At 41.4% G+C, this 68,687-nt stretch overlaps 4 protein-coding genes across 7 annotated transcripts; 2 read left to right on the forward strand and 2 right to left on the reverse strand.

The window, feature by feature from the left end:
* The first annotated feature begins 5,360 nt into the window (after positions 1 to 5,360).
* Positions 5,361 to 6,401, forward strand: LOC133741129 (uncharacterized). Its single transcript, XM_062169077.1, has 2 exons — positions 5,361 to 5,497; positions 5,897 to 6,401. Exons 1-2 carry the CDS (start codon positions 5,453 to 5,455, stop codon positions 6,299 to 6,301), a joined length of 450 nt encoding a protein of 149 aa, XP_062025061.1. The 5' UTR covers positions 5,361 to 5,452; the 3' UTR covers positions 6,302 to 6,401.
* A 27,859-nt stretch (positions 6,402 to 34,260) lies between these two features.
* Positions 34,261 to 40,017, forward strand: LOC133736512 (SWI/SNF complex subunit SWI3D). 3 transcript variants are annotated; one of them, XM_062164025.1, is made up of 8 exons: positions 34,261 to 34,771; positions 35,113 to 35,639; positions 36,162 to 36,824; positions 37,510 to 37,676; positions 37,756 to 38,399; positions 38,676 to 38,890; positions 38,981 to 39,395; positions 39,485 to 40,017. In XM_062164025.1, exons 1-7 carry the CDS (start codon positions 34,348 to 34,350, stop codon positions 39,353 to 39,355), a joined length of 3,015 nt encoding a protein of 1,004 aa, XP_062020009.1. In that variant the 5' UTR covers positions 34,261 to 34,347; the 3' UTR covers positions 39,356 to 39,395; positions 39,485 to 40,017. The 3 variants fall into 3 exon arrangements, with proteins under 3 accessions (XP_062020009.1, XP_062020008.1, XP_062020007.1); XM_062164024.1 differs by having other exon boundaries at positions 38,981 to 39,372; XM_062164023.1 differs by having other exon boundaries at positions 38,981 to 40,017.
* A 588-nt stretch (positions 40,018 to 40,605) lies between these two features.
* Positions 40,606 to 41,710, reverse strand: LOC133741403 (organ-specific protein P4-like). The gene is made up of 2 exons (XM_062169311.1): positions 41,559 to 41,710; positions 40,606 to 41,211 (listed from the first exon to the last, which is right to left on the reverse strand). Exons 1-2 carry the CDS (start codon positions 41,601 to 41,603, stop codon positions 40,795 to 40,797), a joined length of 462 nt encoding a protein of 153 aa, XP_062025295.1. The 5' UTR covers positions 41,604 to 41,710; the 3' UTR covers positions 40,606 to 40,794.
* A 6,566-nt stretch (positions 41,711 to 48,276) lies between these two features.
* Positions 48,277 to 52,062, reverse strand: LOC133738954 (ras-related protein Rab7). Of its 2 annotated transcripts, XM_062166651.1 has the most exons (7): positions 51,893 to 52,054; positions 51,649 to 51,675; positions 51,431 to 51,530; positions 49,464 to 49,610; positions 49,254 to 49,334; positions 49,021 to 49,166; positions 48,277 to 48,473 (listed from the first exon to the last, which is right to left on the reverse strand). In XM_062166651.1, exons 1-7 carry the CDS (start codon positions 51,943 to 51,945, stop codon positions 48,407 to 48,409), a joined length of 621 nt encoding a protein of 206 aa, XP_062022635.1. In that variant the 5' UTR covers positions 51,946 to 52,054; the 3' UTR covers positions 48,277 to 48,406. The 2 variants fall into 2 exon arrangements, with proteins under 2 accessions (XP_062022635.1, XP_062022636.1); XM_062166652.1 differs by lacking the exon at positions 49,254 to 49,334 and having other exon boundaries at positions 51,893 to 52,062.
* Between the last annotated feature and the right edge of the window lie 16,625 nt (positions 52,063 to 68,687).

Raw genomic sequence — 68,687 nt, forward strand, 5'->3', positions numbered from 1 at the left:
AGCAAGCCTATATACCATGATAATAACACTATGATATAATAAATAGACAAAATAAAAAAAACTTAAACAAAACACAGCCCTAAAGGCTATCCCACTTTTATGAAGCCCAAGATGAAGCCCAAAGGCCCTATGCTAGACCCAAAGAGAGAAAGTCAGCCCAATAGGCAAGCTTGACTACAGCCTTGACCCAATGCCATTGAGGGCCACCGAGCTATTCTTAGGAATGCCGACATGGTACACCTCCACCAAAGAGCCAACTCCTAGTAGGGCTGCCCAAACCGTGATACCAATTGCCAAATCTGATCAGAATCAGATTGATGAGGAGCCTCTATCTTAGGTTGATAGATCTTGTTCCAGCCTTCCTCGAAAAATGCAGAGCTGTTCCCTATATCAGGTATAGTCATACTCAAAAGACATCTAAATTCCACTGTGTTTCCTTGGCCAACGACAAGCAGTTGGGTCGGAACTCGCACCATAGCGCTCCATCCTTCTTCTGTAGATTTGTGGCAGCAAAGAAGTGCCATAGTATTATTTTGTGACGGCCAAGACCGTCGCTGAGACCACCATGAACCATTTAGGCATTGAGATTGACCATTGACGGCCGGAAGTAGAGATCCAAGCCTCAATGGGCTAGGGTTGAGGAAGGGCGGTGCTGCTCTCATAAGTCGCAAAGAAATTAAACGTAGCCTGTCTCAGCCATTACTTTTAGCAATAATGAAGCGAAAATATTTGGACATGGATATAATTAATTAAGGAATAAAAAACTGATATCAATTCTAGTTTATTTTGTTACTGTTTTTTTTTTTTTTTGGAATAAGAATTGATATTATTAGAAATTAAAGCCATAAAACATGCCACAGTCTAACATGCACTTATATAAGAAATCTGGCTAAAAAATCAGAAATTATATCTAAGCCAATACTAAATTCGTTAAGGTCTATAGAACATGCAAGCTTAACCAAGCAATAACAACCTTACTTCCTAAGAAAAAAACCATTCATCTAGCCTTATCTGCTAACACAAAATTGTGATACATATAAAAAATAGAAACATCTCAAAAAAGCACATAGAAATTACTCTTAATTACTTAAATAGGGCTTGCAACCTAAAAAATTTAGACCAACACAAGCTTCTTTCCAGTAAGGTCGGAGTTTGAACCATCTTCAGCAGCTAACAACCTCTGCAACAGGTTGGTCTTAATTCTTGTCCAAAAAAATTGCAACAAACTTAAATAGCCCTAGCAGTCCAAAGCCTCAGTCCGAGGCCCAGGATCAGGCAAAACCAGAGTTAGTAGGACGACGATGTCCCTGTGCCTCCTGTCGATCCATCATCGTCATCACCATGCTTTCTAGAAGTTGGCATTTCCAACACCGCGTAGTTTTGCTGCCTCTCTTATGCAAACACAGTCAGCAAGCCTCAATCCAAACACACAAACTCTTCCTAGAACGCGCGCTGTAACACATACACCACTCGTCAGTAAGGAACCCTAATCTGAACCCATTGGCGTTGATACTTGACAATCGTTGATCAAGATCCATGATCCCAAATCATTGATGCGCCCTGACTTAGGTGCAATCACCGATCTACTGTATAACACCAAAACCATGTACTCTCCCTCCGCAAAGCCCTATAGTCTACGGTTCGAAAACCCCTGTCAACCGCCACACGAGATCGACTCTAGATTTGCGATGAAAGTCGCCGTCAACACTAGGATTCTGCTCTCCCTCTCTATGCCATCAAATGTACTTTTTTGTTATGGTTGTTATTCAACAGTAAAATAGTAATTGTTTGAATCAAATTATTGTTTGACAATAAAGAGTTTTTTTTTTTAAATAAAATGCCAAGCCTCTCATATAACCAAATATACGTAATTACACAACATAACTTACCCCCGGGAGGGCCACGTCAATATCAAGTCATGCAGGCCACCCTAAAGCAACCTAATGAAACCATCTAAGTGAGAGCACCATTAGTAACCAAGAACCTAGACCACCCTAACTTATTCGGCAAACCCAGGACCACCCTACGCAAAGGGGGTTTCCCCGGGTTCAAGTAAAAGATAGACTAAACTAATTAAACGAAAAGTCTAAGGCTTAATGTCAAACCCAAGACACACATGCCCAAGAGCTTGAGGAAGAAGCCCCACGCCAACCACCATAAGCCCTAAACTGTCCCCTTGCCAATGACACCTATAGGCCTTGCTAACGCTATCGGACCGCCGCAACCACCTAATAGCTCTCCTTCACCAACAACACCATCTACTACGGTTCTGCAGCCGAAGACAAATCCGCCACAGCTGCCGTCAGGACCCAAAACCACGATCACTGGATCCAGACCCGCCTCGAATCCATCACCGCCAGACACAATCTTCGTACTCCAACGACCCAAGCAGTGGTGCAACCAGCATCAGACGACGTCCTTCCAATCAAGAACTGATCAGTCCACCCCGACTCGAGCGAGAGGGAGAAGCCACCAGCACAGACAACCACACAAAGCCACCACCATCTTCCAAACCGATCCCGTTGCCGCAAACCACAGCACCTCAACCAGACAGAAAAATGATAAAAAGGAGGAGGGCAAAGCCAACCCTTGACACCAAGAGGAGGGGATTAGACAAGGCGACCCAAGAGGCCGGCAGTCCAAAACCCATGCACGATCAATTTGACGGCTAGGTAAAACCCTAGCAGAGCAAAGGGACGCAAACCCATTTTTGAGAACAATTTGAAATTTTGACACTAAAGAGCTACTGTCTGACAATAATACCCTGAACAAACTATTATTTGAAATAGGGGTAAACTTGTCATTAAAATGTAGCTTGAAAATCTAATTGGAAAATATTTGATCTTGTTGGGCAAATTTTTTAACCTTTATTTGTAAATATTAGGAAAAATAAATCTAACTAGAAAAATCTATGTGAAGTTATTGACCTAATGGAAAATTTTTCTCAAATTAAACCCACTTCTTATTTGCAGCCTGTGGTATTCCGGCGAAGCTTCACGGTGGATGATGGGGTTAACATGGATTTGGATTTCTTCTTTGAAAATCTATATGGTATGTGCAAAGAGTGTGGTCTGGTTACCCATGTCGGCTTACCTTATACTGGAATACCGTTGTCGGTAGAAGCCAGAACTGATCAATCACTGACATGGTGGAACCTGGAACGTGCTCTGAACCAGGTGGACATGACACCACATGATGGACTGGCATTGATTTTTGGGGTACAGTCTAGCAGATAGGTTGGTTTGGAGAGGTTCTTACCGGCTGCTAAACCGAAGGGGAGGAAGGAGATCTGTCGTAAGCTTGGTAGTGATAGTGGAGAAGGCAGCTCTGGGGTGTAGTCTACATCCACAGGTGAGCCAGTGAAGAATGGCAGCGAACCACGATCAGGAGGTTCAAAGCAGGGGCTAAGTGGGCTTGATAGTTCAGCAGAGAATGAGTCAGTGGAGATAGCTCCTAGCTGTGGCATGAGTAGAAAGTGTGGGGAAGAGGATGGTGTTTCTCCAAAGAAGATGAGGATGAGTCTGGCAATTGGTAGGACTAATTTGGATGCTATGACAATGGGGTTATGCTCTGTGAAACCTGTCAAAGAAGTATATAAGAAGAGGCCGGGGAGGCCGAAGGGTGCCAAGAATAACGTAGAGAAACTCAAGGTGGTGCAGGCCTCACCTATGAGGAAATCTTCGGCAAAAAAGCTCAAGACTTCAAGGAAGGAAGAGAAATTGGTGAATGGATTACCAGAATTCATCGTTGTGGAGGAGGTCAAGGGTTCCAACCTGTCAAAGGGTAAGGAACCTATAGTTGCTTGATAGGTTTTGTCCTAGTTTTATTGTCAATGCTTATAGGAATGCCTCTATGAGTCTTGTGGAAGTACTTAGGTTTAGTGTACCACAATTGCGTGCTTGGCGTTGTAAGGCTAAGTAGAATAGATTGCCTGCAAGGCGAGGTGTTTTTATGTGGCATAGACTACTCTGAGCAGGCATGTTTTACTGGAGTAGTTTTCTATACTATTCTTTATCTATGAACCGGAGCATACTACTGGTATGTTCTAATTTATAAAAAAAAAAAATGAATATAAATAAAAGATCCAAGATGCAAGGGTGAGGGTGAGGGTAGTGGGAGTGGGTTGGGCCTCTTGCCTTTAGCCAATTTTCTCTCCTCTCTCTGGCCTTGGACTGGTTCTTGGGTTGGGCTCATTGTGGGCTGAACTCAATATGATCCTAATTCAAGGCTATTCACTGCAGTAATGGTTGAGGGGTACACCAAGATGGTCTCTAGGCCCCAAGCTAATCAAGGCAGATGCGGAGAGTTAGGGTTGCGTTTAGAATAAATTTAGTTGTTAGTTTTTCTTTTCTTTTTCCTTTTTTTTTTTATCAAATAAACAACTCATATACAACAACTAGTCTATTGTGAGTCAAACTCACGACCTCCCACTTACAAAGGGGAGATTTATGCCACTAGACCAAATGATACTGGGCCTTTAATTTTCTTTTTCCTTTTGGATTTAATTGTCGCACTTTCTCTTTTGGATTTTAGTTTTTTTTTTTCTTTTTTTTTCTTTTTGCATCTTCCTTTTGGTTGTTAGCCTGACTATTTGCGCAGTCAGTTGAGCAGCGAATGTAATAGGTGATCTTCATATCCTCTAGATTGACCTTATACTATTTGCTCAGTCAGTTGAGCGACGAATGTAATAGTTGATTTTTAGATCCCTTAAATTGACCTTATACAGTTGTATGATCTTTTGATCACATAAATATATCTTCATTTCCTTCAAAAAAAAAAAATACCGTACGTAATGTAATTCACCCATAGTCCCATACATTATTTATTTAATCAAGATTAGCCGGTGCAAGATCCGATAATAGTCCGTGATGAAATATCCAAAGAATCAACATTGACATGTTGCAAACATTGGCCGAACCTTTTCTTCACAAGACAACTGGATATGTGAGATGTGTATGTAGTGGGGAGAAATTATTGCGGAGGGTCAGCCATACCATGTGGCGGTGCGGCTGACCAATTAAAAATTATAAATTTTTCCTCTTATTCTGAAATTACCCCTGCTTATTAAACATGAAATATCCAAAATACCCCCCTATTAGAATCCTGATTGGTCAGCCGCACCGCCACATGGTACGGCTGACGTACGTAACTTGATCTTTTGTACAAAAGTGTTGCTACTTTTTGATAAAAATGCATATCTTTGGAAGTCTTCCAAATCAATTTAACAATATTATTGTTAGATCCGCCCCGATTTCACCTTATTAATTTATTCATCAATTATTTACACCATTGTAATTGAAGAATGTTATTCATCGCCAAACCCGACAAAATCCTCGAGGCTTATCTTGGTTCTATCAAGACAACTATTCTGCTCCTAATTTTTCTATAAGTAATCACAAGGTTTCATATTGTTCAAATATCGAAGGAAGCCTTCTTGCATAGCATTGTAGACATGAACTCCCTTTGTTCCATCTTAGCTGTTCTCTCATTTGTTTTGGTAAGAACTTGCATCTTAATTAATTTTCTTTCTATGACCAATGATAAACGCTATGGTTTATGTATGCTGTTGACCTTAGAGAATTCCAATTTTCATCGCCAGATTCTTAGTCAAGACTCGTAGCCCGATCAACTCAATCTCCCCTAAATATTTCTTGCCAAGACAAACCTAGCCAAGATCTCATACTATATTTGCATGAAGTGTTTTTCATATGGAGTGAAAAGTATGTGTTGTTTAAATTATAAATCTTGAACCTGAACTGTTAATAGATGAATTAATATAGACCATTGTTAACATTAATAACAATAATAGGGCTTAAAGCTAGGTAAATATGATCTCTAAAATTCTTCATCGATTTCGTAACTTTTATTGTGTTGTGTTTTCTGTGGTGTGGAGCAGTTCACTACAACTATAGAATCATCAAGAATAGTTGCAGGTGGCTACAAGGAAAATGCTATTGAAAGGCAGCCCATGCCACAAAACTTATGGCAACTCATGAAAGAACAACTTGACATTGATAATGTTGATCTTTCTGATGATATAGATGAGAAACCTGACTGCCATGATCTGAAACCTCGCATTGAGTTTGATATGGTTGAGTTAAAATGGAATAAATACAATGATGGTGAAGTAGTAAAATCCAGTACTCTTGAAGACAAGTCTGATTCTGTTAAGGAAATAGGTTACATGCGCCCAAACAATAATGGTCATGAAGAAATGCAGCCATTTGAAGCCGAAGCCAACATGAATGCATCTGATGAAGACTTTGAATCAAGGCTATATACTTCTGTTTATAATAACTGAGGGAAACAAGAGGGGTGAAATATTGGGGGCAATTGATCTGGTGCTTTTTGATTAAGTCGAAGTTTTTATAACTATAAGATCTATGTGGTTTGATGTTTTATGTTTCAACTTTCAAGTTGGGTAACTCTAAGCTCAAACCGGATATGTGCTTATCATGCAAGTCTATAATTAAGAAGTTAAATAAGTTGATTTCATCCCTGAATGCAATTTCATAAATAGTTGCGTTATTTTCATTTACCATCACTTCTCATTTGAATTTAGTTAATTAGATAATCTTTTCTCCTAAATGAAATAAAAAGGAAACCTTATTAGATCACAGGATATGAGATACAAAGACCTAGGGGAAACTTTATGGACATCTCAAAATGTTAACTGAGGATGCAAAGAAAAAAAAAAGGAAAATCCCTTTGTACAAAAAAATTCTCGTATATATTTATTGAAGGGGAGTGAAATAGAGTGTGTGGATTTCACTTCCCTTATTGAAAGAGAACAAAAACTATGAGAGTTTTCTCTCAACTTCTAGTAGCATGTCGTTCTAGGGTTTTGTTCGTAGCACCTATCATTGCAATAAATTCTGGTTCCAGAGTCGTTTGTAGCACCTTGAGACCAGCGGTAGAATCTCCTTAAACATGAAGTCAACGTGGAGGGCCTACAGCTTGATGCTGATTTGCTCAAAGAACGAAGGGATGTGGCGCACATGCATAATCTCACAAACAAGAGGAGAATAGCTCATTATTACGATGCCAAGGTACAGTCCCAGACACTGAAGTTGGGGCACTGGGTCATGAAGCAAGTTTACCCAGAACCTCGGGGACTGGACCCTTCGTGGACAGGTCCTTATGAAATCGTGGAAGAGGTAGGACCAGAAACCTTCTACATTCGGGACATGGACGGAGTGGTATCACGGCACCCGTGGAATACACAGCGCCTTCGTTACTATTACAGGTAGCTCCCGGAGCATCTTGTCCTAGCTTTTGCTTTTTGACCATACAGCTATGGCAAGCTACCCAACGGGTACTCATTCTGTATTAACCACCATGTGGTACTTGAATGGAAAAATGAATTATTCAGACCATTTCTTGCATTTTTTACCTTAGTCACTGGGTGATCCCAGACAAACAGCTGTTGCCAGTTACTCTATTCTGGTAATAAGTAATGCAAGCACAATCGCTTAAAACAAGGCATAAAATACTAGAAACTGTAATTCCTTTCAAATTCCCATTCAAGTTGCAAAAAATCACCATTCACAAAAAAAACCTGGACTACCAGGCAAAGGAATTAAGAATTAATCTTGCCCACCGGCTCTTCAAGCCATTGTTCAAAGCAAGGACAATTTCTACTAAAAAAAAAAAAAATTGAAGTACTATTGGTCAGGACCGGTACTTTGAGATCCACCGGCACCTCCCTTGGATGCAGCTTCCTGTTTCTTCTTCCTCTCAAGGGCACCCCGCTTGAACTTAGCCTCATCCAGGTACCCGGCTGTGACCCACTCTTTGTACTTAGTGATCACGGCTTTGTCCTGGGCAGTGAGAAGTATATCGACAAGCTCTTGGGAACCCTTGTACCCGGCAACGGCCTCTTGCCTTTCAATGGGAAGGCGCTCCTCCAGATGTTCTGTTTTGGCCTTCCATGACTTGGCAGATTCTTCAGTTTCTTTCAAAGAGTCCCGGGCACTTTCTATCTCAGCCTTTGCCCCAGCAAGTTCGCTTTCAAGATCCGAGATCCTTTTCTCCGTCGCCTCCAGTTCGGTCACCTTAGGAGTTAAGGACTATACCTTCCTCTTCAGGGAGTCCCGCTCCTTCTCCAGCTTAGCCTTCTCCCCATGGAGATACTTCACTTGCCCGAAGAGGCTGCTCACTTCCTCCTTCAGGTGGGTATCCTCCTCACTAGCATCGATGGCATAGACGTTGTATAGTGCCTGCACCGGGTACCAGTATTATTATTGATACTAAAAAAAAAATGTATAAAGCGTTGTACAACTATAAGCCACATACCCGCATCATCGACTCCCTTGCCAGTCTCCTGTTCTCTTGGGGAGTGTTGTCCTTGGCCCGGATGCGGTCCAGGTCGATGTCCTTGAGGTCCCCAAGCATCGACCTCACAAATTTCTCATCTGCCACACCGTACTCGGAGAGCAGTTGCTTGATCGGTTTCTTAGGGACAACCGGCAGCACAGGAGACAGCAGCCCCAGTGACTGGGTCGATTCCGAGAGGGTTTGATCACTCTTTTTGGACTTCTTTGAGTCCCCCTTCACATCCAGCCCAGTGTACGTCACCTCCACATTTGCCCCACTGCGGTGACGGTGACGGTGAATCTTTTTTCTCTTCTCCCCGGGCAGATGTACGCCTTCGCTACCAAGGGACCCGCTGGAGAGAGAAGCCTGGGACCCGGTTCTCTTTCCCTTGGCCTTTTCTAGGTCCATAATGGTAACCACAGGCTCCGGCCCAGAAGGCTCCCGCTTCTCTATTTGGCCATTGGGGTCCGGTTCTCCATACCCCTCATCCGGTATCTCCAGCAGGATATCCTCGATAGAGGTCCGGGTCCTCTTGCCCTCCAGGTCCACGTCGATCTTCAAGGCCTCATCTCCCTGGTTCATCAGCCTATCCATCAGCTTCAGATCATCCATTCTATCTTCTTCCTTGCCTTTCCTTGGTTTCCTCTTCGGTACTTTGACTGCAAAAACAATGACACTGTTCAGTTCAAAGAAAACTAGGTTATTATAGTACAAGTACTCTGGCATCAGTCATCACCGGGTACTCTGGCGTCAGTCATCACCGGGTACTCTTCCTAAACCCAACCTGTCTAATATAGGGTACCGGATGAATCTGTAAGAGCTCCTTCCTTCCGTGTCACCCCACACGGCGTATACCCTTGCAATACGTTTCTTCTCCACCTCTGATAGTGTATATGACTGGTCCCCGATGGCTTGATAGGTTCCCGTAACTTGCCACTTCCTATTCTTTATCTGCCACCTCCCCCCGACAAGAAAAACCTTATTTCTCCATTTCTTGCTCAGGGATGTCGGTAAGTCTGTAACCAAAGGCTCATAATCCCGAGCATTAAAGGTCACGGTGCCTCCATACTTCTTCGAATACGCCACTCGGTACACGGCTCGGAACTCGTTTATCGTTGGCCAGCCTTGCTCGCACAAATCCCATATCGCCAACATGCTAAGGATCTGACGCTACTCATTTGGGGTTAATTGACCCGGCGATAAGTTGGCCATCCTTAACAAGTATTGGACTGGCTTCGGTATAGGCAGGGATAACTCCTGGTGCAGTTGATTCTCGTACAGTGCTACCCACCCGCTGGGAGGGTTGCATGCCAGCTCACCGGGGCCCAGGGGCCTGAGCTTCACCTGGTCGGGTATTCCCCACCGTAGTCTAACGGAGATTATCTCCTTCATGGTCATGCTCCTTCCCGGCTCCTCGCACGACGTTCCATCCACCAGCGTGTACCTGCGTACGGGCACGCCCTCTGGAATGGCAACGGTGACCTTCTCTCCGGACCCCGTATGTGCTTCACTCCCGGTAGTTTCCTCACTTCCCTCACTTCCCACAGACGACGCCACCCCGGCTGACGAGGCGGTCTCCTCCTCCCAGTGCTCCGATCGGGTACCGCTACTTGCCAAATAGGCATCGATAGCCTGATCCGCCACCTCTCCGAGGCTTGATACAATGACTCTCCTCCCCCAAGTGTAGCCCTCGTTTCTGATTCCATCCTATTAGTCTATCGAGTACTCTACTCTCCAAGTCTACCTGAAATCAGAAAAAAAGGGGAGAATCAACCTAGAGTCCCAAATCTAGGGCTCCGTGGTAGTGTGGATCACTCCCCACTACTATTAACCCACAAACTCAAAACCCAGACAATAATCTCTTGCCCAGAAATCCTAATCTTATCCCTACCAAATCAATTCTAAAAAGCCAAATCAACGTCTGGGGAGCAGATTTTGTGCCACAAACAAAGTACAAAATCAAACAAAAACGAGGCACACCAAAACCCAGAAAGAAGCAAACCAGAAACCAAACAAAGAAAAACCCAAATCACCTACAAGCTAAGAGGTGATTGCTTACCTTTTCTTGCTGAAGTCGCTTCGCCTGCTTCGTACACTGCCGAATATCAATTCAGCCACTCCTCCCTCTCCTCCACAGTCGCAGCAGCAAAGAATAGCGAAACAAGAAAATAGACGGAAAACTCTCTTTCTCCACAGAAATCGCCAAGTGAAGAGAAGAACAGAGGTTTTCCCTCTTAAATTTAACTTTTGCACAATCCCCACCGTTGACAACGAACAGTCGCCAACCGTCGGATCGCGCCACGTGTCCCACTAACTGCTTCGACTCTTTGCTTACGTAAACTGTCAGAATCGAAGCGACGGGCATTTATTGCCCCTCCGGAATCCACGCGCCACGTGCCTTGCATGCACAACCCATCCCAACGGGTACCGGAGGCTAACGCCCTCATTCAACCCTAACGGGTACCAGAGGCTCAAGCCTCATTCAACCCTACCGGGTACCAGAGGCTTACGCCCTCATCCAACCCTAACGGGTACCAGAGGCTCAAGCCCTCATTCAACCCTACCGGGTACCAGATGCTCAAGCCCTCATCCAACCCTACCGGGTACCAGAGGCTCACGCCCTCATTCAACCATAATGGGTACCAGAGGCTCAAGCTCTCATTCAACCCTACCGGGTACCAGAGGCTCAAGACCCTCAACCCATTAGGGTACCGGAGACTCTCTCTAACCCTAATGGATTAAATTGGGAGCACTGTAGATTAGCTACCTGCAGCGTAACCCGCTCAAGACATCTCTTGCACGTGAACTTGGAGGACTCCCTGCAGGCACATCAGTGCCAAACCTTGACTAAATATCAAGTCCCCACCCAAGAAACATCTTGAGCAGGAACTTGCGGGACTTTTACATACTAGTTGGTATTTCACTAGGTTTGGCACTGTCAACTGGGGCCCGTAGGAATACCCAGGTACCAAGCCATGGGCTGAGTTCACATCCCACCATGATGGTGCGCGTCAGGGACGACACCCTAGGCTCAAAGGGGTTCGGACCTAATCAGCACAGTCCATCTAAGTACACACCAGAAAGCTGATATAGCTACAAAGGGACAATATGCGTCCCACATCGAAGATAAGGGAAACTCTTTTCCCATGCTTGAGTATTAAAGCATCAGCACAACCACCTTTTACAGTTAATAACTCCTTTATCAACTGTTTGCTCGGTTCATTTGTATGTATTAGTATCTTACTCAGGCATCGGAGAGGTGTAAACCATCTGTAGATACCTCTACTAGCAAGACTAGTTTGCTATCATCACCAAGCATAAGTAACACCCTCTTTGGGACACCCACAAGCCATGGTGAGGTCCAACCGCTACTTGCATCTTGTAGCCCTATGTTCAAGCTACGCTACGGTATCCGGAAGTCGCAAATCCGTCGCCGGGAAGCCACCTTTCCGGCCTTGCCAAGTTGCCTCCACAACTCGGCATTTCTATACTAGAATAGTTGTCTTTGCTTGTCCCACATCGAAAACCATGTAAAGGAGATGGCTTCCTTCACCTATAAAAGGAATGCCTCCTCTCACTTAAACACCATCCCATTACATGCTTTGTAATCCCCCTTGGGCCGCAAGGCTCAACACACTAGTATAAGCTTTCAAGTGGACGTAGTCTCCCGCTAAGGCGGAGACGAACCACTATACATCTCGTGTCAATCTCTCTCTCTCTCTCTCTCTCTCTCACTTAAGCTAACTAGAGACCCCCTCGGTCACTAACGTTAACATTGGCGCCGTCTGTGGGAAGCCAACACAAAGGCTTCGTCACGTACCTTGAACTTTTGGTCCGCTAGCATGACCGGCGGAGACATTTTCCGCTAGCGAGTCCGCGGCGATATATTCCTCCAGCGAGGCTAGCATGTCCAGCGGCGACATTTTCCGCTAGCAGGTCCAGCGGCGACATTTTCCGCTAGCGAGTCCGCAGTGAGGCTAGCATGTCCGGCGGTGACATCTTCCGCTAAGGGAGTCCGGCGGCGACATCTTCCGCCAGCATGTCCAGCGGCGACATTTTCCGCTAGCGAGTCCGCGGCGACATTCCTCCAGCGAGGCTGGCATGTCCGGCGGTGATATTTTCCGCTAAGCGAGTCCGGTGGCGACATCTTCCTCCAGCATGTCCAGCGGCGACATTTTCCGCTAGGGGGTCCAGTGGCGACATTTTCCTCTAGCGAGTCCGCGGCGACATTCCTCCAGCGAAGCTAGCATGTCCGGCAGTGACATTTTCCGCTAAGCGAGTCCGGCGGCGACATCTTCCGCCAGCATGTCCAGCGGCGACATTTTCCGCTAGCGGGTCCAGCGGCGACATTTTCCGCTAGCGAGTCCGCGGCGATATATTCCTCCAGCGAGGCTAGCATGTCCGGCGGTGACATCTTCCGCTAAGAAAGTCCGGCGGCGACATCTTCCGCCAGCATGTCCAGCGGCGACATTTTCCGCTAGCATGTCCGGCGGAGACATTTTCCGCTAAGCGAGTCCGGCGGCGACATCTTCCGCCAGCATGTCCAGCGGCGACATTTTCCGCTAGCGGGTCCAGCAGCGACATTTTCCGCTAGCGAGTCCGCGGCGACATATTCCTCCAGCGAGGCCCGGCTGTGACATTTTCCGCTAAGCGAGTCCGGCGGCGACATCTTCCGCCAGCATGTCCAGTGGCGACATTTTCCGCTAGCGGGTACAGCGGCGACATTTTCCGCTAGCGAGTCCGCGGCGACATATTCCTCCAGCGAGGCTAGCATGTCCGGCGGTGACATCTTCCGCTAAGAAAGTCCGGCGGCGACATCTTCCGCCAGCATGTCCAGCGGGGACATTTTCCGCTAGCATGTCCGGAGGAGACATTTTCCACTAAGCGAGTCCGGCGGCGACATCTTCCGCCAGCATGTCCAGCGGCAACATTTTCCGCTAGCGGGTCCAGCGACGACATTTTCCGCTAGCAAGTCCGCGGCGACATATTCCTCCAGCGAGGCTAGCATGTCCGGCGGTGACATCTTCCGCCAGCATGTCCAGCGGCGACATTTTCCGCTAGCATGTCCGGCGGTGACATTTTCCGCTAAGCGAGTCCGGCGGGGACATCTTCCGCCAGCGTGTCCAGCGGCGACATTTTCCTCTAGCGGGTCCAGCGGCGACATTTTCCTCTAGCGAGTCCGCGGTGTCATTTTCCTCCAGCGAAGCTAGCATGTCCGGCGGTGACATTTTCTGCTAAGCAGGTCCGGCGGCGACATCTTCCGCTAGCGTGTCCGCGGCGACATTCCTCCAGCGAGGCAAGCGAGTCTAGCGGCGACATCTTCCGCTAAGCAGGTCCGGCGGCGACATCTTCCGCCAGCGTGTCCGCGGCGACATATTCCTCCAGCGAGGCAAGCGAGTCCAGCGGCGACATTTTCCGCTAAGCGAGTCCGGCGGCGACATCTTCCGCCAGCGTGTCCGCGGCGACATTTTCCGCTAGCGGGTCCAGCGGCGACATTTTCCGCTAGCGAGTCCGCGGTGTCATTTTCCTCCAGCGAAGCTAGCATGTCCGGCGGTGACATTTTCTGCTAAGCAAGTCCGGCGGCGACATCTTCCGCCAGCATGTCCCGCGGCGACATTTTCCGCTAGCATGTCCGGCGGAGACATTTTCCGCTAAGCGAGTCCGGCGGCGACATCTTCCGCCAGCATGTCCAGCGGCGACATTTTCCGCTAGCGGGTTCAGAGGCGACATTTTCCGCTAGCGAGTCCGCGGCGACATATTCCTCCAGCGAGGCCCGGCTGTGACATTTTCCGCTAAGCGAGTCCGGCGGCGACATCTTCCGCCAGCATGTCCAGTGGCGACATTTTCCGCTAGCGGGTACAGCGGCGACATTTTCCGCTAGCGAGTCCGCGGCGACATATTCCTCCAGCGAGGCTAGCATGTCCGGCGGTGACATCTTCCGCTAAGAAAGTCCGGCGGCGACATCTTCCGCCAGCATGTCCAGCGGGGACATTTTCCGCTAGCATGTCCGGAGGAGACATTTTCCACTAAGCGAGTCCGGCGGCGACATCTTCCGCCAGCATGTCCAGCGGCAACATTTTCCGCTAGCGGGTCCAGCGACGACATTTTCCGCTAGCAAGTCCGCGGCGACATATTCCTCCAGCGAGGCTAGCATGTCCGGCGGTGACATCTTCCGCCAGCATGTCCAGCGGCGACATTTTCCGCTAGCATGTCCGGCGGTGACATTTTCCGCTAAGCGAGTCCGGCGGGGACATCTTCCGCCAGCGTGTCCAGCGGCGACATTTTCCTCTAGCGGGTCCAGCGGCGACATTTTCCTCTAGCGAGTCCGCGGTGTCATTTTCCTCCAGCGAAGCTAGCATGTCCGGCGGTGACATTTTCTGCTAAGCAGGTCCGGCGGCGACATCTTCCGCTAGCGTGTCCGCGGCGACATTCCTCCAGCGAGGCAAGCGAGTCTAGCGGCGACATCTTCCGCTAAGCAGGTCCGGCGGCGACACCTTCCGCCAGCGTGTCCGCGGCGACATATTCCTCCAGCGAGGCAAGCGAGTCCAGCGGCGACATTTTCCGCTAAGCGAGTCCGGCGGTGACATCTTCCGCCAGCGTGTCCGCGGCGACATTTTCCGCTAGCGGGTCCAGCGGCGACATTTTCCGCTAGCGAGTCCGCGGTGTCATTTTCCTCCAGCGAAGCTAGCATGTCCGGCGGTGACATTTTCTGCTAAGCAGGTCCGGCGGCGACATCTTCCGCCAGCATGTCCCGCGGCGACATTTTCCGCTAGCATGTCCGGCGGAGACATTTTCCGCTAAGCGAGTCCGGCGGCGACATCTTCCGCCAGCATGTCCAGCGGCGACATTTTCCGCTAGCGGGTTCAGAGGCGACATTTTCCGCTAGCGAGTCCGCGGCGACATATTCCTCCAGCGAGGCCCGGCTGTGACATTTTCCGCTAAGCGAGTCCGGCGGCGACATCTTCCGCCAGCATGTCCAGTGGCGACATTTTCCGCTAGCGGGTCCAGCGGCGACATTTTCCGCTAGCGAGTCCGCGGTGACATATTCCTCCAGCGAGGCTAGCTTGTCCGGCTGTGACATCTTCCGCTAAGAAAGTCCGGCGGCGACATCTTCCGCCAGCATGTCCAGCGGGGACATTTTCCGCTAGCATGTCCGGAGGAGACATTTTCCACTAAGCGAGTCCGGCGGCGACATCTTCCGCCAGCATGTCCAGCGGCAACATTTTCCGCTAGCGGGTCCAGCGACGACATTTTTCGCTAGCAAGTCCGCGGCGACATATTCCTCCAGCGAGGCTAGCATGTCCGGCGGTGACATCTTCCGCCAGCATGTCCAGCGGCGACATTTTCCGCTAGCATGTCCGGCGGTGACATTTTCCGCTAAGCGAGTCCGGCGGGGACATCTTCCGCCAGCGTGTCCAGCGGCGACATTTTCCTCTAGCGGGTCCAGCGGCGACATTTTCCTCTAGCAAGTTCGCGGTGTCATTTTCCTCCAGCGAAGCTAGCATGTCCGGCGGTGACATTTTCTGCTAAGCAGGTCCGGCGGCGACATCTGCCACTAGCGTGTCCGCGGCGACATTCCTCCAGCGAGGCAAGCGATTCTAGCGGCGACATCTTCCGCTAAGCAGGTCTGGCGGCGACATCTTCCGCCAGCGTGTCCGCAGCGACATATTCCTCCAGCGAGGCAAGCGAGTCCAGCGGCGACATTTTCCGCTAAGCGAGTCCGGCGGTGACATCTTCCGCCAGCGTGTCCGCGGCGACATTTTCCGCTAGCGGGTCCAGCGGCGACATTTTCCTCTAGCGAGTCCGCGGTGTCATTTTCCTCCAGCGAAGCTAGCATGTCCGGCGGTGACATTTTCTGCTAAGCAGGTCCGGCGGCGACATCTTCCGCTAGCGTGTCCGCGGCGACATTCCTCCAGCGAGGCAAGCGAGTCTAGCGGCGACATCTTCCGCTAAGCAGGTCCGGCGGCGACATCTTCCGCCAGCGTGTCCGCGGCGACATATTCCTCCAGCGAGGCAAGCGAGTCCAGCGGCGACATTTTCCGCTAAGCGAGTCCGGCGGTGACATCTTCCGCCAGCGTGTCCGCGGCGACATTTTCCGCTAGCGGGTCCAGCGGCGACATTTTCGGATAGCAAGTCCTGCGGCGACATATTCCTCTGCTAGCGAGGCTAGGACAACTCCAACATAATTTGGGGACTTAATCAATTCCAACTCGAACTCGCTCCAAATTGGCATAAGATAAGTAACTATATCTTCCTTTACGCTCTTTCAATTTGAGCTAGTGCCATGCCAATGCCATGCTTTTACTACTTCTATGCATGCCAACAATATATCACACTTGATATGCTTTTACATGCTTCCATAACTTTTAAGCTTGCCTACAACATTTCGTAGATTTGGCAACATTTTCTAGGCCTTACATGCTAGATATGCCATGCTTCAAATATCTATCTCAATGATCTCTAAGCATGCCTACAAAAATGCAAAAATGATATTAGCATCCACATTACAAGTACATGCTAGACACATATGCCATGCTCCCTTAATTGCAACCTAATTAAATAAACATGGGACACTCAAACAAAATATTATTACTTGCTCTATGTGTTTGTCATTTTTTCATGCAGATACAAACTTTACGAGTCTATGGTCTACGACCAACCGCCAAGCGGTAAGGCAACGCCTCATAATGACAATGACCGCTACGCGGCATTGCAGTCAAGTTTCTCCTCCGAGAAATAGTAAAGGGACTAGTTAACACAGCCTACGGCAGCCATTAATCCGGCAGTTAACCCCGACGCTTGGGTACCAAAGATTGGGCTCGCTACCCAACACCCTCTGCTCCGCGCAGCTCCCCTCACCAAACAATTTTCCGACCATCCGGAGGTCTATAGCCAGGAGTGGGGGACTCCTCGCAGGGCCTGGCAGGGGCCCACCCGAAAGGCGCTCCAACCAATTCTAGATGGACAACGCACTCGCACTAATTATGCTTGATATACGGCACAAAGCTACGCTTTGGTATCAACCCCCAAGAACACCCTCCTTGACTGGGGACTTCGGGGACTTGTACATACAGCCCAGCATAATTAGCAACGGTCACTCTCTTGCCTCAGGGCATCACCTCGAGCTACCCGTTAATGTGCCGCCGAGCTTTCACGCTCTTGCCTCAGCGGCAACCGCCGAGCTTTCGCGCTCGTGCCTCAGCGGCACCGCCGAGCTTTTCGCCCTCGTGCCTCACCGCCGAGCTTTTCGCCCTCGTGCCTCAGCGGCACCGCCGACTTTCGCCCTCGTGCATTCCCGGCACCGCCGAGCTCACCGCTCACGCCTTCCCGGCACCAGGAGCTTTCGCTCACGAGCTCACCACTCACGCCTTCCCGGCACCACGAGCTTCCGCTCACGAGCTCACCGCTCACGCCTTCCCGGCACCACGAGCTTCCGCTCACGAGTTTACCGCGGATGCCTTCGCGGCACCCCCGAGCTTCCGCTCATGCCTTCCCGGCACCATGAGCTCCCCGCTCATGCCTTCCCGGCACCACGAGCTTCCGCTCATGAGCTTACCGCTCATGCCTTCGCGGCACCCTTGAGCTTCCCGCTCATGCCTTCCCGGCACCACGAGCTTCCGCTCACGAGCTTACCGCTCATGCCTTCGCGGCACCCCGAGCTTACCGCTCATGCCTTCGCGGCACCCTTGAGCTTCTCGCTCATGCCTTCCCGGCAACCCTTGAGCTTCCCGCTCATGCCTTCCCGGCAACCCCTGAGCTTCCGCTCATGCCTCCCCTGCAACCCTTGAGTTTCCGCTCATGCCTCCCCGGCATCCCGAGCTTTCGCTCATGCCTTACCGGCACCCCGAGCTTTTGCTCATGCCTTCCCGGCAACCCACGAGCTTCCCGCTCATGCCTTCCCGGCACCCCGAGCTTCCGCTCATGCCTCCCTGGCAACCCACGAGCTTCCCGCTCATGCCTTCCCGGCACCCTGAGCTTTCGCTCATGCCTTCCCGGCAACCCACGAGCTTCCCGCTCATGCCTTCCAGGCAACCCTTGAGCTTCCCGCTCATGCCTTCCCGGCAACCCTTGAGCTTCCCGCTCATGCCTTCCTGGTAACCCTTGAGCTCCCGCTCATGCCTTCCCGGCAACCCACGAGCTCCCCGCTCATGCCTTCCCGGCAGCCCCGAGCTCCCCGCTCATGCCTTCCCGGCAGCCCCGAGTTTCCCGCTCACTAGCTTTCCGCTCATGCCTTTCCGGCAATCCTCGAGCTTTACGCTCATGTCTACTCGACACACCACACGTTAATGGAACATTGAATTTTTCTACCATTTGTCGTTTACCGACCGCGACAAATCAAATTCTTTTCGCGTTCCATTAATACGACCGAAAACCAAACAGTCACAACCGTACGCGCGGTCATCGTTCATGAGTTACAAATGCATACCTTCGCAGCACTTATGCAGCTTACATCTCACGAGCGTAACCCCGTCAAACTCGACCTCGTTCGTCTCCTTGCGCGCGTCACACATTTATCATATGCAATCCATATGCTCACACGACCATGTATCACGCACCTCATACATTCGTATATGCCAACGCATATCAATGCAACTCACATTTGTTGCCCAATGCAACAAGCATTCTACATATGCCTATTTTTTGTCTTTGTCGTGCAGGTTAACGAGTCCCTTCTTGCTTACGGAGTTCGGAGACTTGTAGGGGCTCCGTACCGCCCGGTTACTTATGCTTGGTGACATCATATGTATAACTCCCCAACCAAGAAGCTCCTCTTACTTGGGGACTTCGGGGACTTGTAGATACCTCTACTAGCAAGACTAGTTTGCTATCATCACCAAGCATAAGTAACACCCTCTTTGGGACACCCACAAGCCATGGTGAGGTCCAACCGCTACTTGCATCTTGTAGCCCTATGTTCAAGCTACGCTACGGTATCCGGAAGTCGCAAATCCGTCGCCGGGAAGCCACCTTTCCGGCCTTGCCAAGTTGCCTCCACAACTAGGCATTTCTATACTAGAATAGTTGTCTTTGCTTGTCCCACATCGAAAACCATGTAAAGGAGATGGCTTCCTTCACCTATAAAAGGAATGCCTCCTCTCACTTAAACACCATCCCATTACATGCTTTGTAATCCCCCTTGGGCCGCAAGGCTCAACACACTAGTATAAGCTTTCAAGTGGACGTAGTCTCCCGCTAAGGCGGAGACGAACCACTATACATCTCGTGTCAATCTCTCTCTCTCTCTCTCTCTCACTTAAGCTAACTAGAGACCCCCTCAGTCACTAACGTTAACACCATCTGGTACGGTTTACCCCTCTAATGCTGTGTTCCTGGTACAGGGTTTAGGAGTTGGATCGATACCCCAGGTGGTATAGCATTCTGTGTGAGGTACCCGGAGAAAGCCACCAGAAACACATACAAATCTAGTCAAATATATCATGACAATTCATCACTGAAGAAGCTGAAAAAGTACCTCAAAACTGATCTCAGAGATGTCTCAGGTAAATGCATTTCATATGTCTCCATATGCACTGGGATTGCAACCTGTGTTTCAATCCCCGAGTTTGTCCTGATTTTTCTGGTCATCCTTTTTCAAAAAGTATCTTTCTATAATTCAAGTATTATTTTGTAAAGATATTTTCCACTTGTCTAATTCGTACCATTGAAGTCCTAATTGATATAGGAGCGGTTTATTTTAATCGACTATCTTTTATTAAAAGATTTTTCCTAATAGGAGTCAATTAGGGTTAGACACATTAATTGAGCACGTTTCTTTTCCTCCATATATTCTTAATATTGTGTGTTCATTGGGTAGGAGTACTTTCACGCAAGATTAGTGTGCATCTTGTTTGTTTAGAGAGAATCTCATATGCATCCTTGAAACACTTGGTCCTTGTCAAAGTATTTCATCATTCATTTGATTGCATGGTTCTCTCGAGATCAGTACAGAAGTCATTGGTGCAAGAAGAGTGATCATTGAAGAACATTCAAGTGAAGAAGGCTGAGAAGATTCAAGACAAATACCTCATCTAGTTAGTCTAGTGATTGTAGTCGAGTGTAGTACTACTTGTATTTGTAAAGAAACTTGTTCTTCACCTCTAGTGGATTGGTTACTTATTTTGGGTTCTCAAGAGTTAGAGCCCCGCAATGTTTTTAACCTTAATTTAATTTCACTAGGTAAACAAATCTGTGTTTTCTGTTTGATTTTTGATTATCAGTGCAGTAGGGATCGCAACACAGTTATCATTCCCCAATACCCAGAAACACATTCATCCTAGCATTTTCATTTGGCACTAGAGCGAGTTCTAAAGATTTTTAGTAGATCCGAGGATAGGATGGAACATGAACGTGACAGAGCTGCTGGTTTGATAAATTGTCCCCCATGTTTTGATGGTGAAGATTACTCACAATGGAAGATCATGATGAGGGCATTTCTCTATTTTCAAGATGAGAATATGTGGAACATAGTTGAGACTGGATAGGAACACCCAACCAAGCCTGAAGACCCAAAGATGAAGGAAGCTAGTTCGTCTACAAGAATTCTTAAGCCTAGGGAGGAATGGACTCAAGATGAGATTCATAACCAAAATTGTGATTTCAAAGCAAGAAACAGTCTTTACACCGCCTTGTCCAAGAGGGAGAGAGTTCGCTCTCAAAAGCTTCAAAGACTTGTCTTGGAATTTGAAAACATGTCTATGGGTGAAGAAGGGTTAGTTGATGATTTTCATGCTCATCTTCTGAATGTGAAAAGTCAATGTCATAGTCTCGGTAATCCATTTGAAGAGCATCAGATTGTCAAGAAAGTTATGAGGTCTCTTTCATCAAAGTTTCAATCTAAACAGACAGCTATAGAGGAGGCTCAGGACTTGGACACTTATTCTCTTGATGAACTTATAGGTAATCTCAAAACCTTTGAGATGAGGATCAAGCCCGAGAAAAAGGTAAAAAATGTTGTTTTTTCTTCTGTTCAAAATAAAGATGTTGTTGATGATGATTATGTGGATTTAGCATTATTGACAAAAGAGTTCAAAAAAATTTTGAAAAATAAAAACTCTTATGGAAACTCTTCAAAAAAAATGCTGATTCAAAAATAAGTCAATACTCTGAAAATCATTTTGATAAGAATTTTAAATTGACAAAATTTCCTCAAAAGAAAATTTTTTCTGACAAACCTAAATGCTTTGAGTGTGGTGGTGTGGGTCATCTTGCTGCTGATTATGGCAACAAGAAATATAATTCACGAAGTAACAGGACTTTGAAATCCACCTGAAGTGACAGCAATGAAAGCTCTCAATCTGAGAATGAAGAGGTAAATCTTGCTCTTACTTCCTCTTTTCATAACGATTCATCAGATGAGTCTAATGTTGAAGATGAAGCCTTTGATGCAGAGACGAATGAGAAGTGTAAGCAATTGTATAATGCTTCAAAAATTGTTCTTAGGAAAAATTTCAAACTTGAGGAAGAAATGGAGTCGTTAAGAAAAGAAAAAGAAAAAACTAAGCAAAATTTTGAGTCTTGTTTGAAAAAATGGGAAGATGAGCGTACTAATCTTGTTGATGATGTTAAGGTTTTGCAGGATGAGATCAAGTCACAAGATTAGGACAAAGAGCGTGTTGAGTTTATTGACAAAATCAAAACATTGCAGGTTGAAATCAAGGCTCAATCCTGACTTGATACACATTTACGCAAGCATACGTATCATTGTCAAGATAGGGAAGTATTAAGCCCAAAATTATCGTACCACGGGGATTAGTGGCTAACCCACAATCCTTGGGTAATCAGAAATAGAGACACTTAGCAAACAAAGAAAAAGAAAAAGAAAATAAATAAAAATGCTACTCTAAGGCACCAAGTCTTAGCAATGCTCGGCTTTGGTTTGCACCAAAGCCTAATCAAAACTAAGACCTAGTGATGACTATTTACAATGAGATAGAAATTGTCACCGAAAATAGTAATTTGAATTTCTAATAACTAAAGTGCAAGAATTTAAATAGAAACTTTAATTAACAAATAAATTAAATAAAGGAAAGAAAACTAAAAAATGAATATAAATATGGGATTGGTAGTTAGGGATGAATTCTAACCCTAATTCAATGCTCTAGATGCTAATTTGATTTACGTGCAATTTATTAAGGGAAAATTTCGCAAACAGTACACCAAGTAAAGGCCACTAATAATTCTTATACTTAAAAGTTCCAAACCAAACATTTCGGTACACGAAATCTGAAACTCGACCCACTATCAGTACACGACGTCAATTTTTGACACCAAAATGTCCATTATGCCCTCAGTTCTTTTTTTTTTTAATAATTTTTTTTTTTCCTTCATTTTTTCTGTTATTTTTTTTCCTTCGTTTTTTCTGTTATTTTTTTTTTCTTCCTTCGTTTTTATCTCTTTCTTTCTTTTCACATGACTAAATATAGGTTGAGTTACAAATATAAGCTGTAGGACCATAAATCGAAGGAAAAAAAATAACAGAAAAAAAAAATTATTAAAAAAAAAAAGAACTGAGGGCATAATGGACATTTTGGTGTCAAAAATTGACGTCGTGTACTGATAGTGGGTCGAGTTTCAGATTTCGTGTACTGAAATATTTGGTTTGGAACTTTATGTATAAGAATTATTAGTGGTCTTTACTTGGTGTACTGTTTGCGAAATTTTTCCATTTATTAAAGATGGTAGAAGCCGTACCCAAGGCTTTTCAAGGCTCAAGGGCCGAAATTCCCTTTCATGGTATTCCTACTCCGGTTCAAGGGCCGTAGGAACTCACTTGACATGAATTAGAGCCGGTTCAAGGGTCACTAATTCACATCAAGAGGCCTAGAGTTCGAGGAATTAGGCAACTAAGCTCACCATAATTGCGATCAAGCTAATCATGTAGTGAACCATGCTTGTACTTCCCACGAATATTAAATCGGGGTTCTAGCCCTAAAATCTAAGGATGGAATCCCCTAAATTTTAATCTAGACTTATTAAAACACATACCCAAGAGTTGACAATTCCTAAGCATGCATTTTAATCAATTATCACAAAACACAAGCATCCAATAATTAACAAATTCCATATATAAATTAAATTAAGCCTCCATTATATCAAATTTGGGCTAGGGCACACAACCCTAACCCCCAACAAAGAAATTACTCACAACTCATAATCATAGACATTAAAATTACAAAATTCGAAGATAAAAGAGTAGAGAAGTGTGGAAGAAAACAAAGATAATCACAATTAGCTAGGAAGCTAGCATGACTAGCCTTGAATTATAACTCTCACAAATACCCAAATCTCGAATCTAGTAGAGGTTGATGTCTTCTTGAAACTTGTGTGAGAAATTCTACAAATACCCAAAAGAAAACTAAAACTACAATGAAAAATGGAGGAGAAGAGAGTGGAGAGGAGAGGGAAGCAGACCTCCCCTTAGTTGCGGCTACTGTGTGTGTGGTGAGAGCCGCGGCTACTGTGTGTGTGGTGAGAGCCTCTAAAGTGTAGGTAAGAGAAAAGGATTAATCACAGTAAGAATGAGTGGCTCGGTGGTGTGCTGCTACGAGCAAAACCTTGATGACGTGGCGGCGTGTGTATGGCTAGGAGAGAAAAGAAGGAAATCAAGTCGATGGATGCGCGCAGATGATTGAGGAAACCAATTAAGCAAATTATGCTTATGCTGCACGTGGGCTTTGGGTTCAAAATAAAGGAGGTTGCTTGATCAATTAGGTAATTAATCACTTGATTAATTTAATCAAGCTGCATTTCCTTTTTTTTTTTTTTTTCAGTTTCCTCAATGCTCTTCCACATGTTGTTTAGCTCCCCTCATGACCTAGACCCTAGTTGACCGGCGTCGCCAATTTCGTCATTTTGTCGAAAGCTCTAATTTGCTCCAATTTTGCCTCATTTTGTCTTGTTTCCGCAATTTCGCTTATTTTCTGCAAAATAAATGAAAATAGATTAATTACATATTAATTGACATGAGGATTTACTTATTTATAGTGTTTTAGATATAATTACACGCATATAAATGCGTATAATCAAATCCACTTTAAATGATTCATTAACCAATGAGAATGAGATTTTTCAGAATGAGCTAAATAAAGTCAAAGAATGTTTCAAAAAGTTCTCAATCAGATCTGAAAATGTCTCTAAGATGATTGGCTTTGGCAAAGCGCATAGCAACAAAGAAGGCTTGGGTTACGAAGGTGAAACTTGTAAGCTTTTGACCTTTGTCCAAGGTATAGGACATGATGTTTCCTCGAGCTCAACTTCATCATTCAATGACAACACTTCTGTACCAAAGGTATCCAAAAGGTTAGACCCAGATTTGACGCTTCGACCTCATCAAAAAATCACTCACGTTAGTTCTGACAGTCACACCTCTGTGCGTCAGTCCAGGTATGTTCATCAACCTAAAAATTTCACCCCCACTTGCCATTATTGTGGAAAATTTGGACACGTTCGTCCTAGATGTAATCTGCTCCTTAAGGAATCTCAAAAACTCAGGAAACAAAAGGAACTCAGCTCTACAGCCTCTTTGCAAGCTGAGCTGAAAGAGCATCTGAAGTTGATAAATAGGATTGCAGAACGTATTGCAATCCCCAAAGAGTAGAATTTGAAGCAAAAGCAAATCTGAATTAAAAAGGGTTCTAATAATTATTTTTCTGCTCATATGGATAATCTTGATAATATACTTGAGCTTGCTTTTGTTCCTACTGAACACCAATTGGCTAATTCGTTTACTAAGCCCTTAGACACAACTCGACTTGAATAACTTAGATGCACCATTGGTGGGTACGGTGCTCTAAATATTGATACTCTCACTTCGCTTGATTCACTCTGCATGCATTCATACTGTATGATCTCATAGTAGTATAGGTGCATTGATCTTTTTATTTCTGCATTTTTGTTTTCTGCTTTTTGGAGAATCAGGATTGCATGTGAGGTTTGTATCCCAACGTGTCTGACAGATCAAATTGAACTTAGATTGACAAAGTGTTCTGATATTTTCCTTAAATCTGATTGTGATGAGTTGAATAACATGTTTTGAATTGGTTCTTGCATCACTCTGTAATCTTGAGCATGAACAACATATTCTTCATCACTTTGTATTCTCACATGCACATATATACTCCTTTGTGGTAGTAAGTATCTTCTTGATTGATTTGATCGTAGTTCACACATATGGAGTGGGTAAATATTATTGTTACTCCATGTTAAAAAGGTACAAATTTTTGGAACAAGGCCAGACTATTCCCAAAGTAAACAGGCCTTGGTTGTGGTGAATGATATGAGGTTTGGGAAGAAAAAGGAATGGTTTGGTCACCCCGGTGGATTGTGAAACTATTTACTCGAGTTGATGTGTCCTTTTGGATGTCCTTGTTACATCTAGTACCCTAAAGTCAACTGACTTAGGAGTTGCTGGCATAAAACTTGTTACATGAGTCTTAGTTTTCTTGTGAGAAAAAAAAAAAAAAGTGAAAATTTCATAATGTGTGAAAGGCAAAAAGGAAAAATATTGTGCCCACACGGTGTCATAAGGGGAGATTTGAGTTGATTGTGATTATTTTGTCACTTCTTATGTGTGTTCTATTTTCTCAAATTCTGAGATTCTTACACACCCCACTTTGAGCTATATTCACTTACACAACAAAGGTATAGAATACTCGATCATCTTCTTGCTTACTTTGTTGTTGTCAAAACTGTTCACTCATGTGACCTTATCTTATTGCATTCATGTTTGAGGATTGGTGCTAACACTCTTGTCTAAAAGGCTATGCTTTTGTCTCTGTCAATTGTACAAGGATACAAACCCACTCATTGTGTGTTTACATTTCATTCTTGCATCCTTCATAACAGGATCCCACTTAGGGGGAGTATTGATACTCGGACCTCTAATTGATTCTTCTTGGGCTGATGTTTATTAAGCAACATCTACTGATGATCCTCCTTCTGCATAGCTTCCGCTACTCGTTAAAGTTGACTTTGTCATTCCTAGACAAAAAGGGGGAGATATCGGTGATTTGATCAACTTGTGCTTTGATTTTTCAAATCTTTTGATAATTGATCTTGAAATTGTCTTGACATTCCTATGCCTTATCTTTTACTTGCTTTTTAGAAGGTGTATTGATAAATGTTTCAGGAAAGGTATATTGCTGATGGAATGTGATGATTCTCAAGTACTTGTTGAGGGGGAGTTTGATTAGTATATGATTGTTTTGTATAGGAATGCCAAAGGGGGTGATTATAAGTAGAAGATTTGTACATGGTTGTGTTGGCATGGCATTCCCATACAAAGCTAGTGAAGTATATCATGACAATTCATCACTGAAGAAACTGGAAAAGTACCTCAAAACTGATCTCAGAGATGTCTTAGGTAAATGCATTAATTTCATATGTCTGCATATTCACTGGGATTGCAACCTGTGTTTCAATCCTCGAGTCTGTCCTGATTTTTCTGGTCATCCTTTTTCAAAAAGTATCTTTCTATAATTCAAGTATTTTTTTTGTAAAGATATTTTCCACCTGTCTAATTCATACCATTGAAGTCTACGATCGTTTTATTTTAATTGACTATCTTTTATTAAAAGATTTTTCCTAATAGGAGTCAATTAGGGTTAGACACATTCACATTGATTGAGCACGTTTCTTTTCACGCAAGATTAGTGTGCATCTTGTTTGTTTAGAGAGAATCTCATATGCATCCTTGAAACACTTTTTCCTTGTCAAAGTGTTTCATCATTCACTCGATTGCATGGTTCTCTCGAGATCAATAGAGAAGTTATTGGTGCAAGAAGAGTGATCATTGAAGAACATTCAAGTGAAGAAGGCTGAGAAGATTCAAGACAAACACCTCATCTAGTTAGTCTAGTGATTGTAGTCGAGTGTAGTACTACTTGTGTTTGTAACAAAACTTGTTCTTCACCGCTAGTAGATTGGTTACTTATTTTGGGTTCTCAAGAGTTAGAGCCCCGTAGTATTTTTAACCTCAATTTAAGGTTTTCCCTGGGTAAGCAAATCTGTGTTTTCTGTTTGATTTTGATTATCAGTACAGTAGGGATTGCAACACAGTTATCAATCTCAGATACCCAGAAACACGTTCATCTTTGCATTTTCTTGTTTGTATCTATAGACTTTGTGATTGTGATCTTTGTCTGTTTGTATTGATGTTACAAGTCACACGAACCTACCACACATGACTTGCGAGAGTACTTGGCCCGGCCCTCCAAAAATGAGGGAATACACTAGATATTTGCTATTCGCAGCAGGACTTTTTCTGATGGGGAGAATGAAACGAGACTCAAGTAGCTAGACAAAGATATGCAAGATAATTAGCAAAGTAGCTAGACAAAGATATTCTATCAAGGATGGGGGTCCTAGGTTTCAAACTTCTTAGCTTTAAGGGAAACTAGCGAGAGAATTTTGAGAAAGCCGAGGTTGACTGTGCCTGTCAGGCTTCATGTCGACGTTGATGTTGGCTTCTGGCCTTGCCGACGTGCGTCGAGTGTGGCCAGACGGGAGTTTGTTGTTTTCGGTGATTGGAGAGGGGGCCTGAGAGAATCTCATTGTCCTAACTTTCAGTTGAAGGTGGTTTCTGCACAGATCGGGGCTTTGCGGCTGACGATGGTGGCCGGGTTTGTGGCTGTGATGCAAACCCGATCCGGGTTCTAGATGTGTGATTGGATCCGTTCAGATCTTGTTGCAGATTCACTGGTGGTTGGTTGCTGCGTGGATTCGAACATTGTCACAAGTTGCTCGACGGCGGCGTTGGCTAGGATATTTCCTCGGGAGGGCGGCGGTGAGATTGGGGACTGCGACGGAGGGAGTGGCGTCGATCTCCTTTCTGGAATTGGGCTCATAAGGTGTGGGACGTTGGTGGTGAGGAAGGATCTCTGCCAGTTCCTTGTCGGCGATGATGTCGGGGTCCGAGAAAGGCGGCGGCGCGATGGGCATGGTGGTCTGATGGTGGTGGCTGGCCTCCCTGTGCAAGGGCTATCTTAGGCTGGGGTCAGGGCTTGGATACTTCGGGCCTTGGTCTTGAAGGGCCTGTTCATGGCCTGGCTGTCCTTGGGCTTAGGGCTTCACCCTAGATCCATTAGGTTTTATTTCATTTACTGTTGTTTTTTTATTTATGCTATTTAGTTTGTTTGCGCTATTTGCGAGCAATAAGTCCCTACAATAGTTGTGTAGGGCTAGTCGGGCTTTGTGTTTGTGTGTGCACTCTAAGTGTCTTGTTTGCTCTAGGTCGGCGGTGAGTTCCTTGCTTCGTCAAATTGTCGCTACCGCCTAGTGGCAGGGTGAGACTAAGTGTCGTCGGAGTTATTATGCGGCGGCAACATAGTGGGAAAGCTGTGTGTATGATAATTATGCTACGTTGTAATCGGGTTACATATCGAGTTATCTTTCCGTTATGTCACCGCTGTGTCAAAGCAAATGGAGTAGCCGGTAGAGCGCTCTTTGCTAGTTGGTGCTTGTTAGAATGCATGTCTGCTGTAGAGATTTCTGATATTATTTCGAAAAATACTCTAGATGCGTATTGTAATATGGGGTTAGGCTCAATGCCCCCTCCCCCTTGTATTCGACAGTTTCATTTATCAAGGCTTAAGGGCAGCCGCACCAGCCCTTTATTCAAAAAAAAAAAAAAAAAAAATATTCTATCAAGCGATGAACCTGTCATAAGCTTTTCCAAGAAAGATGTTATTGGAATATAATTTTTTGGTTGAGATGCCTTGGTGATCTTGGTATAGGTGGCTAAATGCTTGATGAGGAGAGTGATGGAAGATCCAGGAAGTCATGTTCTTGAATGCATTCGAACAACTTAAGCAAAACAAAAGTCACATCAAACCATGCAAGGCACCGCTTATTAATTGCTTTGAAACATGACCGGTAGGAGAAACCATGATGTCGGTAACCACAAGGGGGCAAGAAAGTGTTGGGAATTTTATGATTAATAATTAAAATATCTTTTATTTATTTCTTATTTATTATGGGAATTATTTTTAATAATATGTTGTTCATTATCTTATTTATGATTTTAACGGCTTTCTATATTAATATGTAATGATTATTTGACCGTTACATGGTTTATGAGGCTATATGAGGGAGTTGGAAGGCATGTGTGGTTGGAAAACATATGGTTGGACGTGTCGAATATGAAATGTCCAGATGGTCAGATATATATGAGAGATATCGTGAGAAGAAAATGCACTTACCATAATGCAACCACTAGCTCTAGCACAATACCCTACTTACGAAAGTCATCTTACACATTATACGATATATCTATTTTAAGTCTACATCGTGTTGAGTGCACGGATGATTGGGATTCAATAAAGCTTGAAGAGTTGTTGTATCTTGGGGGGAGTTCATCATTCAACCTTGTGCAATAGAGAACAAATTTGTTCTTATGACAGTGCTCTTGCACTCCTCGGCTTAATAAGTTTTTCTTATATAAAAATCTATATATTATTATATTTTCTTACTTTTCTTTTGTTTTCTTATTTCTATTTTTTTTAATCAACCCAAATTAGGCAACAATATATTCATCACAAGCCAGAATGGTCGTTACAAATCATTCCGCTGCCATCTACAGATAGATCAAGAAGATATGGTAGTACCCACAATGATACATAGCAATAGGTCCACTCATAGACATTTAAATACATAGAAAAATAACGGAGAAACCCTAAGGCCGGACTTCCGTCTTTGCAATATCGTTTCGCGTTCGGCGGCGCCAGGACGTCCTGGCTGGTCTCTGGCCTCGCTGCCGTCGTGGGGCTGCTGTCGGACGGGTAAATCGATGCATACAGCTCCTAGGGATCGGTCAGGGAAGGTTTTCGCACAGAGCTTTATCGTGTGGTTTTCTGGCTGGGTTGGCGCGAGATGGTGGGTGTGCAGTACAAGTCCGGCAATCGATCCCTGCTGATGGTTCTTCGCTGACGACTCCATGGGTCGGATCAATGGCGGTGTGGGATGTGAGGATCTGGCTCTGGGATGGTTTTTCGGTGGCGGCACCGGCTTGTGGCTGCATTGCTTGTGGTAATTTGGGTCGTGGATGGTGTGTTGCCATGGCGGCCTGGTTTGTGGCGATGCAGGTTGTGGGTCAACGAAGCATGGCCGGACTAGTTCGTACGACGGGGGGAGGATGACAATGGTGAACTGGCCCAAACCAGCTTGATGGGCCTTGCGTGGCTTTTCTGTGGTGGCTGCCCTTTTGGGTTTTTGGTTTTGGGCTAGGGTTTTTCCCCTAGTCCATTAAATTATGTTTAGTATAGTCTTTACAATAATTTCCTTTTGGAAAGCTAATGCACGTTATGTGCACTCTATGTATCTCTAGCGCCTCTGGAGTAGTATCAAGGAAGATCTCCGCTATGTCTACGTACATGACATGTCTAATGAGTGAGTCTATTTTTATGTACCATTGTGGGTACTACCACTATCTTCTTGTTTGTCTGTACACGGCAGCGGAATGGTATGTAACGGCCTATTCTGGCTTTAGATGAATATATCTATCGGCACCCGGCTTCAGGTTTGGTTCACAAAAAAAAAATACATAGAAAAATAGCTTGAATCCTCTTTTGGTACTACTCTAGAGGCGCTAGAGACACCTAGAGTGTACTTAAATGTGCATTAGCTTTCTAAAAGAAATTTATTGTAAATGACAAAGCTAAAACATACTAAAAGGCCTAGGGCAACAACCCTAGCCCAAATTACTAAGCCCAATAGCCTATGAGGGAAGAGTTCCCACTCATAGCTCATCAAGTCTGACATGTTCCAGGCCTAGCAACCATCTCCATGATGGCATATCGTATGTAACAGCCCAGCTTTGCTCCGCCCGACCCATTTTGCCACGACCCTTGCCTCCAGGATCCACACCACCACGACCTCACGCCGATACGACCTAAACCACCGCCCATGCCGCCACAAAACAGCATCGTCCCCATCCAACTCCTCATAAACAGCACTGCTGTCGATTCAGAACCCACGACGCCGATTGTCCAATAAGCAAACAACGAGGCTCTCCGGTCTTGTTCAACACGACCACCGCCCTAAGAGGTTACACCCAAAATCATTGCCGAAGCCATCCGGTAATACCCCGAGCACAAACACCATCCCACAGAGCCCCTCGAACAATAAGCATCGATCACCCGTCTGACAGCAGACCGCAAGACGTTGGAAAGGCCGGAAGCTAGCCCAGATGTCAGGGCACCGCCAGAGGAGAGCGATTTCTCAATCGGAAAAAACCCAGCCTTAGCCCTTATGCATTTCTCTTCGAGGTATAATTGTGTTTTTTTTTTTTTTTTAAAGAGGGGCAGTACGGCTGCCCTTAAGCCTTGATCAGTACTGAAACTATAGAATACATAGGGGGGACTTGATACCTGAACCCCAAATTACAATAAGCATAATTAGCGTCCCCCCTATGAAAACAGGAGTCTCTACGAAAAATTTGTATTCTATCATGCACCAATTAGCGAAGAGTGCACTTCTGGCTACTCTATTCGCTAACAGAAATAATTGTGTTTTCTTATTTCTATTATTATTGTTATTTCCTAATATATTCCCATATTATTTTGAGTTTTATTTGTACAGGAATTTTACCGCATATTTTTTACCCCAGAAAGTACGAGTTTGTCATCATCGACAAGCCTTCGTCGTATAATGCAATTTTGGGGGAGAGTTTGAATACACAAGATGGATGTAGAGGTTTCGACCCTGTACCATGTTGAAGTTCATTTCCCCAAAAGGGGGAAAAATAATTTCTGTTAGAGGAAAGTCGGAGACCAACTTCTATCAAAGAAAATTTACGCAATGGAGATCATGAAGAAGCAAATGTGTGCAACCCAAGAGATAAGCAGGAGATGAAAGCACAGAAATCAGTGGAGGGTCTACCAGATATGCAAGAGCCTAAGCAAGAACCAACCATTACAGATCCGCTTCGAGAAGAAATGTTCGAGGATAGTGAGAAAATAAAAATATCCTGATAAGGACCTGTTAAAGCTATGAAGAGATAGATTGCTCACTAAAATAAACCTCTCGCGAAAGTATGACGATCATGGGTTCGTTACGAGAAGATAAGTTCAACGGAGTAGAAACATGACGCCTAGAAGTTCATTCGAGCAGGTGAAAGATAGCAGCTCATGCAAGTGATTTAGTTTCACGTTTATCTCCCTCCTCATCATCAGTAATAGAATTTAGTTTACGAACTACAAAGTAGTAATTTTTTTTTTTAATTCAATATCTTGTTAGCATGTATGGTTTTTCATTTTAACACATTGCTTTTAGTTAAATAATCGTTATTACTAGTTTATTTATATTGAATAAATCATTGAAAAATAAGTCATTCTCTCATTTGAAAGCTTTATTACTTCACCCTAATCCTCTTCGGACACAACTTTCTACTATCTAACCCTCTTCGGAGGCGAGTTTCCAATATCTCACTCTCTTATATGTTATTTTCAGACCAAAAAAAAAATCTCAGGTTATTTGGTGCAGTGTTAACATGAAAACATAAGGAGTTAATGTCTTTGATACAATCAACATACTTAACAAATACCAAACACATACATGTTAACATATATATGGCCTTGGCCATACGTTTCCTCATAAGATGCGGAGCTTTGACACAGAAATTTATTCACATAAGTGGAAGAATATTTCGTCATTGTTTGTGAAAGCTAAGAACTCGAGCAAGAAGAAAAAGTTAATCCCCACTAAAGTCTTCGTCGTCATCATCATCATGGTTTACTTTTTTTCTTAACAATACAAAAACGGTCTACTTAGAGCAGGTCATCCGTTTGGATTGTTCAACATTAACTACATTTATTTCTAAAGAAAAGACTGGATTAGAAACTTTACCCTTTTTAATCAACTAGTTTTTGAAACCTCATTGCAATATTTCTTCATGTGGCCTACTTTCTTATAAAATAGCACTTAAACCTGAATGGCTTATTGCCCTTAATTGCTGCAGAGGTAGACCCTTTGGTAATGGTTTTGGTTGGCTTCAGTTTGTTCTGGTTTTTCTTCTTAGGCTTCTTAACGAGGTTCACAGTGGTGTTTGGTTCTCTCTCCCTCCTAATTCTGTCATCTTCATCAACACATATAGATATCAGCTTGCACCACATGATCATGAGTAAACCCCATTTGAAGCTCCCTAAGCTGAGCATTAATAACAGTAAGCTTCATGATATGCTCCCTGACATTTCCAATACCATTGTACTTGAGTTCCCTGAATTGCTTTGACAGTCTAGTCGCCTCCGCTTTGTCACTCTCCTTGTACATGTCATGAATGGCATACAGAATCCATTGCAAGCGCAAGTTCCTCAGCACTACCTGTCATAGTGTCTAACATGGTGGTCCTAATCACATTCTTAGCCTTTTTTTTTTTTTTTTTTTTTTTGCCTTATACCAGTCCTTATAGTACTTCTTTTCCTCATTTGTGCTATCACTATGAAGCTCCTCAGGTTGCTCATCTGTCAACCAAAGGTCCATGTTCTGTTTCATGGCTAGGCACAAGTCTACTTAGTTCCTCTACTTCTTGTAGTTATAGCCAGTTAAAAGCTGAACCGTGTTAAGGGTCACAGTAGGGATTCCTAAGGATCAAAATAAAGAAAATTTTGTGAGTTCTTAATCTGAAAAAGTTCGTAAGTAAATGTTTAATGCTTTATGTTTTTTGTGTTTTATGAATTATAATACTTGACAAGATAAAACTGAAACCAGAAAACATAAAACACAAAACAACCAAAACATAAGCAATACAACCAAATATGCATATATATAAGCTTCTTATAGCGTGAAGCTGCTTATAAGCTTTCGCAAACACATACATATTCCGCATACTTTGAATTTAGGACAACACTCGTTTAGTTGTTTTCGTCTCAGCTTTAGTCTATATAATAACTAATTAAAAAGAACGAAAAAAAAAAAAAAATTACAGGTTCACCGTGAGAGGTAATGTTTTAAAAGAGAAAGTAACTGCGTCAGTGATGCAAGTCTGTATATGTTGCAAAGCCCAAACCCCGATCCGCATCCAAACCCATTCCCCCATCCATGGAAGAAAAACGTGGAGACGCCGGAACTCAGCCTCCGGCTAATGCCGACTCTCCGGCCGCCGAGCCTACTTCTTCGAGACGCCGCGCCGGAGGCCAAAAGCGAAAGGCCAGCAGCCTCGGCGGCTCGGGCTCTTCATCAACACCGTCGAAACGCTTGACTCGCGAGAAGGCTTCGCTTTCTCACCCTCCGATCCACAACGGCCCGTTGACGAGGGCCCGCCAGGGGCCCAATAACCATGCGTCGGCCTCAGCCGCGGCCGTGAAGCCTGCTGCTCAGACGAAGCGGCCGGAGCCGTCGTCGGTGGAGGCGGAGCGGGCTAAAAGGGAGAGCGAGTTGGAGGCTTTGGAGGCTTCTATGGAAGCTGAGTTTGAAGCCATTAGATCTCGCGATGCCAATGCTCATGTGGTTCCCAGTCATTGTGGTGAGAGAGACTATTTCAAAACCCTTGTTTCTGTTCAAATTTTTTTTGTTAGAATTGATTGAAATTTTGGATTTTTATTTTTTTGGTTTGAGATTTTGTGTAGTTTAGTTGCTGAAAATGAGAGCATTGAGCTAAATATACAGGTGCTGAAGTAGTTTTTGCTTTTGAATTTAGAGACTTCACTGCCTTTACTTTGATATGACAATCGAAGTTAATTTGTTAGGGAATGTATTTCGGAGTAAGTCATTAGATGAATTTGTTTGTTAGACAACTTTCGAATTCCTTTTTTCGGAACATTAATGTGAAATTGTTTTGATTGGGATCAATTATCTGGATTACAGGTTGGTTTTCATGGACAAAGATTCACGCCATTGAGAAGCGTATGTTGCCGTCTTTCTTTAATGGGAAGTCTGATACTCGAACTCCCGATACATACCTGGAGATACGCAATTGTATTATGAAAAAATTCCATGCGAATCCAGGAACATTGGTTGAACTGAAGGATATGTTGGAGCTTGAAGTGGGAGACTTCGATTCAAGACAAGAAGTAATGGAATTTTTGGACCACTGGGGTTTGATAAATTTCCACCCTTTCCCACCAACAGGTTCTACTGTTGCGAATGTCAACAGTGATGAGGTGACAGAAAGGGATTCTTTGGTAGATAAGTTGTATCACTTTGAAGCACTAGAATCACGATCATCAGTGGTTCCTAAGACTAACTTATTTACTCCAACTGTGCCATCTGGTCTGTTCCCAGAGTCTACATTTGCTGAAGAATTGGTGAGGCCTGAGGGGCCAGCTGTTGAGTACCATTGCAACTCTTGTTCAGCTGATTGCTCACGCAAACGCTACCATTGCCAGAAGCAGGTCGGTTCTTTCATACAATTCCTGATTTTTCATTGAATTTTTAGAAAATACACATATTACCTTATCTTTGTATATATATGGATGTGGCATGTTAATTATAAAATGAAGAAAATATTACCGTTTATCATCAACATGAAGATTAGTTCAACCACTTGCATGTTATCAAAAGAAGTCATTTTACCATAACTTTTCAAGATTCTTATTTTTCTAGTGTGTGAACTGTGTATTTGTCCTGATAAAAATTGTCAGATTCAGAACTGTTATACATCTTCAGGAGGTCAGCAGGATTTATTACCAGCTAGTAGTAAATTGATAATACTCCCTGGTGCTTATTCTTTGCTACTGTATTAGAGTAAATTACTTTTAATAAGGCATAAGATGTGCTCAAACAATTTGCAAGTCAGGTTGATTGAACTTGATGTCTGATGAAGTGGTTGTTATGGTTATACATTTATTAATTGCTGCAAATTTCAGTTGCCTGGTTACGACTGTCCTGTTTACCATTTACATTCATTTCAACAGGCAGATTTTGATCTGTGTTCTGATTGCTTTAACAACGGGAAATTCGACTCGGGTATGTCTTCATCAGATTTTATTCTTATGGAGCCTGCTGAGGCTCCTGGGGTAAGTGGTGGGAAGTGGACAGATCAGGAGACCCTCCTTCTCCTTGAAGCATTAGAATTATATAAAGAAAACTGGAATGAGATTGCTGAACATGTTGCAACAAAAACAAAAGCTCAGTGTATATTGCACTTTGTTCAAATGCCAATCGAGGATACCTTCCTAGATCATGATGATGATATTGATGCCAGTGCCAAAGAAACTGCAGATCCAACTTCAACTAACAATGATTTATTGCCCCCCAAAGATGCTCCTGAAACAACAGAGAATAAGACAAGTGCTAATGACAGTGACCCTCAAACTTCCCCGATGGAAATTTCAAAAGAAGAAGCAAGTGAGGTTAAAGTTGGGGAGGATACTTCAAAGCCAGAAGATGAAAATGAAGTCAAAGTTGGTCAGGACACCTCGAAGTTGGAAGATACTGGTGATTTGAAAATTGATCAGGAAACAGATGAGAACCTTGCATTGAAGGCTCTTAAAGAAGCCTTTGAAGTTGTTGGTTATCCTCAAACACCTGAAAGTCAACTCTCATTTGCAGATGTGGGAAACCCTGCCATGGCATTGGTAAGTTAATTACATGTGGATATGGTGCATCAGCCCATGGGTTACTGTGAGTTGGGCCTTGGATAAAAAAGTAACATAGAATGGTAGTTATGAATTCATATAAATAAACTGAAATCTTGGACATCTAACAGTTCTGTATAAGCACTGTCTTTAAAATATCTTAGTCTTCTGGTAGCCTGCTCTTGTTAGCCAACAATTGATGTAGCATCGAGGCACCCATTCTATTACAAATTCTGACAACCTGCATCTAAATTTTGTGCCTTCAGTGGGCCCTGTGTCTGGCAATTGCAATCTAATTTACCCTTTAAACTTTCCACTTTATGTGCACTCAGAAATTTACTGCTGCTTACTGCCGGAACTTGAGATAATTATATTACTGAGTTTGTTAACCTTTCACCTTTGTCATGAAGAAAGAAGTATTTGAACTGATTTCGAGAAGGTGCTGCATAATTCTTTGTTCCTTCATCCCTGTTTAATGTATGTATGATGTGTGCATGCACGCATCTACAGTACTTGGGCCTTTATACATGCATGCATCTACTTATGCTGTGTATTATGTCGGTACCAATACAATCTAGTCTAGTGGAGCCGTTACATGCTGTGGGGTTTAACAAAAGCATATAACCATACTTTGCCTTTAAGCTTGGCTAATGTGTCACTAATTATAGGCTGAACTCTTTTACAGGCAGCATTCCTGGCACGGGTGGTGGGACCGGATCATGCCATTGCCTCAGCACATAATTCTTTGAAATCCATATCTGCAGATTCTCCTGGCATTGAGCTGGCTTCGAGGCACTGCTTTATTTTGGAAGATCCACCAAATGACAGAAAGGAACAAGCTAGTTGTGATAGGTATGTTGATTTTCTGTGAGCAAATAATGTCTCCACCAGTTTCTGCGCATTCTATCTGATGCGATTGAGGGATTTGCAGTGTTGCTGCTGAAAGGCAAGTGCAGAGTGAGAAAGTCGATGAAGAAAATAGTCATAAAGAGGATAACTCCACCTCAGGTTTGGAAGATAGAGGTGTATCAAATGATAACAACGACAAGAAACTTGAAGAAGTTACTCCTGAAGAAAAGTCACAATCTACAAAAGAACAAGATGACAGGGTTTCTCATGAGGAAGTAGGAACTGATAAATTGAACAAGTCAAACAACTCAGAGTTACCAAATGACCAACCACCAACTTTGGGGGAGTCAGATAATTCAAAAGTTGAGACACCACCAAGTTCAGTAAAGGAGTCGGGAGAGGGAACTTCAGTAGGACAGCCTTCTGAAACCATAGAGACACCAATGGATGTGGATATGTCTGACTCCAATCCCTCAACGAAGACGGAGCCTCAGCAACCAGTTACATCAAATTCAGCTGAGGAACCTTCTCAGTCTACAGAGGCATCAAAAGAAGTGGATGTATCTAATGCTCTGCCTTCAGAAAGAGATCAGACTCCACCACCAGTTACTGGAAAATCAGAAGTACCCCCTCAACCTACAGAAACATCAAAGGATGTTCTTATGGTGTGTGACTCTCAGCCCCCACAAGAGAATGAGCCTTCCCAACCAGTTGAAAACACTGCAAGTATATATATATATCTCTCTCTCTCTCTCTTTCTATATATATATATATATATATATATGTATATATATATATATGTCTGTGTGTGAGCATGTTAAATTTGGTACAAATAAGAATCTGGGAAGCGGTTCTTAAGGATGCCAGTTTTGCTTGGGATCCTTAAAAGTGCAACAAATCAAGCCACAAAGAAGAAAAGCCTTTGTTCAACACATTTAGTTTTTTGAATTAAAAGTTCAATGCCTGTGATTTACTAATTTCCTGTTTGTTTGCACTTTGCAGGTGAGGATCAGACTGATGATAGTAAACACGAGAAGCATGACTGTACAGACCCAAAAAATGATAAAAAGCAAGAGACAAAAGGCGAACAGAAAATTGATAAAATAAAGCAAGCTGCAGTTTCTGCAGTCTCAGCAGCTGCTGTGAAGGCAAAACTTCTAGCAGAACAGGAAGAAGATCAAATTCGACAGCTTGCAGCAATGTTGATAGAGAAGCAGGTCATCCCAATGCCATATTTTCTCCATACTGTTTGTTTGCTATTAATAACGTAAAGTTCTTACTTTTTGGAGTTTTTTGTTCAACTGCAGTTGCATAAGTTGGAAGCCAAGTTAGGTTTCTTTCATGAGATGGAAAGTGCTGTGATGAGGGTAAAAGAGCAATTGGATAGGTCAAGACAGAAGCTCTACCATGAGCGGGCACAGATAATTGCTGCCCGACTTGGCTTACCAGGTTCCTCATCTAGAGGAATGCCATCTGCGATGCCTACCAATAGAATGGCCACGAATGCTGCAAACTCAGTTCCAAGGCCCCCACTTATGATGACCTCTCAAAGGCCACCCATGTCGAGACCCACGGGGGCGGTGGCTTCGACCCCTTTAAACCAATTTTCGTCCTCAACTTTGTCAGGAAGTGTGATTCGGCCTCCCAGTCAGGACAGCCTTTCTTCTATTGGGACAAAGTAAATTTCATAAGAGAACATGTGAGTTATTCAAGTTTGGCCATGTGAGTTATTCAAGTTTGGCAGATTCTTGGTTGCTATTTTGGAATTTCAAAATTCTGTCAACAGAATATAACCTTGTCCATGTTCCCAGTGTTACCACTGATAAAACCAGACACAAGGGGCTCTCAGAGATGTTCTGAATGTGCTCTGTTGTCTTGCTGCAAGGCGTGTCATTAAGTTTTGGTTGATTTGATGATCTGGGAAGTGGCCTATCTATAAACTTTATTTGAGGTTCTCAAAAGCTAATCCGTCCAGTTCCATGACCAATGATTACCTTGTAATATGAAGACTGAGGCGAAGGCACAGGCAGCATCTTCTCTACCAGACAGGACTCACCGGATGTTCCCTACAATATAACCTTTTTAAGCTTCTATTTGAAGCAGTGCTTTCAAGTCGATGTCCACTTGAATTTGGCTGCTGTAACTTTTCATGAGGTGATGTTAACTCGAGTTGTATCATATTTTATTCCGTAAGAAATACTATACTGTACCTCAGACAGCTTAGAGATTCAAAGTAGTGCGTGGGATGTCATCAAGTCTAATGTTGGATTGAGTTCATTTAGCTCATATGACTTTATTATATAGAATCAGCTTCAATGCAGAGTCTACAAAATTTGCCCCTGGATTGAGCGAGTTTATCAATTCTAACAACAGACCCCAAAATATTACCAATTTTGTTCAATGTGTATTCCTTGAAATATCTCACAGGTACCCAGAATTCTAACCCAGACAGCCATTCTATTAATTTTATCATTGAAACTTGAAAGGATCAAGGTCCTGCAATAGGCACTAAGGTAACCGTAGCCGAGCAGCATAAGTGTTCGATTTAGCAAGCAAATCAGGAATTGAGAATTCAGATTCAGTAGCAGTAACTTAACTGCTTGGAGCTCAGTACGAATACGCTTAAAAGAAGAAGATGATTCTTCTCTGCCACTCCCCGTTGGGTGGGCGAAGAAGGTGAAAACAGGAGAGTTTGCTGTCACCACGGCGTCAAGATATTGATCAGAATGCCACTACCTGTGACCGGATTGCAGTAGAAATGGCAAGGTATTGATAATGGAGGTTGCTTTTTTGCCCGCGCGTGAAGCGCGTTCTAAGAAAGCAGAGCGGATGCTTGTAAGTGCATGTAACTGTTTTGAACTTGAGCATCTTTTTCGTATTATACGGATCAATAATAACAATTCACAATAACCAGATACATACTATTCACGAATTGCATTCAGGGATGAAACAACTTATTTAACTTCTTACAGGATTGCATCACATGTACATATCCTGAAGCTTACAGTTACTCAGACTTGAAATATCAAACAATCAAACCACATATATCTTACTATCATAAAAATTTGACTTTAAAAACAACACCATAATTGCACCAGTATTTCATCACCTCCCGTTTCCCTCAGTCATTGTACACAGAAATATTTGGCCTTGGCTCAAAATCTTCTTCAAATACATGCCTTTCGGCTTTGGCTTCAAATGGCAGCTTATCTTGAGGACCATTATCCTTAGGGTGCATGTTACCTATGTCCTTAGACTCTGGCTCGTCTCCAAGAGTTCTGGACTTTGTAACTTCATTGTCATCATGATAAATTGAGATATTAGGTCTCGGTTCAAACTCCACAATCTCAAATTCAATGTTAGGTTTCCCATTTTCATTGCAGTTGGCTTTCTCAGCCTTATCATCAGATAGATCAGCATTGTTAAGCTCAACCTGTTCTTTTACGAGCTTCCATGAGTCTGCTGGCATGGGTTGCTTTTCAATGGAATTTTTCATGTAGCCTCCTGCACCTATTCTTGAATGTACAGTTGTAGTGAACTGCTCCACAACGTAGGAAAAGTTCACAAGATCAAACCGAAATCTTAGAGAGATTATATTACTTTTAAAACCTAGTATTTTTATTTAAGTAAATGTTCTTTTCACCAACAGTTTAGTTTATTAATAGTAATGCTATCTAACATCCTCGATTCCTGGGGCTGGGTTCCAAACCCCTTTTCAAAAAAAAAAAAAAAAACTTCATGCAAATACAATGTAATTAAGATTTTAGCCTATGAATTAGGTCGTTTTTCCCATCTTTCAAGTTATTGACAAGAAATAACAATACATATCAAGCATAAAATCATATATTATTTAAATGGAAAGATATTTAAGATAGAAATTCTCACCAAAAGAAGTGAGAGGAGAGCTAAGATGGCATAAAGGGAGTTCATGACTGCAATGCTATGCAAGAAGCCTTCCTTCGATATTGCAATGATACGTAAATTCAGATTATTTATAGATAAATTAGTAGGAGAATAAATTTCTTCATATAATCATGTTGGGTGTGCCAATGACTTAAATTATATGCACTTATTGATAAGAAAACAAATGATGAATAGAATAAGGTAATCCCAACCAGGCAATGAGTATGCATGGTTTATTATATTATACTACAAGTAGCACAAAATATCGAAGCATCCAATTTCTTAATCGTATGTGGAACTGACATGCATTATCTTATAAACTCCAGCAATTCAAAACATATTTTAAAATCGGAAAGATATTATCTTATATGGCAATCCAAAATATCCACTATGTCTACATGTAGATCACTAACAACCAAGATGTTTCGCTAGTTAATTTTGACGAGAAAATATAATCTATTGATTATAACCTAAATATTTAAAGATATTAAAATATTGACTTCTCTTTTATTTCATTTATCATTAAAATTAAAATTCTTGCCGAAGAAACAAGTCCCTTTCCAAGCCAATTACATAAAAACAATTGGGTTTTTTTTCACTTTTGTATATGGTTTTTGCTAATAAAGCATCAATTTCTTGACTGTCTAGTCTCCAAAGTATTTGTTGCATTGCCTAACCAATTGAGTTTTTCTATTCAGTGTGTATGTTTCATGTGGGTTGTCATGCATTGTCTGATTGTCAATAATTTGTAAATGGGAGATCTGCTCCAATCTTGAAGGATGGTGATTTTTTGTTTCCATGCAAATAATGGCGATAAAGATGTCACCCACTGATGTATTATTAAGGCAAGAGTTGTTTCCAAGTGATATGGATGATTGTTTGTGACTTATTTCTTTCAAATGCAACTTAATTTGCGATTAGAATAAAGGATTATTATCATAGCTAATACCTTAATTTATTCTCTATCTTATCAATAATATTTGAACTGTTTTAGGAAAACTGTAATTGAGAGAGAATTGATGTGTGTTCTCATTGATAATAGAGGCCTATTTATATAGAGGATTATAAGACATAGAATCAAAGTTGTACAAGGAAATATAATCGTACAATTAATCGGATATCTATGAATATCTCCGAGAATATCTCTAATTCAAAACCCTATTACAACTAGGTCAAGTAACCTTTTTCTCTTCCCTATTACAACTAGGTCAAGTAACCTAGAATTTGGGCCAGACACATATTCTGGATTTACTTAAACACTCCCCATTGTGTCGCCCAAACGTGATGCTCCTCTCGTTGCCTTATTAAAAACCTTGCCGAGTAACAAAAACCCAGTGGGACAAAAATAACCTCGGTCGAAGGGGAAAAAGAGCACAACACACCATTCACGTTTCGAGACCAACATGTAGACATCTCCCTATGATGACCACGGTCATGGGAGTTCAGATAACTTCAGCAAACGATGCTACCAACATGTTTCTCGAAAGTGGAATTTAGGCAATGACTTAGTGAGCAAGTCTGTCACACTGTCCTCAGATCGAACCTAGTTCACTATGATCTTAAGGAGAGCCTGTTGTTGCTGATTATGCTTGGTGTTGTCGCTTTTGATGTAGCCTTGTTTCATTTGTTCAAAACAAGCAGCATTATCCTAAATGCTAGTAGGCTCATCTGTGGTAGCTGGGGCCTCCCACGCATCCTAGCTAGGGCCATGGCCTGTAACGCCAAAGTGTCACTCTCTTTGGTGTTGTCGCTTTTGATGTAGCCTTGTTTCATTTGTTCAAAACAAGCAGCATTATCCTAAATGCTCATATGCTCATCTGTGGTACCCACGGGCCTCCCACGCATCCTAGCTGGGGCCATGGCCTGTAACGCCAGAGTGTCACTCTCTTTGGCGTTGGCGCCATGCCTACCTCCGTGTAGGGTGGCACTACATCCTCTTGTAGGGACGTCCTTCCTTGCAAGCATATTTGCAGTAGATGTGTGATCTCGTCACTTTAAAATGGATCGAGATGAGACATAGTGGGGACAGACTACGACAATTCTTGTCGTTCCTGCTGAACATTCATGTTCTTATGCCCTAACGACCGCAAGACTGTCTCATCAAAGTGACAACCTGCAAATCTAGCGGTAAGGAGATCGCCTAGCAAAGGCATTAAGTGGCGGATGATTGTTGGAGTCTCAAATGCAATTTAGTTGCCCATTCGTCTGTAAGGACTCATCATAGTGCGATGTGGCGGCGCAATTGGCACATAAATGGCACACTCAAATTTGCGTAAGTACGAGATGGTACCTAGTCACTAGCTGTAACGCAGAGGTAGATTGAGTGGCGGTGGGTCGTAGACGAATTAGTATAGCTGCATGCGATATTGCATCACCCCAAGCGGATATAAGGATATTGGTGCGCATTACCGAATTCTGGGCTACCATTGTAGTAGTTTCCGCAAGACCATTTGGGTGTGTACATGAGAATATGATGTCCAACATCAGTCCCAATGCAATAACCACCGAAAGTCTTCGATGTAAACTCTCTAGCATTGTCAAGTCCAATTGACTGAATAGGATGATCCGGGGAGTGAGCCCGTTGTCATATGATATGTACTAGGAGTGTAGTATAAGCAACATTTACAGGTGGACAATGGCACAACACGTGAACAGTGTGTTTGCGTGTCAACCAACATCATGAAATATTTAAACGTCCGCAAGTTGGTTGAATAAGTCCACAGAATCCCCATGGATTCTATGTAAGAATAGAATGAGTATCTTCATATCCTTTGCATAGGACGGTCTCAGTCCTAATTTCCCTAAGGAACAGGCTTTGTAAAACAAGCGAGAGACCTTACAAGCAACCAATGAGGATTTTTGTTGGGCCTGAGCGTCTAAAACGCTATTTGAAGCAAAGTTGGTGATTGCAGCATCACCTAAGGTGCCATGACCATGATGGACGCCATCCATGGCATCATGGATAGGGACTGTACCATCCCTAAGCTAGTGGTGGACGACAGCGGCGCTAGAGGCAGCGACGGTGGTCACACTTAGTCCAGGAATCAACTTTTGATTCATGCTTCGTTTCGCTCGAGAGAATGGATGTCCGTGGGAAGTCTTTAGTAGACGGATCATCATATCATGACTAGGATGACCTATCCTGTCTTGACAAAGCCAATGTGTCTAAATCCAAGAAATCTTCTCTCATAACTTTATTGGATTTAATAGCTCGAATGGTGACATAGAGTCCACTAGAGAGACACATAAACTTCTCTAAGATGCAATCATTAGAGGTATTGCAAAGGAACTCATTTTCGTTCTCTACATGCGTTTCTGCATGGAATCCGTTGGCTATTCATAGGTGCGATTTGCCCTAGGAGCGTAAAGAATTTATGTGACAATAATCAAGGTGCCATTTGGCAAAGGGATTGAGTTATTCCATGTCCTTGAATTAATACTGATGGCTCAGTCATCGTAGTCACAAAGTAATATGCTCAGAATCAAGATTGAGTCATAATGAAAAGAACTTGAAATTTTATTCGTAAGCCAACGGAGAACATCATTGTCTCTTAACCATTAGGAGAATCTAATCCAAATGCTAGCTAATGCAAACAAAGGTAGTCGTTTGACTTCTTTCGGTAACTCCAAAATAAATATGACCAGGTGAGTAGAGAGATGTCGGTGGAGCAAGGCTCGCTTAAGTACCACTTATCTCAAAACCTTCCTAGACATCATACTCATTTTGGATGAGCCTATGTGAAGAAAAACTAAACCAATGACATTTACTACAAAGTATATGGCAATCGCATATTACATCTCTTGGAAAAATAAAGACTTAAACAGAATTGGAGATCTATTGATCCCAGCCAGATTTGTAGTCTTCAACCCTTCACTCTAGTTCATCTTCTTGATCTTCTTGTTCCACATAGTGAGTTTCTCTTGCTTCACAATATGCTTTGTAAGCGGTGACAATTTCTTCACAAGCTCTACAAATGTGTGCCCAATGACCGAATACTCCACATCAAGAACATACATCTCTTTGCTTAGACTCCATTGATTGAGGCGCGTTGAAAGCGTCATTTAGATGGCTCTTAGTGTTGGTGGCGCCACCAACATGGCCAGAGGCGATGCCTCCCTCTCTTTTTCCACGTTGACCTCTTCGGTTCCGTGTTCGCCTATTTTGGCGGTTACCTTCCCAAGTATAGAGAATATATGGACCAGAATGTCCGAAAATATCCCTAAGATTAGGGTTTCGCTCTTGGCGCCCTCTCTTAAGGGCGCGGCTATTCTGGAATTTGCTCTGTTTCCACGGATCTCGAATTATAGTTCTTCACAAGGAAGTTGTCATGCTTTTCAGCGACATTCATAGCTCCAATGAGCTCATGAAACCTTGTGATCCGTCCTGCAGTAACATCGATTCGATAGTTCTTAGCAACCATCAATGCAGAGACGGGGAAGGTAGAGAGAGTCTTCTCAATCAACATCGCATCTGTGATCTCTTTACCACAGAATTCCATTAAGGATTTAATGTGAAGTGCTTCCGAGTTGTAGTCAAGAACTGACTTGAAATCACAGAAGCAGAGGCTATGCCATCTCACTTCTAGGTCAGGAAGCAGGGAGTCACGAACGTTGCCAAATCTTTCTTCGAGTGAGACCCATAGCCTTCTGGGGTCTTCTTCATTCATACACTCGTACTGGAGCGAATCATCCATATGACGAGTTATTAGAATGATGGCTTTTGCCTTATTTGCCTCTAAAGCTACTTTATTTCCTTCCAAAGCTTGAGCTTGCTCAACAGTTAGCACGTCCTGGCTAGGCTCGAGAATCGTACCCAGGATTCCATCGGCCTTGAGATGTTGGCGGACATCACGAACCCACTTGTGATATCCAGAGCCAATTGTTCCCAATGGAGCGAAGTCCAGTCTGTTCAGGTTACTCATCCTGAAAGAGAATAAGAAATTAGGGTTAGTTTCGGAGCTTAAAAGGTTACCACGAAAAACATATGAAATTTCTGAGCGTAGTTGCTTTCAAGAAATTAGGAATTTTCTAGCGTAGTCGCTTCCAAGAAATTCGATTCCAAGAGGTATTGGATTGGATCGAAACAATGATGTTTGTGGTCGATCATAACTTCTCAACAAACTCTAAGTTTGGAGGACTCTACAAGCTCCAAGCTTGGAGTGAGCACGAACCCCCACAGTTCGACTTAATTAGGTCTCCCCTATGATGAAGACAGGGGGGTAGAAGAAGGGAGTTTGCAAGTCCCCGAGAAAAATAAGAGAAATTGAATAAAAACTCAAAAACGGGAACCTTTAGTAAAAATTACTTTGAAATTGGTCGCCGGAAAATTTGGCCTAAAAAATCGCTGGAAAAAGTCGCCGGAGCTGACGTGGCACCGGACTACTGACATGGCACCAGGCTGCTGATGTAGCACCGAGCTGCTGACGAGGTAGGCGGTTGACGTCAGTGGGCCTGTGGGCTACTGGGCTTCTGGGCTGCGTCAGTCTTCTCCTTTCTGGGCCGCGCCTCTTTGCCTTTTTTTTTTTCTCTTTTCTGCCAGTTTTCTGCAGGAAATTCAGTCGGCCGGTTCAGTATCTTTTCCGGTTTTTAGGGTTTTTCTTCCGGTTCCTGAATCTTGGAATAGAGAATCTTCTGCTGGAAAATTTTGGTAGCAATCGGAGGTCCGAAACGTGGTGAACCGGTAGAGTAGTTGTTGCGGGTGGTTTGGAGCTTCCGGTGGCCGGTTCGGTAGGTTTCCGGCCGGTTCTGGTGGTTTTGCCTCCGGTTCTGGATTCCTGGGGTCAAGGACTTCAAGTTGCATGGCGGAGGTAGAAAAGGTTTCAAGGTTTTGTATTCGGATTTAGGGTTTTAGTTTCTTGAATCAGGGTTTGACTATTTGTTTCAGGGTTCGGACGTCATGCTGATAACGTGTTTAAGGAAAACTGAATTGGGAGAGAATTAAGTCGTGTTTTCATTGATAATATGGGCCTCTTTATATAAAAGATTACAAAACATAGAATCAGAGTTGTACAAGGAAAGATAATCGTACAATTAATCGGATATCTATGAATATCTCCAAAAATATCTCTAATTCAAAACTCTATTACAACTAGGTCAAGTAACCTAGAGTTTGGATCAGACACATATTCTGGATTTACTTGAACAATTTATAATTTATATAATAAAAATAATTAAAAGAATGCACAATTGCGATGGTTGATATGCAAATTAAGCATCTGGATGTTAAATCTGATTCTACTATTCTAATGAATCTTGATGTCAAAAAAAAAAAAAAAATTAAGCATCTGGATGTTAAATCTGATTATACTATTCTAATGAATCTTGATTCTACCATTCTCATGAATCTTATCCAGAGGAGCGAGGACTTTGATAGTAAACTGCAAATCCCTGCTGAATCATTTTGAGTCCTCATGGACAATGGTTTAGGACTATGCAGACTCTGAAACAAATCGTCCCTTTGATAATAAAGTTTTGATGGATGGTATTGATGGCCTAGTGAGATCTCAGACTTTAGGTAGGAGTTGAACTTAAAATGTGTTACCAACACAAACTAGTTATACTTAATGAAGAATGCATCAAAATACAACTTGTACCATCTGTTGTAGTGGTAATGAGAAATACGGGATACTTGGGGATGAAATAATATGTAATCTGTTTGAACCAACCAGAAGTCAGAAAGAAGGGCACCACACAACCGAGATGAAAAAGCATTGATGAGACTAATTTGTTCCCCACACAAACAGTAATATACAGTATCAGTGTATGTAGCACCGAATGTACTTCCAAAGATGACTTATTCTTTTAATAGGAAAAGAATTCAGTTGAAATATTTAACACTCGCATCCACTCGACCTTGGCTGACTGCTGCTTCCAACATCAATGGTATCCGGCAAGTATCTTCATGAAATTGATAGTTTCACAGATGCACAGCCGAAAGAAAAATATGTCAAAACACGTGAACTCTAGAGCAAGAATAACTGTAACTGTATCATATATGTAATATTTAAAACCAGAACAGTTCTCACCTACACGATTTGTCAAGTGCAATGTTTATTCAATAAGGTTTTATTAGTCTAAAGAGTAGAGGACATACAGAACTCCTATAACAAAACTACCAAACTTAATTATTTGGAAAAGAAAGAAAAATCTGTGCTGGTGTAACATAATTTCAATTTGTCATGGTAAACAGAGTGACTAATCTGTCGGCACCTATTACTAAAAACAACTCAGTGAAGTTCATTCCCATTCTAGAAGAGAAATAAGATGGGCATATCGAGAACCACTAAATCATATTATGAATAGGTGATCTAACCCAGGTAGTGTGAGGAACTATTTTGGCTACTATTAGATTAAGTTTGTTCATATATATCTATAAAATTAACTTTCAAACTCAAGGACATGTATGGGTGATTAGCATATGGAGATGGTTTCAATTTCAACTTACATCTCCTCCTCTTCTCCACTCTTCAGAGCATCCCTTGCTATGCACTGGAAAGCTTCTTCCACATTAATGCCTTCCTTGGCAGATGTTTCATAGTACGGAATATCTCCTTTTGATGCACACCAAGCTCGAGCCTTTTTCTCCGACACCTAGAGAAAGTGAAATGTAGGCTTCAAAAAACAGGAAAAGTGAAATGCACACCTAGAGGACAATTTTTCCTTATAAAAGATGCATACCACTCTACTATTTCCACCATCTACATCAATCTTGTTTCCAATAACAACAAATGGAAAGTTTTCTGGGTCATTAGGACTAGCCTGCAGAAGATTTTCCAAGTCAATATCAAAAGCTCAATTTCCCAATTGTACTTGCTAAGAAATGTAAGTTGATTTAAAAGAATAACCGCAAGGGATTGCAAGACTGCAACAAGAAATCAAAGACAATACCTGAATAAGGAATTCTTCCTTCCAGTTGTTAAGGTTATCAAAAGATTTCATCGAATTAACGTCATAAACAAGAACACAGCAATCAGCACCGCGATAAAATGCTACACCAAGGCTCTGAAACCGTTCTTGACCAGCGGTATCCCAGATCTAACGAAACAAAAGAAGGTGAGATGACTTATTGAACCCACATAGCGGCCAAATTATCCTAGAACTGAAAAACATAAAAGTCTACTGCAGAAGCTATGGTAGACATGCTAAGCTAGAACATATTCAATGGGACTGTAAGGTTAAGTGCATAACAAGACTAAGTGCTTAGAAACTGGATTCTGCTTGATGGGTAAAGCTATGGTATGTTAACATTTCTCATACATCAACTATTTTTACCACTTTAAGGACTCATGTTACCACTTTGAGGACTAATATTACTATTTTGAGGACTCATATGGTAAACTAAGAAAATTTACCACTTTAAGGACTCATGTTACCACTTTGAGAACTAATATTACTATTTTGAGAACTCATGTGGTAACTAAGAAAATTTACCACTTTAAGGATTCATGTTACCACTTTGAGAACTAATATTACTATTTTGAGGACTCATTTTACCACTTTTAAGGCAATTGTATGTATGTCATACGTTAACACATTGTAGAATTTTCCCTGCTTGATTATGCTATACAGAGAACACAATCCCCTAGATTACAATCTTCACACAGTAGCCTATAATGGAAGGTTGTTCAACGCTGAGTACTTGAGATAATAAAAATATCAACAATAATTTAAACATACTCTGTCACGACAAAAAACAAAATTATGCCCTGAATTTACAGAAACTAGATATAAAAAGTATGAAATCCCTCAGGCTGTTCAGATCTATATACCACAGAGAGCGAAAGAGAGAGCGAGGTACTGATTTAGGTTTACTTGTTTGGTTGATCTATAAAGTCCAAACTAACTTTGGCTTGTTGACATGTAAGGTAACATTCTGAAACTAGATTACAATTCAGTTATGGCAGTATAACTAAACAAGAATAAAATGGAAGGAAAAGGAATGGCTGGCAAGGTATATCAGTCACTCAATACCAGGAAAATAACAAACTTTGCGAAAGCCTTGGCCATGTTAACAATAAAGAGGGAACAATTTAGACAAAGTGGAAGTTCATCTTTTTCCAGGCAATCTCAAACAAAGCAGTTGCATTGCCAAAAATGAAGAAAGAAACAAAGGAGTTTCTGTGAATCCACTCTGGCCGTAAACAAACCCGGGAAAAAATGCAATCCTCCACACATGGATAGCCAGTTGGATTCAGACTTACATTCTTAAAGAAAATCACCTCTAAAATTTTTAAAGGGGAAACATTGTCTAATATGTACCGCTTGTGCAAAGTGACCAAATACAGGTGCCTCTTCAAATTTCTAGTTCTCAAAAACGTGAAGACCTAAGCTAGCAGATATTCCAAGCCAACAAATCGTCCTTTCTAGCATATGATTACATGATAAGGCCATTTAAGTAGAAGAAATTGTTGATATGAAGGCTCAGGGGAATTTCCAATCATTAAGAACTATCTAGTTAATTAAAATAGTCATAACCATCAAACAATTCTGATTTCAACATGTGAATGTTCAATATAGCTGTGAAGATTAGTGATCCTAATTATTTCTTCAGATTCTCAGAACAACGAATTGCAAATTCTGGTTTAGTCTAAGTATCAAAAGGAAAAGTGATGAGATCAGATCAACATCTATCTAGTCTTAACTCAAGTTTTTCTAACCTTGTTTAACCACCTAGTTCCTCCAAATCTAGGTCACCACTAGGTCAACCACAAGTCCATGAAATTCAAATCAATATACACAAGTCACCAAACAAGCATCCGCATTTAAACCGAGAAACATTCTTATCCTTATGAAGTTCTTAAAAACATAAAATATTTAAAATGCTTAAATCAATAAGATCCAAGACTAAAAAAGACCTGTAAGGTGAAGAGCCTATCTTCGAACTGCACTTCTTTCGTCAAGAAATCGGCTCCAATAGTCGCCTTGTATTGATTGCTGAACTTCTTATTAACATATCTATAAGAATTACGGTCAAGGAAAACCAAAATTGCACTATCTAAACAAACACAACGCATCATCTCCAAAACTAAATTAGCTAATCACTAAAAAAAACTTAAAAGCTTCCAAAGGATACTGATTCATCAAAGAAGTCTTCCCAACCCTGCAAAAAATCACAAATCAAACAAAAAACGCTTTTACTCCCAAGAAGCATCAACCAACTCAAATTTCGTGTAGCTATACAATAACAGATGAAAATCAAGGTTTCGGATCACTGTGTGAGCTAAGATCTAGAAAGATCCGCGCAATTTTGAAGCGCGAAACCCTAGAACACAGAATTAGAGTAGGTAAAATAGAAAGGGATAGAGAGAGAGTCAGACCCGCTGTCGCCGAGGATGATGACCTTGAGGAGCGTTCTTCTCCGAGACGGCATCGTTTCGGAGTTGAATTGGAGACGATCTGAATTGGGAGTAGAGGGAGAGAGAGAGAGTGGAGCTAATTTTCAAGTTTTTCTAGAGGTTTCTTTCTGAGAAGGAAGCTGGTGGTCTTCTGGTCTTATTAGTCTTCCGGGTCATCTGATGCTGTAGCCGACCTGTACTTTTTTTTTTTTTTTTTTTTAAAAGTAGCCGACCTGTACTTGTTTGTAAGCGATCGGTCACAAATTAAAATTTCAATAAATATTTATTTTCCTTTTCTCTCTCTTTTTTCACAAGAAATCCCGAGTCATGTCTATTCAGACCCTCCTCGTATGGTATATAGATCTTTTCATTTTTTTAAAAAATTTGTGAAATTTTAATTTACCTCTGATAAAACTAAAATTCTCAACTAATAGTCAACTCTAATTGAATAAAAAAAAAGTCATTAGGGAACTTGGAACGCGCAACATTCAAGTTTTAGAGACAATATTACTCCATCTTTGTCCGTTGTAGCTCCACCACTAGATGCAATTTGAAACCTGGTAAACGATAAGTAGTTTCACTTTTAACTTCGTTTCAATACTTTTAGGGGCTTCAAAAGTTGATTTTTCATTTCGTTTGTCATTTGAGAAAATTTTCTTCACGGAAGTTGTAGGACACGTTAAGCCAAATCCGTGGACACACGACACGTAAAAATCGGAGTTCGTATGAAGGTTACGGTCTAAAAAGCCAAAGTTACTGTTCTGGGAAGTTTCTATAAATAGCAAGATGAAAAAGGAAAGTTTCCATTTTTGGGCCAAAAACACTAACCCTTTTCTCTCCATGCTAACCCACATAGCCAACCTAACTCGAGACAGAAAACTGGCCGAAACTCCGCCGTCCGACAACCAATCAAGACGCCACCGGTGCCGTTCGAAACCTCTCTTCCCTTCCTCCGTCGATTTGTGGTGGTGGCAATGAGCGAATCGAGCTGTGGAGGGAGCAGCGAGCTGGGAAACCTCGCAGCAAATCTGTTTCGGTGACCCGGTCAAAACTAGTTTCCACCATTTCGGGAGAGACAAGTTGGGTTTTGGAGAGCATCAACTGCTTATTAGACCCTCCAAATGGCTTGAAGCGATTTGAAGCCAAGAGGAAGAATCGAAAGCTTGAAGTTCTAGTGACTTCCATGGCTTCCAAGATAATTTTCAGCCTCTAGACTTGAAATTGGATTTTGAGAGTGTTTTATTCTCTTTTTTTTGGCTGAACTCCTTCTCTTGATTTGAGAGGGGGTATTTATAGTATCGGTGTCTCTCTCAATTTGGAATGCCTTGATGACACGTAATTAATTGCATTTTCCTTAATAGCATAATTGAATCAATCAGCCTCAATTAATTGATTTAATCATGACCATTAAGGAATTTAGCCAATTGATTTGATGACTGATTTTAATTGTATTTCATTAATAGCATAATTAAATCAATCAGTTTTAATTAATCGATTTAATCACGACTATTAAGAAATTTAGCCAATTAATTTGATGGCTGATTTTCATCTTGATTATCAATTTAAATAAATTGACATCCAATCAGCAGACGAAATTTAATACTTGATTTGACTCGGAATCAATTGATTTAATTTGATTGATCCGCTTTAATATCAATTGATTTAGTCAGAACAAATTCATTTATTGTCATCGGTTTTTTTTTTACGCCATCATGTGTCATTCTCGGAGTCCACATGGTTTTACTGACTCGTGAGCCACGCGTACATTTTGGTGGGACCCGCATGCCAACTAAATTTGGTTGGTCATCATTTCAAGTGTAGACTGAACTATTTAATGAATTTTATTTTCATTAAATTTTTGGTGTCTACAAATGCCCCCACTTCAAGGTGCGCCGTAAATACGTCATCCCGTGTTGGAGGTGTGACTTGAAGTATGAATTTGACTCTTTTTTCTTCTTTTTTTCATAGCTTGATGCGGCGCTTTGCTTCACCGTACGTATTCAACTTCTAAAACTCCAAACTTGCCGAGATTCCCTTGGAATCTTGATTTAAAATTGTAGAGAGTCTCCCGAAATCTTGATTTAATTTAGTAGAGATTCTCTTGCAATTAAGATTTAATTTTGCAAATATAGCAAGGACTCCAAATGGGCGGGTGACAAAGCCCATAATATAGGAGTATATTTGTTAAATATTTATGGAATGGATCCTTTATTTTTCCCGAATGAGATATTTGTTCACAAAATTTCAGCAATCAATATAAGCATCACATAAATTGGTGCCATATATAGCAGGAAATTTTGGATTCCCGCCATATTTTTCTAGTCTCAACTAGGAAATTAATGAAGTGATCCCTAGACCTTTCAATATAAATAGAGGCCTCCTCAAACTCATCTTTCAACCTTGACCTTTTCAGTATCGGCGCTGGCAAGACTTGATTGACCATAGCTCTCAAATTTGCAGCCCAGTCGTGCCGTGTGCTTGGCATTGCAGAAAAAACTATCAAGCAATTAAAGGTGATTTTGTAAGAATTAATGTGGACTTATCAATGTTCAATAAGGACCACAACAACTTAGCTACCTTATTTGCAGAATAAGTAATTAGACAGTGCTTGAATTATTTGAGTCCATGACCTCTTTATCTATAATCAGTAATGGATACGGTATATATTGTTGATTACTTAATTATAAAGTGATCCTAAATGTACATGAAATAGTTTGACAAAGGCCTACATCAATTAGGACTAAGAATCCTTTATGGGAGGTACCTAGTCCGTGATGCCTATTGATACACTCAAAGCAAGCGCATAATTTAACCCTAAAAATATCATCAATAGTATAAGCAAGTAGGGAACGATCTAATCCGGGGATTGAGGGTACACCTGTCAATGTAGGACAATTAAACAATTAAAATTAAAAAAAAAGTATTTTATTTACAAAATATAAAATAAAGTATAAACATATTTACAAAATTAAGGGGGGATTTAGGTTTTTTCGAAAATTAACTAAGTAAAGAAAACATTTAAAACACAAAAACATAAATACAAGAATGAAATGAGAGAAACAAAGATCAAAACCAAATTTATAATCAAATTCGATTCAACCCTAATATTGTTCATCTAAGTCATGAGAAAGGAGTTGATCATGTGAAATATTCAAAGCAAATAATTTCCCATATTTTACTTTTCAATGCTAATTAACCTAAGTGAAAGCACAAAGACTAATCCTATCAAACATGCATTCAAGCTCTAGAAAGCTCGACAATCATAACACGTTTAACGCATGAAACACATAGAAAGGCTATCAACTCAAGTGTGCAACTTAGTATGAAAAAGTCCACCTAATTGCAATCCTTTTCAATTGAATTCGATTTTTGTCTAAAACATTTACTACTTTTGATTCAAGTTCACAAAACAATAAGTTGAATCATGTTCTTAAATCTAGCACCACTCATACATAAACCCTAAAAGTTTCGAACCAATTAGAATCAACATATAAGAGATATCAATTAAGCATATTCAATTGAACAACCACACAAAAACAACTAAGAATCACAATATAAGAATCGAAAATTCTCATTCAATCATATAAATTTCAGAATTAATAACTTTGTTCAAACATAAATGTCAACTAGAACGATCCAACGAAAATCAAACAAGGTTACAAAGTAGAGGTCGAATTACACCGTGGATGAAAGATGACGATGAATGATTGACGTTGGAATCCTTGAAGCTTGAAAGCAAGTCTTCAATGGTGGTTGATGGATGAATGGTTCACGGCTCCTTCTTCTCCCTTCGGCCTTGCTTGAATTCCGTGGGTGAACTAGAGGATATATGGAAAGAGGATGAGAGAAGCTCACGGCAACAATATGATTTTTCTGAATTTTTCTAAAGTGTGGAACCCCCTTCAACGTCAAAGAGGGGGAGTATATATAGGAGCACGGCTAGGGTTCACAAAGCTTCTTGATTCTTCTATTAATTTCCAAGAAATAATCAGAAATTTCCGCATCACTTCAACCAATGGTATGACGCCAAGTAAGCTTTAGTGTGTCTTCCAACCAATCACAAAATTCCAAAATAAGTCTAAATTCCTTTAATATATATCCTTGCCGAAATTATATAAGGATTTTTTGATTTTCTTCATGAATTTCGGCCAAAATTCCTTTAGGGAATTTAGGGATGCACCTAGACTTGTTTTGAGCTTTTTCTTGGTGTACACATATCTTCTTTCCTTAATAATCTCCCAAGAATCTCTCTTGACGTCATATTTCTTGGTTTTCACGTTGCCTCCTCCTTTCTCTCTTAGCATATCACGGCAATCACACAAAATTACTCCTCCAAGAATATTTCCTTCCTTAAAAGTCTCCCTAGAAAATCTCATGGCCTATTCTTTTATTTTCCTTCTCAATTTTCACGCCAACTCTCTCTCTTCCTCTTAGGATTTCACGGCAATCACTCAACACATACTCCTTTGCGTCACAAAACCCTAGTTTCATGGGCTTTTGTCCATTGCCGAAAATTCAATTCATTCTAGAGAGTTCTTGGGCATTCTTGCATCACCTCCTTGCCATGTCATCTTCTAAGGTCTTCAAGAAGCTTCTCTCATGTCATGACACTTCACTTTTCTGATTTCCATTCTTGGTTGACTCAAGAGTCTCGTTTTGGCAGGGTTTCCTCTTCTGGACAGGGTTTCCTGGTTGAAACAGGAAAGCTTCATTTCTGCTCATTTGTGCATCCCTTTGTATCTCCTCTTGTCTCCCTCCAACGTTGGCTAGCTCCTCTTTCCATTTATGAGCTCATTTCAGCTCATTTATTCCAAGGACCTGAAAATAGAAATTGTTACCAACAATAGAAACTTTCCTAAAACAAGAAATGGCAACTTTCCTAAACTAAAATGGGAAACTTTCTAAAAAAATGAGAAAAAGAAACTACAAAATGGAAACTTTCTACAATAAGGAACTTGTTTGGCTCCAATTTTGCTGCAGCTGGTCAACAGTCTCTTTTCTGCGCGGGCGTGCCAGCACCGTTCGGGTGCGGTCGTCGAGGGTGTCCCTTGACCTGACTTCTATCAAGCGATTGTAGACGAGGAGAGCACCAACCTCGTCGTGGGATTCTTTATGCCTCATGGTGAGGACTTTGCTGAAGTTTCTTCTTGTTAACACAATCGATACTCAATATTGTAGATTGAGTAGAGCGACATCACCGGGAAGTATTGAGAACTTGCTAAAGCGTGACTTTAGCTTGGCTGGGTTGCTAGGGCGTTACCCTTGCTTGGCTGGTTCTGTAACCGTTGTGGTCGCGGCACTACCGTCGGCTCCCGAGGAGACTAGGACCGAAGTACGTTGACAGAGGGTTTGGTGGCACTGAAAGTCGGCTTCCGAGAAGACTAGGACTAGGAGTGTGATCACCGATAAGAGAAAGAGAATGAGAGGAGTTGCTCTTAGAGAGGTTTGCTCTAGAGAGAACTTAGATCATCTTAGAGATGTTTTGATGTATGAATTGGTCTTGTTTGGTCGCGGCACTACCGTCGGCTCCCGAGGAGACTAGGACCGAAGTACATTGACAGAGGGTTTGGTGGCATTGAAAGTCGGCTTCCGAGAAGACTAGGACTAGGAGTGTGATCACCGATAAGAGAAAGAGAAGGAGAGGAGTTGCTCTTAGAGAGGTTTGCTCTAGAGAGAACTTAGATCATCTTAGAGATGTTTTGATGAATGAATTGGTCTGTTTGATGTTTTTGGTCGCGGCACTACCGTCGGCTCCCGAGGAGACTAGGACCGAAGTACGTTGACAGAGGGTTTGGTGGCACTGAAAGTCGGCTTCTGAGAAGACTAGGACTAGGAGTGTGATCACCGATAAGAGAAAAAGAAGGAGAGGAGTTGCTCTTAGAGAGGTTGCTCTAGTGAGAACTTAGATCATCTTAGAGATGTTTGTTGAATGAATTGGTCTTGTTGTTTTTGGTCGCTGCACTACTGTCGGCTCCCGAGGAGACTAGGACCGAAGTACGTTGACAGAGGGTTTGGTGGCACTGAAAGTCGGCTTCTGAGAAGACTAGGACTAGGAGTGTGATCACCGGTAAGAGAAAGAGAATGAGAGGAGTTGCTCTTAGAGAGGTTGCTCTAGAGAGAACTTAGATCATCTTAGAGATGTTTTGATGTGTGAATTGGTGAATTGTTCTATGTTGTAGCCTCTATTTATAGGCTACCAAGCAACACTATTTGGCCTTAAAAACAAATCATAATGGGTTAGGTTTGAGCACTTAAATACTTAATGGAATGTTAGGTTTGAATACTTAAACACTTAATGGAATTTGTTAGGTTTAAGTCATTTTCTGCTCCCTTATCCTTCAATTTTTATCTCCATCAAGAACTCAGTTTTTGACCGTGGCTTCTTCATAAGAAATATTCCACTATGAGTGTAGATCACCCTGATAAATTTTCAGAGCTTTTCATATAGTGGTTGGACCGAAAACGCTGCTGGACCTCTTACAGGTCCAGTTTCCAAGCCTTTCTAGACAAGGAAATTCCTTCAATTTCATCTCCATCAAGCACTCCGTTTTTGACCATGACGTCTTCATAAGAAATGTTCCACTATGAGTGTAGATCACCCTGATCAATTTTCAGAGCTTTTCATATAGTGGTTGGGCCGAAAACACTGCTGGACCTCTGACAGGTCCAGTTTCCAAGCCTTTCTAGACAAGGAAATTGGACTGATTGTGTGAAGGCCTTCCACTCACTTGTAGCTCTGGCACTCTTCATAAGAAATGATCCTTGGGCTTTCTAGATTTAATCTGGAAGGTTTCAGCTCATTTGAATTTCGTTTGGTCAGGCGGCCGCTCCTTCTGTTTAGCTCGGTTTCTCCTAGCCGAAGTAGGAAAATGTGCTATAGTTGACTTTTCATGCTTCCATAGTAGGCTTTATTTAGCCTCTAAATATATATATATTTCGAACTTGTCGACAATATATAGCTTGAGCCACTGACATTGGCTCAATTTCTCCAAGACGTGCCTTGTCAGGCCAAAATGCTCATTTTGGGTCCAAACAGAACTTTCCCAATCGAAGAATGGAAACTTTCCTAAACAGAGTTTTATTAAGGAAATAACACAGGAAATGTAGGGAAATAGCAGTTAAAACGTAGCATTTAAATGCTCCTATCACCTATAAAAGTCTTAGATCCCTGCTCTATCAATCACCACGCAATTCATAAGCTTCGCCCCATAAAAGTTTGCATACAGGATTGGATAGAGGAGAAGATCTATCATGACTAATTCAAGTTGGTATACATGATTTATATTTTGTTCATCTTAATGTTATGCTTATGTTAATCTTAATTATGTTATGTGTTCTTAGATTGAGTACAATCTTGTTTTACGTTTTACATTTGGTATCAGAGCCTTTTGTGCTCAATTAAGAATCAAAATTTTTTGAATCGATTGATCTTAAAAGGGGGGAAAGAGTTATGTTTCTTGTATAAAGTTTTGGCTGGACCTCGCTTCATTATCGAAGCCCAACCTACTAGGAGACAAGCCCAAGGCCCGCTGTTGTTAGACAGCCTTCATTCAAGCTAACCGGTATTCCTGCAACGGTCAGCCCCAAAATTTGATTTCCAAAATTCTAGGGTTCTTCGATGGCGATCTCAGTCATGACTTTTCCGCCTAAATTTTCTTAAATTATGATCGGAATCGTGATCGAACTACCCTAAAAGCTGTCAATTAAGTCTTGGAGTGGTCTCCCTTCATCAACAACAAGCAAACACTATAGTATCCTGGTATGCTTTCGAACTGCTGCAAACAATTTTTGAAGAAAATCGATCTACATGTCTAAAGTTAAGATTTTGTTCATTTGCCTTGTTGAGCCATATAACTGCTGTGATTGATCAATTTGGTTTGTTTTGAGTAATTCTGTTTCTTCTCCTCATGCTTCTGTGTGTCTTTAATGGGTCAACCAGGTCTTTAAAAAAAAAAAATAGTTTTCTTTCTTTTCTGGGCGTTGTTCTTCCTCCAGCGCAAACTACAAAAGAGAACAGAGGGTTTTGCGATTTGTTTTGTCAAAATCGTTTTATGGGTTTTGTTCCAGATACTTTTGCAACTTGATTGAGATATGTGTTGTGAATCTTAGTCTGAGATCTTTGTGGCAAATTTTCAAAACCTTGAAAAGTTGGAGTTCTTCAGTATATTTCTTCATTGAAATAGATGTATTCTGTCAATTGGGTTTGACTTAAGATGCGTTCTCCCAGCATCTAATTAACCTCCAATCCCTAGTTTCTCCTTTTTCTTTTTTCCGAGAAATTCGAAAGTTTTATTTTCTTCGTGGTTTCATAATTGAATGCCTGAGTTTTTACTTTATTTTATTTTCTTTTGAAATTGGCTTAATGGTTTTACTACTGACACTTATGCATATCGTTTTATACCTTTAAATTGATCAAATTACATGTTTTTCATGCGAACATTATATTCAATTTTAGTAAACTCAGCTCTTAGAGCAATTTTATGCTGAATGTTAATCATGGAGGATACTGCAGTATATTGGAAAATTGATTGATTGACTTGAATTTTTAAAAATCTCATCCTTTAACCTTCTATTCTTTATGTTTTGTTCCTCATGGTCTTTTTCACTAGTATGCATAAATGCATAATCATCAACCATTCATATTAGTATAAAATTTCTTATCATCAAGGTGTCAGTATTGAGTCCCTTTCTAAATTGTATGAATTAAAGGACCACTAAATTGGTCTTTATAATTGAAGCAAAGTGTAGCCAAATAGATTTTAAGTCTATCTTTGTCTATTTTGTTAATGGTTGTTTTCCGAAACAACCAAGATTAAAGGATTACAATGTTTTGTGCATGCTGAATTGATTTGTTACTTCTCAGTTCTCACGTCTCAATATTTTTCAATTCAAATCTCTTATGTACAACTAATGATTTGATTTCATGCATGAGTTTGCACAAAAGATTGATCCTTTTATGTTCAGAAAGAAAGAATTTTCTGAAAAGAACAGAGTTTACTAAGACAAACCCGATTTCACAATGGTTATTCTGACAAATTATTTCGATTTACATTTTTTTCCGCCTATATTTGTCTATAACTATTGCTGAAAGTGTGGTTGAGGAAGCCTATTGCTGTGGGTATGCTTTCATTTTGTTGCTATTTCCAAGTTACAAGAGAATCTTGCTTCCAGGTACGCTTCCGTACCTATCTCAAAATTAAGCAAAACTATATAGTTGCAGTAATTCAATCATGATTTCCTACATGCTTTACATGATCAGTTGTCTTGGTTTTAAGTAATTTTCATGACCTTGGTGAGGCATGTATGGTTTTGACAAACTGTGTTGATTGAATCCTTGTATTTTGTCGAGTTTATGATTCTGGATGCTTCTGTTTGCATTGTTTGATTCACTGTATGTTTAATAACAGCTGATTACTTGTTCTCCCAATTCAGTAATAATCATTTGTGAACAATTTCATAAAACTCGAATAAAATACATACAACTCTGCATAGATTTTTGGTTCGGTTTGATTAAAGTCTTTTACATAATGTATTGTCGATAGCAATCCCATGTAGAAGACTATAATTAAACATAAGTATTGGACCAATACCTTGTAATATTGAGTTTGGAAGCCAGTGTCTTTGCTCCCCATAGGAGGTTTAAACATTCACAACTTTTAAATTCAATATTAGCACATAACAAAAATTAAAATTGATCACATTCAGAGGTCATTAGAGATGTTCTTCTTGCCACCCTAGGTGTTGACATCATCTAACCAACCTATAGTTGAGTTTTGGTCTTTGGTTATGTGATTCAGTAGTGTCAATTGTCCTTTTGCCACTCTAGGTAAGGCTGACACGATGAAGCACTTTAGGGCTCTCCATTTAATGCCTAGTTCTTAATTTTCAAACTAGGGTAAATTTTAAGGAACTGCTAATGATCTGTTACAGCAATAAGTATTCCATAAAGTTTTTCCATCTTCTTTTCAAGAGGTAAAATTGGGGCAGAAACTAAGAGTTCAGTGTTTGAATCTTCCATCGATTTCAAAAATAACTGCTTTCTTTTACTTTGGGGGAAGAGATTTGTCATGCCTCAATAGCTACTGGTTTCATGGTTCTTTGAAGGGAAAAATAAATGTAATTATCTCCTGAAGTTGCTGCATATACTACATATGTCTTAGTTAAAATAGTAGCTATGTTTATCAATCGTTTTGAATGTCTTGGATAGTTATGGTGCTGACTTTAAATGTTTGGTTTTTGCTTGATCATGGTTGACATTCTTTTATTTTGGTTTATTCATGGAGCATTAATTAAAAAGAACCATTCATTTTTGCTTGCTTGGTTGTTATAAAATCTATAATACATCTGACAATACCTTACATAACCAAGATGTGGTGGTTTACATAATTATATATTCATTGAGTTATGTATATGGTATACTGTTTGTATGTTGAATGTCAAAGTGTTGCTTTGCTTTGAAGCTTGTTCATGATAAACTATTTCTCGCATATCTGATTCTTGATGTTAAACTTAAGTTGCTTATATATACATATCTTGGGCGTCTTTTATTTATTATTTTGACTACTTTAAATTGCCGGATCTTCATATAAAGCATTCATTATTTTGTGTTATCTTTTAGAAAAGTTTTTTTTTCAAGATTAAATTTACTTTTCCATTCTCTGCATGAAAATCTACTTCAAAGTTGCCACTGCCATAAGTGTAGTCATCTTTAAACATTGACTTGTTTTAAATTTCTATCATATTGCCTTTCCTGCCACAAATAATGATCTTTCGATAAACATTATTATACTACTTATGAAAGAAAATATATTTTGGTATCTATTCACATTGTAACAATGAGTCATAGTTTTCCACATTATTAGGAGTCATATGAATCATTCTCTGTATAATAATGTGATTTAAGTGAAGCCCTTGGTAAATAATTAAACGAAATAAAAACAATGTTTTGCTATTGGCAAGTTTATTAAATTTATTTGTTTAAGGATGGGCACAAATTGTGTGTTGCTCTAATGCCCTGAAAATCTGACATGTGCTGTTATTTTTGTTACATATAGTCTGTCTTTGGTATTTCTCTTTCTGTTTAGAAAATATTAAAGGCACTAAATTTAGAGGCATATTGGAACAGCTAGGTCCCAGATTTAATTACAGGGATGTTCTCTTATGATTATTTTTCATTATATCACATGTGGTCTTGTGTCTTTTTGGCCAACTGAATACCACTTTATATTATTCTCCTTTATTAATGCCTTGGGAAATAAAGCTCATTCCCTGTAGTAGAATTCATGCATAATATGTGACTTCTTTTGAGAACATGTTAACATGGTCCAAATACTAGACTTACTACATTAACCTATTTGCTTATACTAGTTATAGCATATCAATTTGTTCTAGTAATAACTTAAACATTCTTATATCATGCTATATGAAAAACAGTGACATTACATGACAAGTGTTGTAGTCATTGATTACTAAGAATCATCTACATGACTGAACTATAGGTATATGTAATCCTATTTTCGTCTCTGTTTTCCAATCTCGATTCGGTTTGGTTAAAGAATTTAATCTGTGCCCTACTCCCAGGTGGAAGGTTAACTATAAAATTAACATGGACAGTGATTATTTTCATTTGATCAAATATGAAAAACAAAAATTGTTTAAAGATCAGTCATAATTGAGGAAATAATCAATATACTTTTGTGCTTGATTTACAAGTTCATTTGCATTACAAGATATAGATACCAGGCTTGTAGCGATATCTATCCTTGTGTATTTTTGCATTTCATCTGTGTTTCTATCTAGTTGATAATTGCAGTATCTTGAAATTGAAATTGCATATACTAATTAGTAAGGACCTTTATAGGGTGTCTACAGCTAATCTATATTTGACAGGGGTAATGTAAATTCATTTGTTTCTCATGAATTGTTCTGACCTCTGAGTGACACTCTGAGTTATATGGTTTAATATTTTCTATTTAATCCAGCTGCGTTTTCATTCACATTAATCTATCAAAGGACATGCAGTGTAGTCTTTCATATGTGTTGAAGAAACGAAGTTTTAAGAGTTGGACTTTATTGCATCTGCCTTATTTTGTTCTTTTACTGAATACATATACCTTAAGAGATCAGTGGGAGTAGAATCTTTTTCAGGGAATGCTATAAAAAGGACTGGAAGATAATGAAGGTGAGGTTGTAAGATTGGTACCTCTTTTGGTTACCTTCATTTACCAAGAATTCTGCAATTGCATAATTATAAAATCATGCGCAGACTATTAGAGTACCTTAAAGTTTCACATGCTTTTGGACAGTGGGAGTACTCAAATGTACATAACTACTTTGGTAATTCTTAGAACTTGTTGCTGTAAGGATTTACTAGTTAAATTTTATTATGTAAGAACATTAACCTTTTGAAGTTCCTATTAGTATTTGGCAAATTTCTGACTTAAGTAGTATTTTGTTGAATTTATCTGCATTTATTTTACTCGAGTAATGAGCTATTTCAGTGTTATAGCGTTCTTTGCAGATGAGTTACAACATGACTGATGAAATTTTTATGAAGCTTCTTGAGAAGCCTTAAGTTACAGATTCTATATTTATAAGAATCCTTAAGATTGGATCATACATTTGTTTACTTGCATTGCAGATTTTATTCCGAGTAAACTGGGTTTTCATGTACAGAGAATAGCTCCTGTGTTCTGTGAATTGTTGCATTATAATTGCAGGGTGCTGATGCTTAGTTAAGTGTTTGATTTCCTGCAGTTTAATGTGATTAGTCATAGAATGACTGAGTTTAAGGATGGCTTGATGATTTTGGCTTGTCTATGTGCACACTTCATATTTACTATATCTGAGGCAGTAGCATTCTTGTTGTTTGAGCATTGATAGTCCAAGTGGGAGACTGTAAGAATTAATGTGGACTTCTCAATGTTCAATAAGGACCACAACAATTTAGCTACCTTATTTGCAGAATAAGTAATTAGACAGTGCTTGAATTATTTGAGTCCATGACCTCTTTATCTATAATCAGTATTGGATACGGTATATATTGTTGATTACTTAATTATAAAGTGATCCTAAATGTACATGAAATAGTTTGACAAAGGCCTACATCAATTAGGACTAATTAAGAATCCTTTATGGGAGGTACCTAGTCCGTAATGCCTATAAAAGTCTTAGATTCCTGCTCTATCAATCACCACGCTATTCATAAGCTTCGCCCCATAAAAGTTTGCATACAGGATTGGATAGAGGAGAAGATCTATCATGACTAATTCAAGTTGGTATACATGATTTATATTTTGTTCATCTTAATGTTATGCTTATGTTAATCTTAATTATGTTATGTGTTCTTAGATTGAGTACAATCTTGTTTTACGTTTTACAGATTTGCCTTCACTTGTTTCTTCATTAATAATAGAGATAATTAATGCCATGCGCTTACTTTTTTTTTTTTTTTCTTTCTCTATTTGCTGATAGGGCTTGCTACTACTTCCCTGCCTCGGGCTTTGTGTGCCGTTAGCACATAAAAGAGACTAAAAACATGCAAGTGACTACATGATCTTCTTTTGATATAAATGTTTAAAAAAAAAAGGGGGGTGAAATTTGCACCCCTATATTTGCAAACCACACCCATTTTCATTTTTTTAATAATATTTCATCTCAAATTTTTTTACACTTCCTAAAATGCCCTCAAAAGTCAGATTTTCTTCTTTTCTTTTTGGGTCTTTTCTTCTCTCTCTCCTCTCTCTCTCTCTCTCCCTCCCTCTTCTCCCAAATCACGACAACAATCTCCCTCTTCTCTCTTTCTTCTCCAGACAACGACCTCTTCTCCATTTGTCACGCCCCGGATTTTGAATGATAAATTCAAATCCGAAACCTGAATAATTACAATTACAAAATCCAAATCTCGAAACTTCGAGTTCATTATTACAATTCACTCTCACAATATATTATAAAGCTCAAATGAGCATAACACACCTCACAACTTACAATTGTTGTAAAACTCTAACAATTGCTCTAACCGCGCGATCACCGTCCTGGTTCTCCTGTCCTGTAGGATTACCCGCTACACAATTTGAATAGTGTACCGGGAGTTGCAACAACACAAAACCCGGTAAGCTTTTTACAGCCAGTATGAGTAAACAAGAAAGAACTGTTGATTTATTAGATTTCAAGACTACCACAAACCCACGTTACTTTCTCACTCTCATATATATATGTAGACACTTATGAGTTACTCTCAATTTAGCTCATAAGATCACTCACTCTCATATATATATATAGACACTTATGAGTTACTCTCAAATTCGCTCATAAGATTTCCCAACATTTGGTAGACAGACTCATATATATATATATAGACCCTTATGAGTTACTCTCAATTTCCCTCATAAGGTTACCATATATATATTGACACTTATGAGTTACTCTCAATTTCACTCATAAGGTCACTCCACATTTGGCAGACAGACTAGAGCTCTAACTGAACGTAACCACTCGTCCGGCCACAGACGTGATTACGATTTAATACTATTAATAACCACCAGCCCGGTACGAGAGCGTGATTCACTAATAGATGCCATGGTCACCTCGTGACCTAGTGATCTCCACAGATCACAACAATTTATTGTTCCTCAACAATAAAACTCAACACCTCTCACAATATATTGTTTCTCAACAATAAACTCAACACAACTCCAACAATACATATTATTTCACGTAATAATATATATACAGACATTCACACAGGAATGTCTAATACACCAACAATAGTTCATGTGATTGCAAAATAAAGCAATTAAATATATTGGGTTCGTAATATGAACCACGTGAGGTTTACTCACCTCGATAATCCCGCTGCGTCTTCAATTCAGCTCAAAATACGATCCACAATCGTCCACCAACTCAAACCGTCAATCACCTAGTCCAATAATGATCTTGACTTAGCCAACAACTCAAATATGTAATTAAACGACGATCCAACGCTCAGATTCAAATTAAACGATGATCCAACGGTCGGATCTGAATTTAATGATGATCCAACGGTCGGATCCTCACGGATCGCCTTTAGGATCATCCTCCAAAATTATCACGAAGATCCAACGGTCAGATCTTCCTGAATCGCCTTTACTAACATCTCCACAAAATTATATGAAAATCCGACGGTCAGATTCTCACGAATCGCCTTCCGAATCACTATTTCTCAATTATACGAAGACCCAACGGTCGGATCTTCGCCCGTGACCTCACAAGGTCACCGGGACAGTCATACGATCAACATATCCAAAATTGAAGCAAAACCGATGGTCAGATCTTCACAGATCGTAAACCGAAGATAAACGTAAAAACGTTAAATAGTAACGTCAAAACGTAAATCCACTATTTATCAACTTTTTCTAACATGACCATGTTATATATCAAAACGCTCGTATGGATGCATAGATCATCGCCTAGATAATGAAAACTCGAAATATGGTCTGATGCGCCGCCACAAGCGGTGGTCAGTGGGCGGTCAACGCGGCGGTCAACGCCGGTCAACCACCTCAGATGGCAAAGTGACCAACTACAAACTGGTTCAAAATGAAAGGGTGGTCGACTTTCATACCTGGAGCTAAGCCTGGTTCGGCCTAGATCGTCCTAGATCAAGCGTTGAAGTTGGATTAATCTCGTGCGTCTGATCAGATTCAGATTAAATCAGGGACGTCGAAAAAGTCAAACCATGATCTAGCGTTCTATACACAAAATCGTGATGAAAGGCTTACATGGGGATAATCAGGGGGAGGAGGAGATCACGAAAATGGGGAGGATCGGCCCGTGCAACGCCGGAAAAGTGGTTTTCCGGTCGGGTCGGGTTCTAGCTTCGGGGGGGGCTTCGATCTCCATCTGGGGGCAGCGGCGGGGCAAGGCGGTGGCAGGGAGCGGCTGGGCGGCTCGAGGCGACCTCGGGGAGGGCCGGGTCGTGGCCGGAGGACGAGCGACGGCGCCGCTGGCGTCGGGTCGGGTCGGCGGGTCGGCAAGCGTGGGGAGGGTTTTGCGCGAGAGAGAGAGAGAGAGGGGGGGGACTATTCCGCAAAAAAAGGAATTTTTTTGTCCTTGAATGAAAAATAAAATCAGAATTTTCCTATTTATAGAAAATTCCCAATTTTCAAAAATTCATAACTTAATCATACGAACTCCGAATATTGCGTTCCACATGTCCACGAACTCGTATCGACGAGCTCTACAACTTTCATGAAGGAAGTTTTCCCAAATTTTGAACGTATAAAAAGTCAACTTTGTTGACCCCCTAAAAACGTTCGTTTTCGAAAATAAAATCGTTCGAACTAATTCCACAACTTCTCCGAGCCTCGTACTCGCTCCCACTATCGTGAAATCATTTCTAAAAATCCACGGAATTTAATTTGGATTTTCCGGGGTATTACAGTCTACCCTCCTTAAAGAAATTTCGTCCCGAAATTTGAGCGTAAGTCAATTCCTCTCGATTAAGGTTGACCTAACCATAGAATCTCCATCTCTTCCAAATCTGTAGTAATCTACAGAGCCACAATCCTTTGTATAAAAATACATTCCTATGGCCACTAAATCCTTCATCACAAACGTAAACTCACACAACAACTGCTCAACAACACTCCACATCACATACACAAAATCGTCACATGGATCATCTCATAGATCCTCACATAGATCTTCACATAGATCATCACATAGATCTTCACATAGATCATCACTCTGTACTGGCATACAAGCACAGTAAACACTCCCACAAAGTGTTTCGCTACTC

Source organism: Rosa rugosa, chromosome 3 (genome assembly GCF_958449725.1).
Source record: "Rosa rugosa chromosome 3, drRosRugo1.1, whole genome shotgun sequence".
NCBI classification, from domain to species: Eukaryota; Viridiplantae; Streptophyta; class Magnoliopsida; order Rosales; family Rosaceae; genus Rosa; species Rosa rugosa.

Excerpts from the sequence above, each read along its gene's own strand:
- LOC133741403 (XM_062169311.1), bottom strand. The coding sequence starts at position 41,603 with ATGAACTCCCTTTATGCCATCTTAGCTCTCCTCTCACTTCTTTTG. Across the intron at positions 41,212-41,558 it reads CTCTCCTCTCACTTCTTTTG|TTCACTACAACTGTACATTC; the intron begins GTGAGAATTTCT and ends GTTGTGGAGCAG.
- LOC133736512 (XM_062164023.1), top strand. The coding sequence starts at position 34,348 with ATGGAAGAAAAACGTGGAGACGCCGGAACTCAGCCTCCGGCTAATGCC. Across the intron at positions 36,825-37,509 it reads GAAACCCTGCCATGGCATTG|GCAGCATTCCTGGCACGGGT; the intron begins GTAAGTTAATTA and ends ACTCTTTTACAG. Across the intron at positions 38,400-38,675 it reads ACCAGTTGAAAACACTGCAA|GTGAGGATCAGACTGATGAT; the intron begins GTATATATATAT and ends TGCACTTTGCAG.
- LOC133741129 (XM_062169077.1), top strand. The coding sequence starts at position 5,453 with ATGAACTCCCTTTGTTCCATCTTAGCTGTTCTCTCATTTGTTTTG. Across the intron at positions 5,498-5,896 it reads CTGTTCTCTCATTTGTTTTG|TTCACTACAACTATAGAATC; the intron begins GTAAGAACTTGC and ends GGTGTGGAGCAG.
- LOC133738954 (XM_062166651.1), bottom strand. The coding sequence starts at position 51,945 with ATGCCGTCTCGGAGAAGAACGCTCCTCAAGGTCATCATCCTCGGCGAC. Across the intron at positions 51,676-51,892 it reads ATCATCCTCGGCGACAGCGG|GGTTGGGAAGACTTCTTTGA; the intron begins GTCTGACTCTCT and ends GATTTTTTGCAG. Across the intron at positions 48,474-49,020 it reads AGTGGAGAAGAGGAGGAGAT|ATACTTGCCGGATACCATTG; the intron begins GTAAGTTGAAAT and ends AATTTCATGAAG.